The sequence below is a fragment of the Chanodichthys erythropterus genome, unplaced genomic scaffold (genome assembly GCF_024489055.1).
Source record: "Chanodichthys erythropterus isolate Z2021 unplaced genomic scaffold, ASM2448905v1 ctg000170_np12, whole genome shotgun sequence".
Classification (NCBI taxonomy): domain Eukaryota; kingdom Metazoa; phylum Chordata; class Actinopteri; order Cypriniformes; family Xenocyprididae; genus Chanodichthys; species Chanodichthys erythropterus.
In genome coordinates, this window is record NW_027125654.1 from 110,001 (window position 1) to 179,354 (window position 69,354).

Sequence of the window (69,354 nt, forward strand, 5' to 3'; positions counted from 1 at the left end):
AATGTAAATTGAGGACACATTTTTCATATTTCGTCCCCTGTCCTCAACCAGGCTCAGCGTATGTGCTGCGGGCCTCCCTATTAGGGTAAGGTTTTGGTATTAAAGGGTGAGCTCCCTCTCGTCACCCTCGTCAACACGTTAGTCCGCGAACGTGTGCGCCGCTGTGACACAAAATGGCGTGCGCTAGTCCGGCCACTGCACGCGCAGCGCATATGCTGCGGTGTCTTTTCCACCGTGTCTTTTTGGGTTGGAACCTGGACAAAACTATTCATCAAACCCGGACAAAAGGCAAAATGTTATTCTGAAGGCTATTCTGAAGACTGATAAGGGAAAATGGCCCTTATATATGAAAAAAAAAAAAAAAGGAATACAATAAATGGGCAGTGGGATGCTATTTATACTTTACAACTGGTCGATACCAAGGCAAACAGGGTATCACCTGACTGCCCATTCCTTTTATCCTTCATTTCATTTTATTTTTTAAAAGGGACCAGTGCACATTTGCCTTTATTATTAGTCTTCAGATAGGTCTTTGGATTAACTTTAAAAATAAACTGTGTAAAACACCTCTCATTACAATATGACTTTAGATAGGATCAATGTGGTGAAAATTAAGAAAATGATTCCTTTGCTTTTCTTTTTAAGTTATTTTGTAGGTTTATATGTGTTAGTATTTGGTGTGTGGATAAACAACCAGAGCCTGCAAACATGTACCTGTCCACCGTATGACAATGTGGAGGGGGTGGTTCCAGGATAAGATTCTTCACTGGTGATGCCCTGTTTACCCTGGTCTCAACCAATTTTAAATAGTTTATTGTAAAGTATAAACTGCATACCACCTAACGGCCCATTCCTTTTATTCTTTATTTTATTTTTTAAAAGGGGGACCAGTGCACATTTGCCTTTATTAGTCTTCAGATAGGTCTTTAGATTAACTTTAAAATAAACTGTGTAAAACACCTCTCATTACAATATGATTTTGGATAGGATCAATGTGGTGAAAATTAAGAAAATGAGTATGAAAAGATTCCATTGCTTTTCTTTTTAAGTTATTTTGTAGGTTTATATGTGTTAGTATTTGGTGTGTGGATAAACAACCAGAGCCTGCAAACATGTACCTGTCCACCGTATGACGATGTGGAGGGGGTGGTTCCAGGATAAGATTCTTCACTGGTGATGCCCTGTTTACCCTGGTCTCAACCAATTTTAAATAGTTTATTGTAAAGTATAAACTGCATACCACCTAACGGCCCATTCCTTTTATTCTTTATTTTATTTTTTAAAAGGGGGACCAGTGCACATTTGCCTTTATTAGTCTTCAGATAGGTCTTTAGATTAACTTTAAAATAAACTGTGTAAAACACCTCTCATTACAATATGACTTTAGATAGGATCAATGTGTTGAAAATTAAGAAAATGATTGCTTTGCTTTTCTTTTTAAGTTATTTTGTAGGTTTATATGTGTTCAGGTTAGTATTTGGTGTGTGGATAAACAACCAGAGCCTGCAAACATATACCTGTCCACTGTATGGCAATGTTGAGCTAGAATCCTAAAAGACCATGGAGGGAGTGGGGGGATGTTTTTAATTAGCATTTCCATTGTTTCTCTGTGTGTGTGTGTGTGTGTGAGTGTGTGTGTGGGGGTGTGGGTGTGTGTAGGTGTGAAAGAGAGATTAAGTTGGTTAGAGGTCAAGGCTCAAAATACATCTTTTTTACTTTACAGATGAAGTGATCCTGATTCTTGTGTATAAATCAAGTAATCAGTGAAATGATAAAGCAGAGGATAATTGCAATGGTAGGCTACTAATAAAAGAAAAAATGATATTATTTGGTTAAGAGAAATTGCATTTTATTAGCAAGATTAATCAAAGGTTATATTACAAAACATGGAGAATTATACAAAACTAAAGCAGAAATAGCAAATACATGGTTAAACAAAAGATTCTTTTAATATTTAAATTTTTATTTTCATTAAACATAAAGGCAGTCTTTGCCGCCATCTAATGGTGTAATAATGTAACTTCTGTTGCTGTTCACGGTCAGGAACTATTTTTTTCGGCAGAAGGAAGGCTTTAGTGAACGTTTACTTCATGAAAGCTGCACTGATACATATTTTGGGCTTTAATATTTGTATTGTGTAGTAACCATTTAATTAAAGCAATAAGGTACTCAAGGCTAGTGCTGTATCATGAATAAGACACGCTAAAGGGGTTACTCCGCTTCACGTCGTGCCTAACAACACCCTTCAGCCGTGACTTATTGATGATACAGCACAGCCTCTCGTACCTTATTGATTACACACATTTAAAAATAAAAAACACCATTTACATTTTCGCCATCACTGCTGAAGCTTCTCTGACAATGTACATCATAGACATAATAAATACAAGTACATGACAAGCTGCTTCTTCTTCGGCTTTTGACTTGATACTCAACATGGCCGCGGACACTGCCACCTAGTGGTCTGCATGCATGTCAACGCTGAAGTATAAATGAAAACAGATAATCTACAGCGCAGAGGCTCAGGCGTAGGTCCGACGCAGAAGTATCAAGCTCCGGGTATACTTCACCTTCCGCGCCCGGGCGCGTCAGGCCCTTTCACACAGGATGCAGTATGCGCTGCGCTATGAAACCCATTTGTTTCAATGGCTAGCGCCGCGTGAGGACTGCGTTGACCGAAGTGCAGACGCAGCGGAGCGCAGCTTGAGTGCAACGCCTCGGTCAAAGTGCAAAATAGTTCAACTTTTGCCGCTGCGCTCTGTGACGATTACCCGCGCGACCAATAGCAACGGGGCATCCAAACAATCGGAAAGCAAAATGGATAAACAGCTATTTACTGTGTTGTAATTTCCAGAGCTATACAATACAAGTTTGCTGGTCGTATAGAGACATCGGGAGAAAAGCTGTGTCATGAAGACATGACAGACACTGTCAAGAGCTGCTCTTTCTGCTTCGTACAAGCAGGGCTATTGCTATTGCTCACTTCTTTGCACGGGACATACTTTGCTGCTGACGAAAGGTGGAACAACAATCAAATGACTATGTATAAAACTCCCGCTACATGTTTGGAAAACTCCGCCTACTGTGCTCAAAATCGCAAATCGCTTTCTATCTGAAGAGCTGCGCTGAACCCAGCGGCGAGCGCAGCGCATACCGCGTCCTGTGTGAAAGGGCCTTCACGCGCGTCTTTCAAAGTATACTAAACCAAGGATGCGCGCGGATGACAGAGTTCGACACATGTGCAGTGAAATTTCTTTCTATACTATTACCAGACAACCGGACATTCGCTAGGCAGGATTGGAGAAGAAAAATAGTGCAGCCACTATTGCAACATAGTTCAGAAGATACACCAAGAAAACAGGAATCAAAAACGTTGGAGAAGGCATGATTTTGAGTTTACTCGTCTTATTTTTGAATCGTTCTTCACACACTCTTCGTCGACGACTGCACATTGTGCTCAGTACTGTGCATATTGCCATCTAGTGGACTCTTCTTTCCTGCTTGCGCATGCGCTGTTGCACGCGCACCGCCCCAGCCAACATAGCTTGGTGGGGTCCAGATGGGAGTCACCTGGGCAGCCTAACTGGGGCCCAGACATTTTTGTCCACGGTTTCCATGGAGGCCCCACATGGGTTAGCCCAGATGAAATGAACACTGCTCAGTGTGCACACTACAGGCTGTTAAATGTAACACAGAAACATGCTGGAGTTAATGAGATAATTAGGTGATAATGAGCAGAATCACTGAAGGACAGAGAAACAACAAGAACTACGACTTCAGTCACATCCTTCGATGAAATCAACTGAAGATAAAAGACATTAAATCTCTGAAGATCTGATTAAACAACTCCACAAACAGCTTTACCAGCTTCACTCATTACTAACCAGACTGACTTTATTTCTGACATTCATCTACAAAAGTTGTTATTGAGAATTACCAGAGGTTTAGATGTTGATGATTTGTTGAAAATAAGTTTGTTTTTATGTCACCGTGATCGAGGTCAGCGCTTACTTCAGTTAGGCAGTTTGCCTCTTGTCTGTTTTAGTAATAATGTTTCTTTGGCTGCTCTTGCTGTTTGTTATGGCAAGAAAAACAAAAGACAATATGTTTAACTGCTGTCAGCTGTTCAATGATATGAATCTAATTCATTTTATTGCTTTGTTCACTGATCTAATGACTGAGCTTTATATGAAAAAAATGTTACTTTTGTACTGGATCTTCCTCAGAACAACTAAAAAAAAAGTTACAAAAACCAGAGCAGAAGAATAAATCTGAAAAATACAATGTACATTAAATCCTTTAAAACAGCTGCAAGATTTATTCACACACAGACATCAAGAATCAGCATATGATTCTCAGCAATGGTGACATGCTGCAATGCATTCTGGGTGCCTCATACAAAACTCATCCATGGCTCCCAGAATGCATTGCAGCATGAAGCATGTCACCATTGTTGAGAATCATACGCTGATTCTTGACGTCTGTTTGTAACTAAATCTCTCAGGAGGTTTGAAGTGTTTAGTGAACAATGTGTTTTTCAAATTTTCTGATTAAAACATTTTTATTGTTGTAATTCTAGAAGAGATCCAGCACAAAGTTAAACACATTTTGCTCATAAAAAGTTCAGTCATTAGATCAGTGAATTAAGACACTAAATGATGACTATATTTTTATCATTTAGCAGGTGACCATATTGTCTCTTGTTTTTCTTGCCATAACGAACATAATTCTCAATAAGAGCTTCTGTAGATGAATGTCAGAAATAAAGTCAGTCTGGTTAGTAATGAGTGAAGCTGGTAAAGCTGTTTATGGAGATGTTTAATCAGATCTTCAGAGATTTAATGTCTTTTATCTTCAGTTGATTTCATCGAAGGTTGTGGCTGAAGTCGTAGTTCTTGTTGTTTCTCTGTCCTTCAGTGATTCTGCTCATTATCACCTAATTATCTCATTAACTCCAGCATGTTTCTGTGTTACATTTAACAGCCTGTAGTGTGCACACTGAGCAGTGTTCATTTCATCTGGGCTAACCCATGTGGGGCCTCCATGGAAACCGTGGACAAAAATGTCTGGGCCCCAGTTAGGCTGCCCAGGTGACTCCCATCTGGACCCCACCAAGCTATGTTGGCTGGGGTGCTGTGCGGCCGAAAATGACGTCACGAACACGGACGGCTGAAGTATACCTGGGGCTTCAGCCTTTAGCAGCGTCTCAGCGTCTGAGGGAATGACTGTAGACAGGTGTTATTGCGCATACACCAGCAGGTGGCTCACGTGAGTCATGACTGGCAACAGAACCAGGAACTATAACTGGACTGGATGGAACTGAAATAAATTATTTGAATGTTGTGATCCTATCAGTCTTATGATAGCAACCTGAATTGTAACAAAGCACTGTTCGCCAGAGGAGGACTGCCCCCCCGACTAAGCCTGGTTTCTCCCAAGGTTTTTTTCTCCATTTTAACACCTATTTTCCACTTGTTTGCCACCTGATGTCACCTGTTGGAGTTTGGGTTCCTTGCCGCTGTCGCCTTTGGCTTGCTTAGTTGGGGACACTTGACATTTGACTTGACATTTGATATTCAACAGTATTCTTGACATTTATTCAGCAGTGCTTTGATCTGCCTGCATTGACACTATTCTTGAAGAGCTGCTGTGCAGCAAAAATTATGTACCAGTTATCAATGTTAAGCTGCTTTGATACAATCTGCATTGTAAAAAGCACTATATAAATAAAGGTGACTTGACTTGACTATAATCAAGCAGCGTTTAATACAGCTTTATGTCAAAATATTAATTTATTTAGCTTTGAATGAAACCATTATAATCCTGATAGTATTCCCGTTTTCTTCTAAATATAACTGTATTCTGATTAATTTGTTTTTGGATGTAACTAACAAATTACAGTTGCCATATTTTTATCCTGATTACGTAACGCCGTTATGTATCCCGTTACTTCCAAACCTGATGATAACTACATTCCGCGTCTCTCACCGGAGCAGGATGTTGACTTTGGGAAAGCCCTGCCATACCGCTCGGCACTCTGGGCAGTCGGTCCGGAGAGCGGACGCCCACCATGTGGCCAGGCAGTGGCGGCAGAAGCTGTGTCCACAGGTGAGTGTGGTGGGCTCGACCAGCACCTCGTAACAGCAGTGACAGCTGAACTCAGACGCAGACAGTCCCGCCATCGGCTCCTCAGACTCGCTGAGCTCCGGGTCTACAGGGATCCACTCGTCCATCACACTCTGTCAACACACACACACACACACACACACACACACACACACACACACACACAGATCTTATAACAGGACGGCTCCTGTAAGTGTCTTCAGGCAGGTTCATGTCTCACTCAGTCTCAGCGCCGGTCAGCTAATCGTCTCTCCTCTCATATCGGCTCTTTCGGTTTAGTCATTTAAACACTCGTTTCTCACAGATCACGACAGAAGAGAAAGAGAAACTGCTTTATTTCAGCGCAGCACTGCCTACTCAAAACACACACACGTGACGCGTCATTTCCTATATTTATGGGGACTTTCCATTGAGGGGCAGTACATTTCGATGCCAATTTAGCTCAAACCATCATAAATACCCAAACACACACACACACACTCTTTCAGTCTGTGTATCTGGTCCTCCCTCTCAGAATCCTGACATTCACTTTCACTTCTGATGTGCTTCATTACCATTGCTAATATTTGTACATTCATATCCTGTAAAAAACAACACATAAAGTTACTCACAGAGAAAGATTGCTTCTGGTTTCTCAACATCGTTTGCTTTCTTATGAACTAAATATTGTCACTCCACGAGACTTTTCTGTAGGGATGGATGTCATTCCCACTTTAAAAACTCAGGAGACTCTTCACCTTCTTCCAGCTCTTGGGATCATCCTTGTGACACAGCAATAGGGAAGATTTGCTTTTTGTCCAGTCCCTCCCTCAGGAATAGAAGAATGATATTGTTCCTTCTGAAATCTCTTAGTAGAGGGATTGTTTTGATGATATTCATTGGAAGAAGGTGCGGTCTTTACCCAACAAATATGTGATCACCAAAAGGATAAAGAAGAATCTTTATATATAAAGTTTCCTGAGATGGATCCTCTATGCTCTTTTTGTGAAGTGGAAGATGAGTCTATCCTCACTTTTTAGGGATTGTGGGATCTTTTGAAAGAAATTTTGTTTATTTGTATGTGCTTCTTTTTTTGAAAAGTTTTCTCTGGTGTTTAAGGATGTCTTATTTGGAATGAATTTATAACTCTGATAAAATAAAAAATCTATCTATTTTTTCTTGCCAAGTTTTTATACATAATTGTACATTTGTCTGTTAAACCTCTTTATATTATTATTAGACTTGAAATGTTATTTGAGTATTTTTCTTCTTCCAGTAATGTCAAAGCTCTATAGTCCTTCACGCTGTGCACAAGGTATTATATGAATGTTTTTATATTGAACAAAAAAGGGACTTTCATGACGTAACATTCATGAGTCACGTGCTTCACCTGTGCAGAACCGTTGTCATCATTGGCATCTCAAGGCGAGTTTGTTTTTGTGGTTGACAGATCTGGCAGTATGGAATGCAGGATGCATCATGGGAAAGACGTACAGATGCGCATTGAAAGTGCAAGAGTAAGATTTAGGATTTATAATATGACACGTTTATTGAGATGTATTGAGTCACTGTACTCATCTGTGCACGTGTCTCTCTAGGACACGCTGTTGTTGCTGCTGAAGAGTCTGCCCATGGGATGCTACTTCAACATCTATGGATTCGGCTCTCGATTTGAGTCCTTCTTCCCGTCAGTATCCAAACGCTAGTTGTTCTTCAGGAATTATGCTATTTAGTGTGGTTTTGTGAGAGACTGTGGTGTGTGTCGTTGCAGTCAGAGTGTTGTGTACAGCGAGGACACAATGGAAGAGGCTCTACGGAGAGTAAAGGACATGGATGCAGACATGGGCGGCACAGAGATCCTCCAGCCGCTGAAACACATCTACAGTCAGCCCTGTCACCCGGATCACCCCCGACAGGTACAGCCAAACATATTAATCATCAAACACTCTTTCTGAACGTCGGTGAGGTGTTTCCTCAGCCTGACACTGATTCTCTCTCAGCTGTTCATCTTCACGGATGGAGAGGTGTGGAACACTAAAGAGGTGCTGGACCTGGTGAAGAGTCACGTCTACTCTCACAGGTGGAGCTCACGTCTCACTCCTCCTCATCTCCTGACATCACAGCGTTTAGCTCATGTCAGGTGATTGTGTTCTCCTGTCTTCAGGTGTTTCTCCTTCGGGATCGGTGAGGGTGCGAGTACGGCTCTCATCACAGGAATGGCCAGAGAAGGTTCAGGTCACGCTCAGTTCATCACAGGCACTGACCGCATGCAGCCCAAAGTAAGATCTGCTGTGGAAACAGAGTGGACAGAATCAGTACAAGATGTTCAGGGTTTTTATTTACCACTCTTTCTTCTTGTCCTCTCTGTCAGGTGATGCAGTCGCTCAGGTTTGCTCTCCAGCCGGCTGTGGATAATATCTCTGTGGACTGGACCGTTCCTGAGGGCGTTACGGTGGACACGCTGTCACCACCCATCAACACCCTGCTCCAGGGTCAGAGGGCGCTCATCTACGCTCAGCTGAAAGGACAGGTCAAAGCTTTTTAATGGTTAATTTAAAGAAACTTTGGAGACCAGTGCCACACTGTGTAAACCAAGGGCTCTTCAACCAGTAGCCACTGGGAAAAATCCAACATGTCGATCATTTTGTGTGGCGTGTCCGAACCCAGATGTGGTGCACCACTGGTCCTTGAAAGAAAAGAGCTGAAGAGTGTAAAATCATCAAATGCGCACGTTACGTTTTCTTTCTCTCTCATCATAGAGTTCAGGAGAGGCAGAAGGAGCTGTAACTGTGAAATACAGACTGAAGGACCAACCAGTGACTAACCAGCTCCAGTTTACTCTCAAACCAACGGAAGACACGGGGTAACACACACACTCATGGCTGAACTAACCCTTTGAGTATTCTTTTTCAATTGTACATGTAAAGTACAAAAGTACTTGATTTTTAAATTAGGTATTAAATGTAAAAATACTGATTGTTTTTTACTAGTCAGACCAGTCATTAGTCAGAGCACTAATAATAAAAGATCAGTGCAGACATTTAATAAGTACCGATATGCAAATAAGAAAACGTTTTAGTTTGTTATACGCTGTTGAAACATATACTAAAATATCAGTTTACGTTACTGATAATTCAAGTTCAAACAAGTAAAAATATGTACCACAAAAAATAGGAAAATCAAAATTTGTGTAAATGTGGCAACAAATAGTATAAAATTAGACTGTACTAATGTTACATGTGGCAAAATGCATTAACATTTCTAGAGGAATGCTGTGCAAACACACACATCAGCGGGGAATATGCTGGGCCTGCTCTGTACACACAGTGACATCTTCACATTCAAGCATTTCAATGGGCTGAAACAGCTTTTATGGCAGATTTAGTGAAAGTAAAAGTTTACCAAAATAAAACTACTGTGATAAAGTACAGTTAAGTACTTAAGTCGCTGATAAAATTGTATAATATAAATTCTTTGTTACTGTCCACCACTGATACACACTCAGATTTATATTTATTTATGTATTTATTTACTTATTTAAGTTGCTGAATTTGTTACCTCTGTGATCTTCCATTGCCTCTTCTATCAGCCGGGTTAGGGTTTATTATTGTTCAGTTTTCAGTCAGTGCTTGTTTTGGCTTTAGCAGGACAATTATAGATATGACATGAAACAATACAAAGAAGAGCCGGATCATATGACCTAATATCATGGTTGTGTTGACATTACTCCACCATATCAGATCTCCGAGCTGCGTCTCTGACAGTGAAGACTGTATATTTGACAGGTTTGTGTTTGTTGCTGCAGACTGACGATCCACCGGCTGGCGGCCCGGTCTGTGATCCGCTCTCTGGAGCTGGAGGAGCGGGCCGGAGGAGCAGACGCGGAGGCCGTCAGGAGCAGGATCGTGGAGCTCAGTGTTCAGGCAGGAGTGAGCAGCGTTCATACAGCCTTCATCGGTGTTAATAAAGACAGCAAACAGACGGTGAAAGGGCCGCTGCTGCAGAGGAGAGTGCCAGTACAGGGTAAGTTCACTGATTTCTGTGTGTGTTTACAGCAGGGCTGCCCAGTTCTGATCCTGGAGAGACACTGTCCACCAGAGTTTAGTTCCCATCCTTATTAAATTCTCTCGAAACTTCCAGGGGTGTATATGAAATCATTCACTATTCCCCACATTAGTGCACTAATACAGCCCAAATGAAAGCGAGTGAGTGAATTCAGACACTGAGTGCGCTGGAAGGGCTGCCTCTTTTGCACAGTTTGTGATTCCTGTTTAATAATTACTTGAAAATTAGCAACCTGGCTGCTCCAGTAGTAATAAAAAGTCTTATTTTGAATTCATGGAAACTAGCATGTATAAACATTAATAAAATGATTTAATAATCAAAAAAATCAAAATTTATAATTTTATAATTTATAATCAAAATGAAATTTACACCTGTTTGATGTTATGCCGTAGCCACATTAGACCAGCGTCTAACAGCTAGTGGGTGATTTCGGACACGGCCCAGGTGAGTGTGTTGGAGCAGGTTGGAACTAAACTCTGGAGTACACCAGGATCAGGATTGTTTAGGAGTATGATTTCATAATCAGTTCCCTATCGAATGGGAACTCACACTGCATCCTCTTGAGGACACTATAGGGAATGCCTCCGGCATGACCGGTGTTTGAGCTGTTAGGCTCTCTGTGAGCCTCCTTAGCCACATTTCCACTGTCAGGCCAGTGCGAGGCAGGGCTATCAACGTGCCGAGCTGGGCCAATAGCCTCGGACCTCAAGCACCGAGGCCAAAATCAAGTTATATTTCCACTGTTTGGTCAGCATGACTGCAGTGAACGCTTGATCTTTACTTAAAGACTTAAGACTCCAACATCAATATTTGACCAATGTTTTACAATAAAAAATGTTACAGTAAGTAATTTTAATTTGTCAGGAGTGCACATCATTCAAGCTGAATCTAACTGATATTTATATTCACATAAAAAGAGAACGCACACCTATTCAGTTTCACCTGCTTCCGTTTATTTACAATCACAGGAGTTCACAAAACAACTCCATTAAGGCTTTTAAATCCAAAGTCTTACACATTTAGAAATATATTGATAATATATCATATGTTTACCACACATTTCTGTAAATTTTCCTTGAAATTATGTGATTGCAATCCGAGGATTGCAGTCAGAGCAACAGAGGGAGCTCATAGACTTTAGTAGACTTTAGCATCACATACAAGAATATTTCTCACCAAATACTGATGCACCTCTTGATGGAAATAACATCATAACATTCATTTCCATCAAGAGGTTAGCAATTTTTGGTCAAGATCTTGTATTGACAATGCAAGAGGTGAGAGCTCTGTAAAGTCTCCTCCAGCACATCCCAAAGACTCTCAGTAAATGTAGGCTCTGGACTCAGAGGTGCCAATCTTACATCTTAAAGTACATCTTAAAACATGGTTGTTTAAGAAATGAAAAGCTACACACTCCATCTGTTAGGGTTAAAAGAACTGTTGCTAAACATATAACATGCTAAAAACATAATAATCACTGTAATAATGATCCATTCATAGACTCTTAAGCTTATGCCTATTTAAATCCAAACAGCGACCTTTTTTTCAGTTCTTCAAACACCGTTCATTCCCCATCGTGTCCTCAAGAGGGTGCAGTGTCTTGTTCCCTTTCTCAGGGAACCACGGTTACACGCGTAACCCGAGACATTTTCCTGCCACATTATAGTTTAATACTAGTGTGCGCACATTAATATGTGAAATTGCATTCTTTATTAGAAATGTTCACGATGTATGGTGGCCTTATGGGAAATCATAGAAAGAAATCATATGCATTGTTCTTTATTTAACCACTAGTGGTCCAATGGGGGTCGCTTGACCATTTTTAATTTTCTGTTCTTTTTTTCTTTCTTCTTTTTGTATTATTATTTTTTTCTTTATCTCTTTGTGCTGGTAATGCAGAACTGTGTTTTTTCTATGCCAATGCATTGAAGAAATCACTCGAAAAAATAGGAAAATTAAGAATGGTCAAGGTGTGTGTGTGTGTGTGTGTGTGTTTTTATCAGAAGCTGGTTTGGTGTGAGTGTTTTTGTTTGTGGTTGTGTCAGATTTGTGTTTTTAAAGTGTCTTATATTCTTACATGTGCTTTTGTCTCTGTTTTCTTAGCAATGGCGGCTCGATTGATGGCTTGTTCTGGAATGCGTAAGAGAAATACACAGACAGACACTTCACTCCACTTGCTTTGTTCTTTATTGAATGTGTATTTTCTTGTTGTCTTTTTCTCCATATCTGAATGTCGCTCTTTGAATGATTGTTTTCAGCATATACCCTTATCAGTTTCTCTCTTTTTCTTAGCAAGGTTGTCTTCCCGTAAAGCAGGCGGTTCTATAATGTGTAAGTCGAGATATACTTGACTGAGCTTTTCTTGTTCTGTTTTGAATGTGTACATGAATCTAATAGTCTTTTTTGTTCTTCAGCACGCGCCTGTAGATCAGTGGCTAAGTTCTTCAGCTCACAACCTCCTCCTGATTCGTCTGATGAATGTTGTGCTTTACGTCCAGGTAAATCCACACATCCAGAAAACAGTGCCCTGGATTTCATTTATCTGCTTTAATCATCATATCAGAAATAGCGCTGCTTTACGTGTCTAGCTTCCTTCTGTGTGTTTCAGCCGAACCCGAGCCCCAGATGGACCCTTTGCTCCGGCTGGTCTCTCTTCAGAAGGCCTCGGGATGCTGGGAGCTGAGCTACGACTTAGCTTACGTGTTTGGGAAGACTGAGGACGAGGTGACCAATCACAGACCGGCACAGGTGGGGTATATGATGTCATATGTGTGTGTGTGATCAGTTCAGCGTGAGTGTGTGACGTGTGGTTGTGTGTTCCAGGTGGACGGGTCCGTGTGGGCCACCGTTCTGGCTCTGATCTGGTTATACTCGTGTAGATCAGGTGACCAGGTGGAGTGGCAGTTTGTGGCCATGAAGGCGGCGTCATGGATCCGCTCTCAGAAACGTGAGTCGACATCCATTCATTCAGCGTTCAGTGCTTCCTGTAGATGTTCTGCTACAGTGTGTGTGTGTTTCAGCGGACGGCCTGTCTCAGTGTGTGTGTGACGGGAACGTCCTGTTGGGATGTCAGGTGACTGAAGGCATGCTGGGAATCTGAAGACTGTCAGAAGAACAAATAACTCACTCTTGATCTTGAACAGAATTAATAGAGAAACACAGACACATTTCTGTTTGTATCGTGACAGAGGGAAGCTTTAGGGCCTGACCTCAGTTCATGTTATTGCTCTAAATATGACTGTGAATGTATAATCTTATGCTGCTCTATGTTCTGGACTTCAGAACACTATCCTGGGGCATTGGGCGGAAAATTAAAGAAATTATCAAAGAGAAAGCATCAATATATCAATTGTTTTGTGTGATTACAAATAATCATAAACAGACCCTCTCTCTTTTGTGAAATAATGCTAATATCACTTTATTTCTGTGTGATTAATGTGCCGTCCTGACACTAATTAATCATTGGATCACTTTTTATTGTAAAACTGTGGTAAAACATTGGTCAGGTTTAAAAAAACAGGTATCTTCAGATCTAATTTAATGCTTTTTAATGTCATACATGACCCATGACTGACCACAGATACTATATATATATATATATATGTCCCAAAACCTGAACAAAATTGTGCTGGTTAGAAGAAAACCTGCAGGAATTACAGTTCTAGAAGCTGTGTTGTGATGAAACATTTATGATTATTATCAATGTGGAAAACAGTTGTGTATTTTTTTTTTCCCCCCCAGGATCCTTTGATGAATAGAAAGTTCAAGAAAACAGCATTTATCTGAAATACAAAGCTTTTGTAACAATATACACTAGTGTTCAAAAGTTTGGGGTCAGTAAGAATTTTTATTTTATTTTTTTAAAGAAATTAATACTTTTATTCAGCAATGATGCATTTAATCGATCAAAAGTGACAGTAAAGACATTTATAATGTTACAAAAGATTATATTTCAAATAAACGCTGTTCTTTTGAACTTTCTATTCAAAGAATCCTGAAAAAAAAAAAACACTGTACACAAATATGTTGTACAATTGTACATAAATGTTTCTTGAGCAGCAGATCATCATATCAGAATTATTTCTGAAGGATCATGTGACACTGAAGACTGGAGTAATGATGCTGAAAATTCAGCTTTGATCACAGGAATAAATTACACTTTACAGTGTAATAACCAGATGATTTACACTGGAGTAATATTTCACTGTTTTATTGTATTTTTATTAAATAAATGCAGCCTTAATGAGCAGACGGGACTTCTTTCAAAAACATTAAAAATCTTACAGATTCCAGACTTTTGACATATTTAACCATTATAAACACAAAATCTGGATTTTTGTGAAAGGTTAGATTTGTTGTTTGAAGTGTCTGTTTTTGCAATTCCACATACATTTGCAAAAATATGTAAAAAAAAAAAAAAAAAAAAAAAGACAAATTTTGTATTTACAAAATATTTATTTCAATAAACCAAATATTATATATTATCTACCAAATAATTTCTTGTTCTAGAGTTCTTATATTAAAATTATACATATAGTATATAAACTTTAGAATAAGAAATGATTGGTTAGATAGCATGGGAGTGGATGGAGATCAGTTTAGTCTGATCTTCTCGTGTTGAAGGGTCATTGTCAAATCAAACTGATCTCAACAGATTCTCAATACTCATGTGGCCTGTCCTGAATGAATCATGTAGCATGTGACATCCACAGCTGCTGACCTCCATGTACTTCAGCACGTTCTTGCTGGAGATGATTGAGGAACTTCAGGTCCATCCATACCAATGGAAATAGATGCTTCAGGTCTGATAGATGCACATGTTTCTGAGAGGAGAAATAAAAATAAATGATTTGACATCAAAGAGACAGTGTTACAGGCATGTTCAGTTATTGCACATGTGCTTTGATTCCAAAACAGCTCTCAAAACACCTAGTTTCACTGAAGAACAGGAGTGCAACGGTTCACAAGAAACACGATCATGTATTGTAGTTCTGCAATAAAAACATGCAATGCTAAACACGCACCACTAATCTACTAAATTAATAACACTGTAAATCCTGCATCTTCATCAGTTCATCCAAAAACACCTCCACAAACCAAAGTCCAGCTGTACTTACACTGAAACAGCAGATCCTGTCTGCGAACGTCCCGTGAACGGATTCTGGGAGTCCTGTTATCTCAGATCTAACGTGGTCATCTAGCGTTGAAACTCTCGAACACAAATGGTCCTGCGCGGCTCACTGCAGAAGTCAGTTTATCTTTGAGGTCCAGTTTTAAACGAAGCTGGTTTGGTCCTCTCGCTGATCGACTGTCGCTCCATGTTCCTGCGGTAGCGGCTCCACGCTGAGCGTGTGCCCAACTTAAATAACTTTTTACAAACACTGCCTCCATTTTCCAGCAATCATCACACAAATGTCAAAGGTCACCGTGAAGGCTAATCTGTGCCGTCGCTGCAGACAGGCGTGCTGAGACGGGTTTTGATGAAGCTCAGCGTGATTTGGGTTCTTCAGGCTGCTGGACCCGTGAACACGACCTACTCATCCAGCCAGTCCAGCTCCAGGCCAAGGAAGGACCTCCTGACCACTCCAGAGTAAAACTCAGCTGCGTGTCGACGCTGATGTCCTGCAGCGCTGTGAGGAGGATGACGTCGCGGTCCGCTCCGTTCAGCTTCAGCACGCAGTGGAAGGGCTCCAGGTTGGGCCTCGTGGAGGAGCGTTTGATCCTTCTGTCCACAGTGTCCGTGTCGGGGTGGCACTCGCAGGGGACGGTGTGAGCGTCGACGCACAGGTCTCTCTGTCCGGCTCTGAAGAAGAACAGGTTCCTGACCCGGCCATGAAGGCCCTGAATCATGGCCATCCCTTCGGCTGCTGGGATCACCTTCCCGTGGTAGTCACACACGATGTCACCTTTGGAAATCGGTCGGGTCGCAACCACTCCTGCGGTGAAGAGAGCATCACATGGAGTTAGTGAACGCAGCAGAGGAAAACTTCAGGTCCTGGTGCAGCTGAACTGAACGTTTGAGTGAAGTCATCACTTCTTACCTAGACCTTCCTCGGCACCGAAGTCTTTGATGGCCAGGCCTGTCCAGGTCTGCTCCGACACACATTTTATGATGACCTCATTGGTCTCAACGGTGCCGCTGGGAGGCGGTCTCCACAAGCGCTCGATCTCTTCAGGCTTGGGATGGTTGGTCTTCCACCCCTCCTGCGCGATCAGCCTCGCCACCTTTGCGGCCGAAGGCTTGCGGTGTGTGAAGCGTGCTGAAAGACGATCACAGGACTTTACTCGTGCCCGTCACTCGTTTGTGTCAATGAGTTCATCAACGCATTAATATCAGTCACTTACACAGCAGGTACTCCTCTCTCTGGGCGTACTGGGTGGCCCGCCACTTGTAAAAGACGCGGTCTTGGGGAAAGCCTGAATCGACCCGCTGTCTTTTGGTGGGAGGCTGGCCCTCCAGAGACACGGGGAATCTGGTCACGAAAGCGCAGAAATCTCTCCACGAGCTGGAAACAGCCGTGCCGGTTCAGCTAGGAAGGAGCTGTCGTCTGAAGAAGTGCTGATCAAGAGAGGAAAACAGTTTAAAACATGAGCTCAGTTCAGCTGGACACATCACTGGATGAAGAGACGTACCCAGCCAGCGAGTCCAGCTGCTCCGCTGCGTCCACCACATCCTGCGGCGTCCTGTCCCGCTGGGCCGCGCCGGCGCTATGGGCCAGGTACCGGTTCACAGCCTCCTGTTGTGGTGCCGGGAGCTTCTGCGCCGCCTTCCCAGCAGCCCTCCTCACGTCCTGGCTCGTGAAAGGGGCCAGCTTATAACTGCAGGAACAAACACGACATGTGACTATGCCCGACAGGTGCAACGACACACGTGAGCGCGTGGATCTGTGTAGGTACGTACATCTCGTGTAGCCGGTTCATGTCCTGGGACACACTATGGACTGTATCGCTGGACGATGAAACAAAAAAACCCCGGCAGAATTTCTCCAGCCCGATGTTCTTAGGCCGGATCTGCCTGAAGTAGAGCTGCAGAACCTGTGGAAGAGACCGGAGAGTCACTGACTGTCAAACACTGGCGCAAGAGATCTGCGGTTTGAGTCGAACTGACACTTAAAGCTTCCTCCTCTTTCGTCAGGGCGATCTGTACACTGGCAGTTTTCTCTCTCCTCACGCCGATCACCACCCTGCCACCCCGAGAGACCCGCTCCACCCAGTCTGCGTCCTGGAAAACATTGAGAAAGTGTCATTTACTGATGCATCCCTGTGCAAATATCACAGCAAACCAAGTGTGAACTCACTGATATAGCTGCACGATAAGCTGGTCCAACATCAGCGTCAGACCAGCTGCAATTAGCATTTTTTAAAAACTTTAAAAAGTATAATGTTTGACCACAAGGTGGCGCCTCAAAACCTATTGTGTGCCTTCAGAGCATGGTGCCGATGACACATCCTGAGTTTCGTAATGGTAAATCAGTGCATTCATATGATACAGCATTTCATATCATAATACTGTATTGTATTTAATGGAAATTTCATGTTTTGTTCTATTATAGCGCCACCAACAGGCACACTTTTTTTATTGTGTGTCCTCAGAGTGTGTCCTCATACATGTGTGTGTCACATCTGGTGAAAATCTCTCACTTCATTTCGGAGTTATAGACATTTATATGTATAAAATAAAAAAAAGTGACCCATGGATGGCTTTGATTGGATTTTCTGCCACTTCCTCTCAAAACTGACATTTGTGCATTAGCATATTGTTAACGAACTATGGTTTTGTGTTTCCTACGGTGGTTTCATCTCGGACTAACAGTTTTGAATATATTCAGCAAGCTCTAAATCACAATGTTGCACAAACCATAAGCTGAAACCTAACGTGTTTGGCATCGTTGGACTCATCAAGGATTCGGGAGTCGAAGGAGATGACTCCCATGAAAATAAGCATGTGAATATTTGATTTTACCACTTGAATCTTCCCATGCTCCTTCAGGGCACTGTGCTCATGACCCATACTGAGTTTCATAATACACTAATGCATTCATACAGCATTTTAGCACAAAATTCAAAATGGCCAATATGGGGAAAATTGGAAATCAATCGACTCGGCATGATACAACAAATCTAACTTGTGATTTTTGGACAAATTGTTCAGAAGTTATAATCAAAAATAGTCATTTTTAATAACTCCAGAGCAGTAGGTGGCACTGCGCTGAAACCGCATTTAACCTCAGGTCATGCTTGTACTGACATGGACCAGGTTTGATTTGAAAACAATGAAGCACTGAGGAGGTACAGGAGATACAGCCTTATTTATGTTTTAGCAAGCGCTTCATTCAATTTGTTTGCACGTTTTTCATAAACAGTTTGACAAATCAGCTTGAATTCCATTACTTTTTGTCGACATGTTCTGAAGATGATCTGGTTCAGCGTTCATGAAAATCAACAGGAGGAGGAGTTTAGGAATCAGAGGGAAAATAATTTTGTTTCTAGCCCTTATGGTTCAAAAATTATTAGCATAAATGTGACACTTTGGACACCTGGTGGCGCTAGAGGAACTAAGTTAGAGACTCCAAACTTCCTAACTTTCCCATAAGCGGCTCTATGGGCTGCTGTAGACTTCCAGAGCGTGAGAAACATCATAATTCAGTGCTTGACCTCGAGAAACAGATGAACTTACAGTCAGTCCTTCTACAGCTCCGGGACGCTGCATGTGACGGTACACCAGGAGCGCCTCGCAGTAATACCGGTAGAGCGTCATGTCTGTGTTTGAAAGCACCTTCCCTCCCACCAGATCCCCGTGGAGCCGGAGGAAGTCCAGCTTTGCCACCTGCAGGATCTGCTGGCAGTCTTTGATGCCGGGAGCGTCCTCAGCACACCGTCTGTGTTCGGGTTAAACAGACGAGAGGTTATTGAAGACAACGCTTGTAAATAACCTCAGTACAAGATCAACATGTCATCCTCTAACCTGGAGTCGCAGGTGTTCTCCTCGTTGGTCTTGGATACGGTCTTCCGCAGAGTCCTCAGCATGACAGCGTATCTCCTGCATTTTTTCCGGAGCTGTGGGATTTTTCTCCGCAGATCCCGCCTTGCCGTCAAGTACTCCAAGAACCGTTTAATGCTCTTGACGTAGCTGAGGATGGAGGCTGATCGCACGTCCGCGCGCCGCAGGGTCGTCAGGAGGTCCCGGGTCTCCGTGCTCTTGGAGAGGAAGTCCAGAGACAGCTTACTCCCGGTGGGCTGCATGTACCGCAGGAAACGGGACACGCTGTCAACCTGTGAAGAAGGACGGAGAGAATGAATGTCTGCATGAAGACCAAGAAAAACACAGAAGACTCTGAAAAGAGATCTTACCTCCTGCTGAACATTGGGCACCTTCAGTGTCTTCATCAGGAACTCTTTAAATCCCACCAGGAACTTGGTTTTCACAGGGAACCTGCGATGCAGACCGGCCTCCCTCATCTTTATCCTCTCAGACGAGAGTGTGGTTGGAGGATCTCTGGAGGATGTGACGGTGGTGGCAGCAGCATCATCTTCAGGCTCCAGGACCATCTCTGACTCCTGCGGCAGGTTCAAGATGAAGAACCCACGCTGAAGAAGCTCCTTGACCAGGGTGATCCGGGAGCGTCTGTGGGGCAGGAGATCACAGAGCTGTCCGTACGTCCAGGTCCTGTTGTTACGGGTCCACTCCTTGCTGGAAGCCTTGGCCTTCTGCAGCTCCTCCACGCACTCCTCGGACGTGCTGGTCTTCATGCACACCCTGGCCAGGTGAACGGAGAGGTTGTCGTGAGGCTTGTAGCACCGCAAGCAGTGCACGATGTGGCGATCCGCAGACCTGAGGAAAAAGGACATGAAATGAAGAGAAGTGATTCAATGAAACTAAACGGGGTCTGCACTGTTAGCACTTCTACTGTGAGAGACTGGAGCGGGTGAGAAAGGGTGTCAATTACTGAACCCCCACAAAAAAAAAAAAAACCTAGTTAATATAAAATAAAAACACTGTAACCACAAATTAACCATGGTTTTGCTAAACTAACCATAGATTTGGCCGTGGTTTCTGTAGTAAAATGGTGATTACAAACATTAACCTTTTTTGTTTAAAATTTACCAAAAAATATATAATGATAAAAAAAACACCATAAACCTATTTACCAAAACCTGATTTATCTTATCCTGAATCGCTACAGTATACCTAAAATAAGTGTTTATATTCGGACTATTTTAGTCTGGTTCAGGTCGCACCACTGCGGAGTAGCACAGGTCTGCGTGATTCGTCACAGACATAAACACAGAGAAGTAGTTCCGGCTACAATGTTCTTCCGCAAGACGCATGCAGTTCTGTTTATTAATCGCTAGATCGCCAAAAGTTAATTCGTCAAAAAAAGGTCACATGTACTTAAAATCTATATTAAAGCTCCGTTCACATATACATATATATATATATATATATATATATATATATATATATATATATATATATATATATAAATAATATATAGCGCTCAAGTTAAAATCAGTGCAGCTTTTCTCCAGTCCACTGCGCGCGCGTCGCGTTTGTCAGAGCAGAAACGCTTGTTTTCTGTGAACGCGCATACAGCGCGACGCGTCACATGCGAGACCAGATGCAGAGGAAAGAGAAAAGTGGCCAGCTTCGACTACTGAAACTTTAAAAACTCAGTTAAAACATTGTTAACATTTTTTTATTATTATATAATCAAACTTGCTTTGTCATAAACTCTACATATAACGTCAGATAAAACCCTCATTCAGATGCGACCACCATATATTAAACTGTTTATTCTTGGATAGATTAATTCTCAAACGCAGAACACATCCTCTGAAGGAAAGGCAACACAAGCTCACCTCATCTCGGTTAGTTCAGGCATTGTGACAGCAGGAGAGTCTCTGATAAAGGAGAAAAGTTTGTGTTTGGATGAATGAAAGCGTGAGAGCAGTGTTCCTCCTCTTCTTCTCTGTTTCAGGGCAGTTATCAGTCAGCTTGTAGGCGCATTACCGCCCTCTTCTGCTCCGGAGTGTGGCTCAGATCACAATGACCTCACCTCCTGTATTTGTGTTCGTTTGTGCAGGTGTGGGCGGGGTCAGCTCACCTGCAGTGATGTCACCGAAGCTGAGCCAATAAGAAGAGCCAAAGGCGTGGCCAGACAAGTCTTGCTACTCTCTTAACATTAAGCTGTATATATTTATACAATACCATTCAAAAGTTTGGGATCAGTATATGATTTCTAAATGTTTTTCATGTTGTGCTCACCAAGGAATATATAATGAAATATTATTACAATTCAAAATAGCTGTTGTGAATATATAATAAAGTGTAATTTATTCCTGTGATCAAAGCTGAATTTTCAGCATCATTACTCCAGTCTTCAGTGTCACATGATCCTTCAGAAATCAATCTGATATGATGATTTGATGATCAAGAAACATTTATGATTATTATCAATATAATCAAATAAATATAATTTATTATTATTATTTTATTTTTACTTTGAAAGAGTTTTTGCTGAAATTTTTTTTGTGGAAATAATGCAGTAATGCATTCAAACATCTGTGGTAAGATTAAAGAGAAAGAGAGAGAGAAATTAATATTTTTATTAATCAAGGATGCATTAAACTGATCATGTGACACTGAAGACTGGAGTAACGATGCTGAAAATTCAGCTTTGATCACAGGAATAAATTACACTTTACTATATATTCACATAGAAAACAGCTGATTTACACTGGATCAATATTTCACTGTTTTACAGTATTTTTGATAAAATAAGTGCAGTCTTGGTGAGCAGAAGAGACTCTTTCAAAAGCAAAAGCATAATCCTACTGAATGATAAATCACCAGATCTTGGTAATCAGGTTCACACATTATTTTCTTGTGTTGTTGTCCTGAATACTTTATTCACAAGGCTTAAAATGTTTAAAATGTCCATACTTTAGTTTGACTGTAAGTAGTTTGGGTTATTTTGGTCATGGTGATCACAGTGTAACATGACAATGAGTGTCTGTGAGTGTGTTAATGTTGATGTGTGTCTCCATTAACACGACACAGTGAGCCGTTACCGCAGTCGCTCAGGTGAGATCTGATGGCCGTAGATGATGGTTCATGAAGTGTTAATGAGGACAAACTCTCTAGATCACGCTCAGTTAACTCAGCACAGTTATAAAGTATTTGTATTGATGTCTCATTATATGCACAGACTGATAAAGTGCATATTTATGATTGATTTATTGTGTGTTTTTGTGTTTGTTCAGGCCTGTTCTACACACTGTTTCTCTATTAAAACTCTAAAAGTGCACCGGATTTATCTCAGTAGTGTTCACTGCGCAGTGCACTAGTCTGTGTTTGTCAAGTTTTGTGCGTCATCTGAGGCCAAAGTTTGATTCTGACAGAAGAGAATATAATGATTGGAAGTTCGAGGTTTGTGCAAGAGAAAATGCTGAATTGTTTCAAGAATTGTGAAAAACTGCAGTGACTAGACTAAAAGTGTAACATTATCTTAAAGACAACTGAAAGTATTGTTTAATAGTTCGGTCAGTTAGGCCAGAATAGACAGATGTGAGTATCTTTCTCAGGAGTAATCAGTCTTAAATCTAGACTGCGTGATCACGTGGTGTTCAAAAGTGTGGCGAGATCAACCTGAGATATGTGTGTGTCCATATGAAGAGTTTTGACCACAACCTTTCTGACTCTTCCTCAAGTATCCAGGACATCTTGACATATTTATTACAGCAAAAAGGGTACTAAAGCAAACATATAATCACTGGGTTTCCGTCCTCCTCAAGATCTTCTGAGAACACTTCTGTTGACCCTTATACAACTTCCAGCTTCCCTGGTTTCACATCCCTCATCCTTCTGGATCTCGTTCAGAGTGTAATTTATGGCAGTAAGAAGTGAAACGACAGCGAAGCAGAAGGGTTTCAGTTCCCGAGAGTGAACTTCATGATGAACTGAAGGGAAAGAGTGTGTTTGCTGTGATGGATCAGCAGTCATTAGGGTGACCCGCTTCATCATCGCTGATCTGCGTTTGCTTGAATCGTTTAAAGGTAAGTGTTCAAACAATCAAACAAAACTCATTAAATCCTTGTAAAAGATGAGGCACTCTAACCTTATTCAGACAAGTTCATCTGAATCAATTCATTTCTCTTTGTGTAACTGTTCTTTTACACACATTTCAAATAATCTGAGCTTCTCTGAAAATAACTGCTCTGTTTGAGAGAGATTTCAGTCAGGACAGTTTCTTTCTGAAGAAATAAGGCTCTAGTTTGTTTAAGTATGCGCAAACAACGTGTTTATACTATTTAAAACCTAAACACAAGAGACATACATGTTACTTCACTTGACTTGTATTCAAAGTCACCAGATATTTCATATATGCCCAACAGTTCATTTTTAATTTAGGGTGAAAAGTATTACAGATTTCCTCACTTCTCATAGTATAGATTCACATAATGACACTTTAAAGGATGTTTTGTGCTGTTCAGTGTGCATTTAGTACATTTTAAAGTGTTTGCTCAATGAAACTGCCTTTCATTCTGTGTTCTCAGCCGAGTCAATTGTTTATTAAGACGTTTAATCCCAAATTTTTCCCAGACATGAAAATATCTAAATGATGTGTCTTTAGTGTCCCCTTGAAATAATCAGTAATTATTTTTTAAAACTTTTTATGGAAAAATTGGTGAAAAGTTTTGTTTTATGGTCGGTCACAACTGTGACCAGTGGGATAATGTGTATACTGAATTAACATATTGCTGCAGTCATCAGAATTATTATATAGCCCAGTTCTTCTCAAAATCCAGCCCATGTATTTACACATTTCATCTCATTACAGTTATCCATAAAAAACCCTTATACAAAATAATACAACCATCAACATATTTCAAAAATGTTACTTTATTGTAACATATATAATAATATTGTTATGTCACATGTCTGTCTGTTTTTGCACCATGCCCTATTTGTCACATGTTCTCCTTTTGTTCTTAGTTTCCTGCCACTTATTTGTATCCGTGGTGTCTATTAGTGTCTTCAGTTCAGCTGTGTCTCATTTATTAGTCTCGTTATCTCATCTGTTTGCTGTCTTTATAAGCCCTCAGTTATGTTGTTACATCACCTTACCATCATTTTGAGTTATTATTAACCTTTTGTGTTATTTGGAAACCTGCTTTATAGCATTTGAACTTTTAGTTTAGTGCAATTTTAACTGTAACTGTCACTGTGGCATTTTTCAGCCTTCCCTGACAACTGAAACTGGAAATCCTGTATTATCCCACTGGTCACTACTGTTTCCATCACCATGATTACTCATTCTATGACCACATTCAACAAAACTGAATAATTGTGAATTCATATATTAATATAGACACCTTAAAGATAATGAGTACCAGAAATCTTGGAGCCCTTCATATGACATGCAGGAACAAAAATAGTAGGGTAAATCATGCACAAGACAAAATAGTTAATCATGCACACAATTTAACAAATTGATGGAACAAATTCCATCAATTTAGAGCCAGGAGGTGGAGACGGGTAGGTTAAGGTATATGTAAAGTGGGAGGAGTTGGATTTAGAACCAGGGGGTGGAGATGGGTAGGTTTAGAGCCAGGGGGCAGAAACCGGTGGTTTAGAGCCAGGGGGCAGAGATGGGTAGATTTAGAGCCAGGGGGTGAAGACGGGTAGGTTTAGAGCCAGGGGGCAGAAACAGGTGGGTTTAGAGCCAGGGGGCAGAGATGGGTAGATTTAGAGCCAGGGGGCAGAAACGGGTGGGTTTAGAGCCAGGGGGCAGAGATGGGTAGATTTAGAGCCAGGGGGCAGAAACAGGTGGGTTTAGAACCAGGGGGTGGGGAGATGGGTAGGTTTAGAGCCAGGGGGCAGAAACCGGTGGTTTAGAGCCAGGGGGCAGAGATGGGTAGATTTAGAGCCAGGGGGTGAAGACGGGTAGGTTTAGAGCCAGGGGGCAGAAACAGGTGGGTTTAGAGCCAGGGGGCAGAGATGGGTAGATTTAGAGCCAGGGGGCGGAAAAGGGTGGGTTTAGAGCCAGGGGGCAGAGATGGGTAGGTTTAGAGCCAGGGGGCAGAGATGGGTAGGTTTAGAGCCAGGGGGCAGAAACAGGTGGGTTTAGAGCCAGGGGGCAGAGATGGGTAGATTTAGAGCCAGGGGGCAGAAAAGGGTGGGTTTAGAGCCAGGGGGCAGAGATGGGTAGATTTAGAGCCAGGGGGCAGAAACGGGTGGGTTTAGAGCCAGGGGGCAGAGATGGGTAGATTTAGAGGCAGGGGGCGGAAACGGGTAGGTTTAGAGCCAGGGGGCGGAAACGGGTGGTTTTAGAGTATAAGTAATGAGATGAAATGTGTAAATGCATGGGCTGGATTTTGAGAAGAACTGGGCTATATAATAATTCTGATGACTGCAGCAATATGTTAATTCAGTATACACATTATCCCACTGGTCACAGTTGTGACTGACCATAAAACAAAACTTTTCACACAATTTTTCCATAAAAAGTTTTAAAAAATAATTACTTATGGAAAAAATGCAACTGAGGTTGCAATGAAATTAACTAAGGAAATACAAAAGGTTGTTGAATGGCTAAATAATTCCTGTTTGACTCTAAATGTTGAAAAGACTGTAACCATGTTTTTTACAAACAGGAGCAAACTCAGGGACTGTCCTGAAATCTCAGTAAATGGGCAAAAAATCAAAAATGTGGATGAATTCAAATATTTAGGGGTTACCCTTGATAATACTCTTAGTTTTAAAAATCATGTTAAAAAGCTGAGTAACACACTGAAATTTAATCTTATAAACTACAGACACATAAGAAACTCACTTACTGTTGAAGCATCATATACATATTTAAATGCAATGATTCTCCCACATTTTCTCTATTGTATGACAAGTTGGTCTCAGGCATGTAAAACGGCCCTAAAACCACTTGAATCATTATATAAAAGTGCCCTTAAGATTCACGACAAAAAAACACGGCAGTATCATCACTGTCAGATACTCACTAAATATAGTATTTTAAATTTTGAAAATCTAATAATGCACACAAATGTATGCTTATTGTTTAAAATTATTCATAATGCTACTGCTCCTCCTTTGAAAAAAATGGTTACACTCTGCTCAGAAAAAACAACAAGAGCTACCCGATCAGTTACCAGGGGAGAATGCTGTATTCCTAAACGCAGGACTTCTTTTGGTAAATCATCTTTCTCTTTTATTGCCATAAATCAATGGAACGCACTTCCAACAGAGCTGATTACATGTACGGATTTTAAAACATTCTCATGTCGCACAAAACATTGGATGCTGTCACAGCAAACTTGTAGACATTTGTGAATGTATGTGTGAGTGTGTGTGATGGGGACTTATTTACAAAAGATGGAGGGAGGGGGTAATTTGTTTTTAATGATGTGGAAATGTGTGTATTCATAATTTTTGAAATTGATGTTTTGTATAACTGTGATTTTAGTAACTGTTCATTTAATTATGTTTTATTTACCTGCCCAGGGGGAGCCAGGGGGAGGAGATGGGTAGGTTTAGAGCCAGGGGGCGGAGATGGGGAGGTTTAGAGCCAGGGGGCGGAAACGGGTGGGTTTAGAGCCAGGGGGCAGAGAAGGGTAGGTTTAGAGCCAGGGGGAGGAGACGGGGAGGTTCAGAGCCAGGGGGCGGAAACCGGTCGGTTTAGAGCCAGGGGGAGGACACAGGTAGATTTAGAGCCAGTGGGAGGAGACGGGTAGGTTTAGAGCCAGGGGGCAGAGAAGGGTAGGTTTAGAGCCAGGGGAGGAGATGGGTAGGTTTAGAGCCAGGGGGGCGGAGATGGGGAGGTTTAGAGCCAGGGGGCGGAAACGGATGGGTTTAGAGCCAGGGGGCAGAGAGGGGTAGATTTAGAGCCAGGGGGCAGAGATGGGTAGGTTTAGAGCCAGGGGGCGGAAACGGGGAGGTTTAGAGCCAAGGGGAGGAGACGGGGAGGTTCAGAGCCAGGGGGCGGAAACGGGTAGGTTTAGAGCCAGGGGGTGGAAACGGGTGGGTTTAGAGCCAGAGGGAGGAGACAGGTAGATTTAGAGCCAGGGGGCAGAGAAGGGAAGGTTTAGAGCCAGGGGGAGGAGATGGGTAGGTTTAGAGTCAGGGGGGCGGAGATGGGGAGGTTTAGAGCCAGGGGGCGGAAACGGGTGGGTTTAGAGCCAGGGGGCAGAGATGGGTAGATTTAGAGCCAGGGGGCAGAGATGGGTAGGTTTAGAGCCAAGGGGCGGAAACGGGGAGGTTTAGAGCCAAGGGGAGGAGACGGGGAGGTTCAGAGCCAGGGGGCGGAAACGGGTAGGTTTAGAGCCAGGGGGCGGAAACGGGTGGGTTTAGAGCCAGGGGGCGGAAACGGGTGGGTTTAGAGCCAGGGGGCGGAAACGGGTGGGTTTAGAGCCAGGGGGAGGAGATGGGGAGGTTTAGAGCCAGGGGGAGGAGACGGGGAGGTTCAGAGCCAGGGGGCGGAAACGGGTGGGTTTAGAGCCAGAGGGAGGAGACAGGTAGATTTAGAGCCAGGGAGCAGAGAAGGGTAGGTTTAAAGCCAGGGGGAGGAGACGGGTAGTTTTAGAGCCAGGGGGCAGAGAAGGGTAGGTTTAGAGCCAGGGGGCGGAGATGGGGAGGTTTAGAGCCAGGGGGCGGAGACAAGGAGGTTTAGGGATATGTAAAGTGGGTGGAGTTGGAACTTGTGTTCTGCAGTGAGGACCATCTCCAATTTAGCAAATCGAGGTAACAAAATAATAAATCGTGCTCACAATTTAGCAAATCGAGGGAATGAATTAGTTAATCGTCTGCACAATTTACTTAACTTCCTTGCATATCATGTGCGGGGCTCTGTAGTTAACATACTTTATTAACCTTTTATTTTAAAGCTTTGCTGCAGCCATCATCTACTGATGGTGCAAACACGAATTAAACTGCTCTGGTCATGTGACCATTTGCACTAACCATGAGAAACTGCACATATTTCATTGAGACCCTTTATTGCACTAAAAAAACAGTTTTAGCTTCATAAATGAAAACTTTCTTTTCGGTCACTGTTGTGATCGGTGGGATTAAATGGGTTACCCATGCATCACTGACACTGTGCGTAACACCGTCATCACTGCACTTACTCTGGTCTTCTCTTTCTTAGGAAAACTGAAGAGAAGAAAATGTCAAGAATTCCACCTGGATGATTTACTCATTTAAGTGATTAATAACAGGATAAATCTCAAAATGTGGAAGATAGAGGCTGGTTTGTGCTTCATTGGTTTGACTATAAGGCTGCTTCACTGCTGTGTTTTCATGAATCTGGTCAATGGATACTCAGTAAAGAACTGTACCGTCAGAGGGTCTTTGCAATATGCACAAAACATAAATGTGTTCTGTAATAAGAGGAACCTGCATTTTATACCAAGGAATATACCAGACAAAGCCACATATCTGGATGTTTCTGACAATGTCATACAGCAGATACACCAGGAGTATTTCTCTCATCTGTCTAATCTTAAAAGTTTTATTGCACTACACAACAGGATCCGGGAAGTGGAGGACGGAGCGTTCAGCAGTTTGGTGGCTTTGCAGGAGTTGAATCTGGCCTTCAACAAACTGATAGACATCTCTGGAGGAATGTTTCAGGATCTGAGAAATCTCACTGTGTTGCATCTAAATGACAACTTGATCGCAAATATCAGCATCTCTGCATTTTCACCCCTGATCAGTTTAAGAAAAGTAAATCTGTCCAGAAATCATCTGAAGCAAATAAGCAAAGTTCAGCCACTCTTTTCATTACCTCAATTACAGGAAGTGCACATTGGGAGCAATAACTTCAGCTCTTTTCAGACCTCGGAGGTGTCCAACATATCTTTGAGACTGAAAGTGCTGGATTTATTTCAGAATCCTTTGGAAGTGTTCAGTGTCACTGCCGATATTTTCCCTCGCCTGGATAATTTGAGCTTGGCTTTTATTGCTAAAAACATGACATGGGATGTGCAGGACAGAAGCTATCTTCAAAGCGTGCGACATCTGAATCTAAGTGGAATACAGCTGCCCGTGGAGAAGATCACAGATCTCCTGCAGACCTTCAACTCTTCTCTGGCCAGCCTGAGGCTACACTCTCTGGGGGATGTAAAGGTGAAAGCTTTGATGAGGAACGTCTGTCTGATTTCTTCTCTGAGATTTCTGGGCTTGCAGAGGAACAACATTACATCCATATCCAAAGATGAGATGCAGTTCTGCACACAGTTAACCCAGCTGGATCTGTCCAACAACGGATTGAACAGTGTTCCTGCTGTCATCAGCAGCCTGCCAGGTCTTCAGTTTTTGGACCTCACCTTCAACCATATAAAGAGCATAAGTCGTGTTGATTTTGCCAACTTAACCCAATTACGGACCCTCCAGATGTACAGTAATTATATATCTTTTATTGACGACTTTGCTTTTAAAGATCTGAAAGGCTTAGAAACTCTAATGATTGGATCTAACAGACTCGTTCACAATGGATATTTTAAAAAAGATCTTCAAAAACTTACGATTTTGGATCTAGCGAATAACAAGCTGGACACGGTCCGTAGGGGAGATTTTGAGTCCTTAAAATCCCTGAAGAATTTGTCTCTTCCAGACAATCAAATCTCTTTTATTGAAGCAGGGTCCTTCGATGGATTGACAAATTTAATTTTCCTGAATTTGCAATCAAACAAGCTCTCTCGGGGTTCAATAAAAGACTCTGTGTTCTCCAGACTCCCAAACCTGAAAACCCTTCTGTTGAACAATAACTATATCTCATATGACAACCAGAAGCCTCTTGATCATCCACCCTTTCAAAATCTGAGAGAGCTAAAGACTCTGCACATTTTTAGCCAAGGTCATAAAGGAATGCGTAATCTGCCCTCAAACCTTTTAAAGGGACTGAAGTCTTTGGAAAAACTTCAAGCAGAGAATCTCAATATAAACTCTTTAGATCCAGACACATTCACTTACACTCCTTATCTGTGGGAACTGGATCTCAGCAGGAATGAACTCCTTTCACTCACTACGAGAATATTTCTGCCCCTCCGGGTCCTCAAGACACTCCACCTGTCCAAAGTTGGCTTGCAATCTTTGGACTTTCTCATTAACGCAAATCTCAGTAAACTGCATCTGTTGCATGTAAGCACGAACGCCTTATCAGTCATTAACGAGACCTTGATCCGGTCTCTGCCGACTCTGATTTACCTTGATCTGCGAGGAAATTATCTCTCGTGTGACTGTACCAACGCCTGGTTCGTCAACTGGACCATCAGCAGCAATGACACTGAAGTCGAGAGTGCTTATGAACTCACGTGCAATTACCCAGACAAAGTCAAAGGACACAAACTCCTGGATCTGGATGTGGATTCATGTAACGTAGATGTGGGGTTCTTCTGCTTCATCTCCACAGCCACACTAGTGTCAATGACCCTTCTCGGCTCTTTTCTCTTTCACTTCCTCAGATGGCAGGTTGTTTATGCCTATTACCTTCTCCTTGCTTTCCTCCATGATAACAAACAGCAGAGAAAGCCCAACGGTCTGCAGTACGATGCTTTTATTTCCTATAATGTTCATGATGAATTGTGGGTAATGAGGGAACTGTTGCCTCAGCTGGAAGGCGAGCAGGGCTGGAAGTTGTGTCTGCACCACAGGGACTTTGAACCAGGCAAACCTATCATGGATAATATTGTTAACGGCATTTATAGTAGTCGCAAAACCATCTGTGTGATTAGCCATCACTACCTGGAGAGTGAGTGGTGTTCCCGAGAGATCCAGGTTGCTAGTTTCCGTCTCTTTGATGAGAAAAAAGACGTTCTCATCCTGGTGTTCCTGGAGCATATTCCGAGTCATCAGCTGTCTCCGTACTACAGGATGAAGAGACTAATCCAGAAGAAGAGCTATCTCAGCTGGCCTGAACCCAGAGAGGACACCAGGGTCTTCTGGCAGAAGCTCAGAGTCGCTCTGGAAAACAAAGACTCCTCAGAAACGGAGCATCCATTGGCTGGGATTTAGGGATCATCTAACTGAACCTAACTGAAGAAAATATTCTGCGACTTTATTTTTATGTATAGCCTTTTCCCACCTTCTTAGACTATGATTGATTATAATGATCTCCTCTTTTACACATTTATTTCTCTTTAAATCAGGGATAACTGAGTTCATATCATTTTTCATTAACACTATATTTTTGTGTTGTTGTTTATGTTCTAAGTTTCTGATTTTCCAGTGGATGCTTCAGTGTTTAAAGTTGCTCTTTATAGTTTTAAATAGTAAGGAGTAATAATTACACAGAAGTGTTTGGATCTTTTCAAGACCAATTCAAAAGTGTGCAGAAAGATTTTGTTCCCCTCTCTTTGGCCGGTCACTCTACACGATCCCAGATGAGGATTAAAGGTCTAAAAGTATATAATGTAAATGTATTTTTTCAATCCTGAATGAAAAGGAGAAAAGATTAGCGTTTTCTCAGGCATCACCATCTTTATTAATGCGCATCTGAATCTCTTATTAATATGAAAGACATGCTCCATTCATTATCCTAAAGGACATTTCTACAAACACAACTTCTCTACAGGGTTATTTCAATAAACTGATCTCAGGGAGTTAGTAACGTATCGCTGTGCATGTAAACGTCTCAGTGTTTCTTACCAACATCTGAAGAATAATCATGTTGAAATAAATAAGGAAATAACCTCTTTCTTCTTTCTGTAGTCTTTGTGTTTACACATTAGGATCAGAGTGTAGTGAACACACACTCACACACACACACACACACACACACACACACACACACACACACACACACACACACACACACACACAGTGCGGGAATGAATGGTCATAGAGGGAGGGCATCTGAACTCTACGGCACCTTTAATGTCATGTCATGTTGTTATATGATGTTGTTCTTTGTGTTTATATGATCGTGACACACTCTTGTTCACTGACAACAACAAACACTGACGCTCCTGAATGGATGACGCCGGTGTCGTGCCGAAAACTGACTGCCGTCTGCGGGAGCGCGCACAGCATGTTTAAAGGGTATCGCCCCTGTTTCTACATGTCTACAACTGATTTTATCATGATCAAACGGCCATAACCTGCAAATACATATAACTCTGTGTCTGTGGTAATATGTCCATGCTAATAGCAAATAAACTTTTTCTGTAACAGATAAATCAAAATTATTAATTGAATTATTTTGCCGTTAATTGCTTAATCGAGCATGATTTTTACATGATTATAGCAGAAGCCTATTTTACTTGCTTTGTGTCAAACAATCCAGTCCTTTCTACCAAGTGAAATACCTTTAAATGGTAAATAAAACCAGACTGTAAAAAAAATATGGACGTAGTGTCCGTGACGTCACCCATAGAGTTCTGAACAGCAGTTTTGACGCGTAAATGAGGCCGCGGCCATCTTAGCTGCACGTGACCGTACGTCACTCCCGAATAACTGAAAATGGGCAAAGAGGCGGGACGAAGTTGGAGCCCATACGACTTGTTGCTGAAACCACGCCCGCCTAGCATATCTATCTTAGATACTATCTAAAATATTAATAAAGATAACAATACCATTAGAAAGTACTAAAGTTTTACTGTCAATCTACGGTGATTTTTAAGATAACGTTATAACGTTAGATGCTCTAACACCAGTAGGCTAATTCATTTGTGGGGTGTGCAAATAACACAAAAAATCAACTGGGACTTCATACCTTTAATGAAAAAGAGATCGCGAGATGAATCCAATCTGTTGCACTTGGGTAAAATGTCCATTTCAAAACATAAAAAACCCCTACTTTTTGTTCATGAAAGCATTAAATCCATGAAATCTTTATATATTATCCATCGTTTGCATTACATATCTAAGGAATGATTTGCTCTCCATCATCGTTCTTCAAGAAAGGATGCAATCTGAGCAGCGTTTATAATGTAAAACTCTATACATACAGTACCAGATATCTGTATAACTCTCAAATGTTCTCTCAAACTAATGAGCACATGTCCAAAGTATAATTTTTCAAAATAGTGCAGCAGTTTAGTCTAGTATCCAAGCAGTGCTGTCGGAGTTGTATATCCTCCTGGTATTGTCATTGTTGTAAATCTCAGGAACAAAACTTTTAGCCAATGCCACGACGATCCAACAACGTGTGTCCCGCATGCGAGCACATGTACACAGACTGACATCTGTCTCGAGTATGCAGCAAGCCATATATTGTGTAAAATAATCCAGAAAAAAAGGCACAAATACGGCTGAGATGCCAAATTCAGTGGCTGGAATTAACTGAGGTAACATGACGGCTCACAGACAGCAGCGCCAATCCACCTGTCACTCAAGTGACCACGCCCTTAATTATGCAGAACATTAAGGCTTAATATAATTTAAACGGATGAGTTATAAAAAAATTCACCCCCTCAGAGTTGACATGAAAGGCAAAATTAGCAGTATAGACCAAAACTCAATTTGAACCAGAGTGCAAACATGTTTTTTTCTGCAGTAAACTTGGCTGTTTTAACATGGTGGTCAATGAGATTCTGCTCCCTTTTGCAGCCTGTCCCTAGCGGCCAGTCGATGAATCGCAGTTTAAGTTACTTCCGTATTGTCTTCACGAGAAACTGGGGGAGGTTGCCGCTTGAATAAAACCCATAAATTGCAGTTTTACACTTGCTGAAAAGGGATTACAGCATCTATTTATTGAGTAAACTGTTAGTTCCCATCCGGCTCCAGTGCCTGTTCAAAGAGCTGTGCTCCAACGCCTGTTTCGCCGTGAGGTTCATCACGTAGAACTTGTCGGTGGTTCTCATGTCGTGACACATGAATTTCGCCACTTACATGCGGTCGTCCTCCCCGTGAGTGTACTTGGCCTGCAAAAATAAAATAAAGGCAAAGGGGGTGAGATGGACACGTACCGCCACGCTGAGACAAAAAAGGTGCTCGAGAAAGGGATGCTTACGTGGCTGGCGATCGAGGTCCTCAGGTCCATGAAGGTCAGACAGCCAGGCAGCTTCATTTCCTTCCACACCTCCTGGAAGTAACTGTTCAAGTTTTTGAAGGGGGTTCGGCGTAGAAGTGAAGAAAAAATGTTTGGCCGTCTTCCCCCCCCCGGCAGCTTGTTCCTCAGCGCCAACGCCTGGCCCGCCCGTACTCCTCCTCCAGCAGCGCCACCTGGGCCACCCCGTAGGCCTGATTCGTCTTGTGGCTTTCGATCTGAGAAGAAACGACACAATGCGAGTAATAACACAACCGTGCCGGGTGCGGCTAGAAAAACAACAATCGGGTTAAAAAATGTAAACCGCTCACGTTTATTACGTAGGATTTCTCCGACGTTGATTTCCTCACACCCTCCACCTCCTGGATGATCATATTTTGATATACGCCTGGAGGCGTATGATGGAGGCGAGAAACGGAGAAGTGGCCGTAAAAACGCCACACGTTCTTGGCGGTGGGTGCGCTCTCCAAGGTGGCTGAAACAGACAAACGAGAAAAAACAAAAACAAATTAACATCAGCAACAAAAAACAAAACAAAGGGCCTGTACACGGATTGCTATCGGGGTCCCTGTCGAATAGGTGGCAGGTGGGAGGCCGCCGCCCTTACGCGGACCCCGTAGGATGTCTGTGGATAGAACGAATGTGCGTATATTTACCCAGTAGCTCGGGGATAGCTTGTTTCGAAAGCTCGCAGCTTCCTCCTTGGAGGCCTTCACTGCTGCCTGGTGCGCCACCACGCTCTGAGCATGGACTTTAGGATCTGCCACATCTCCCGCCGAAGCCTGATCAGGACAGTCTTGGTTAGCCTGCATGTCGAAGGAGGGGTTTCAGCCAAGTAATTCATGTACTGGGCCTCGTTCTGGGCATAGTGTTTTATCGTTGTCTCCTTGACATGAGATTGTCTGAGATATGATATCCACCTGCACAGAAAAATGAGAGAAAGAGAGAGAGAGAGAAAGAAAAACAAATCATCAAAAACGGCTCATTCAAAAACAGCAGACTCCAAAATACACCAGTACAACTTCATTAGTTGAAGTCACTCCCGCCTGCTATCTATTCGACGGGGACCCTGTAGGATGTTTGGGGATGCAGCAAGTTTCACAATGACAACAGGGGGTTTCGTTTCATGGCTTTTAACATTCATTACGCTATAATTACACAGCACTAGCAGAAAAACGTTCAAAAATCTCAACGTTTGTACTAGTGGTGGGCCGTTATCGGCGTTAACGTGAGACTCTTATCGGCGATAAAAAATATTGCCGTTAATCTATTCTCAAAGTTGGGTTGGGAGCTGGGTTTATACTACGCAAGCTATGATGACTTTCACCTTGATATTTTAGCTCGGATGTATACCTAGCCGAACTGACCCTTCGCAAAGACCCGCCCCCCTTAGGTACTGTTGCTTTGTCCGACAAGCCATGGCGCCGTCACGCCACACACAGTGATAAATGCATCACGGATCAAAGTGGATAAGTCCCAGCATTCAACCTGTGTAGTTTTTAAGAAATTCAAACAATAAAAACCGTTTTGTGGCTCTTTAATTTGTTGTGACCATGATCGTGACAGATTGCTGTAGCGCCTCAGCTCAAGAGGCTCGTGAACCGATCATCTCTTACTACGAGTCCATTTATGGCATCAAATAAACATCAATGAACATGAGAATCAATCTTGTTTCAAACGCGGAAAGATGTCAATATACACAATTTTTCAAGTTTAACTCCACCGATTTTAATCTTCTAACTCCTGACTGCTTTGTCGGACAAAATGGCGGTTTACTTTTAGTCATTATTTGGGTAGCACACATATTCTGAATGTCTTCGGCAGAATTCAAATGAGCCATTTTAATCTAGATTAATATAGATTAATTCCAAGATTACAGTGAGATTAATCTAGATTAAAAAAATTAATCTATGCTCACCACTAGTTTGTACACAGGTGGCTCTAGCTCCGACCCCCGGCAAGGGCGATTCCCTAATGAGCGGAAGCATAGCGAAGGCAAACTGCTATGCTATGGGCAAATGACTTGTAAGTAAATATATCATAGTAAATGGGGTATATTGTGTTTAATGGGTTAATAAATCAAGGTTTGTGTCGGCCTTTCCTTGTAGGCCGTGGATTCAGGTATAGCGATTAGCCTATTTTGCACGCACTCCACTCCAAACGCAGGCTTTCATTTCAAAATTAATTTCGTTTATTAAAAGCAAAAGTTTCGTTTCAAAAGCATTTCTAAATTAAGTTCATAATACCAACAAACGGAAATCCAAGCAAAATTAAAGGGGTCAAAAAACTGTTAGTAACCACCATTCCCAAATCCAAACATTTGTTTTCTCTCTGTCACTTCCCCATCCGCCCTTATACGCGGTGACATATACATCCGTACAACCCAAACAGGTGAATTAACTAAATAAGCTCACAAAATAAAAACACATATGCACATATAATAATAATTAATAATATACATAACATAATAAATAAACTCCATTTCAAATTTATATACAAACGGCTACAGTAAGGTTATTGGTCTTGTTTAGTGCCTTTTGTTTTCATTATTTTATATTGTTATATATTATATATTGTTATTTGTTAATTTATTTATTAATTAATTAATTAAATTTTTTGTTTGTTTGTTTGTTATATGTGACCCTGGACTATAAAACCAGTCATAAGGGTCAATTTTTTGAAATTGAGATTGATACATCATCTGAAAGCTGAATATTCAGTGGGTACGGAAAGCAGCCATTTGCTAAAATCATTTAAGTTCATTTGTTTTCCTCAATGTACACACAGCACCCCATATTGACAGAAAAACACAGAATTGTTGACATTTTTGCAGATTAATTAAAGAAAAACTGAAATATCACATGGTCCTAAGTATTCAGACCGTTTGCTGTGACACTCATATATTTAACTCTGGTGCTGTCCATTTCTTCTGATCATCCTTGAGATGGTTCTACACCTTCATTTAAGTCCAGCTGTGTTTGATTATACTGATTGTACTTGATTAGGAAAGCCACACACCTGTCTATATAAGACCTTACAGCTCACAGTGCATGTCAGAGCAAATGAGAATCATGAGGTCAAAGGAGGAACTGCCTGAAGAGCTCAGAGACAGAATTGTGGCAAGGCACAGATCTGGCCAAGGTTACAAAAACATTTCTGCTGCACTTAAGGTTCCTAAGAGCACAGTGGCCTCCATAATCCTTAAATGGAAGACGTTTGGGACGACCAGAACCCTTCCTAGAGCTGGCCGTCCGGCCAAACTGAGCTATCAGGGGAGAAGAGCCTTGGTGAGAGAGGTAAAGAAGAACCCAAAGATCACTGTGGCTGAGCTCCAGAGATGCAGTCGGGAGATGGGAGAAAGTTGTAGAAAGTCAACCATCATTGCAGCCCTCCACGCAGCGCGAGCTCGGTCCTCAATCCTCGATCATACGGCACCACAACAGGGCTGTTTGAATTCGCTAAAATCTACAGTAAGATGAAAAAGCGCAATATTCCCAACAGCTTCTATGCGAAAGCTGGAAAAACGTTGTGCAACCAATGAACGATTAGTTCATGAGTAGTTAAAGATAAATAACCTACTGTTTATTAGATTTACTGTAGTAACACTAAATGCAAATCTGGTATTTGCAGAAATGTGGTCAGTTATATTAATAATGCATGTTCTATATAGTAATTCATGTAAATGTATTACAGGGGTATCTGAAGCATCTTTGTACTATTATTTCTTATGAAGCTAACGTTATGTTAGTTCTTGCATTTGTGTTGTACTAAATGTGTTTATACTTGTGTTTTAGACAAATGGAATAATTTGTGAAGCAAAGACTACAACAACCTGCTATTTAATGGAAACATTTGAAGGTAATTATTTAAATAAGTGACAACTTTTTTAAAATACTGTCAATATTTCATTTTTTCTGTTTTATTGTAACACAGAGCAAGAAGTGGATGAAAGTTTTATTATGCTGCTGGATGACAGTGGTTCTCAACTGGTCCTAGATTATCCCCAGCAATACACATTTGTGATGTCTTCTATATCTGACACCCTTTTCCGGCCTTGGAGTCTCTCTGCTAACAAGCTGGTTATTTAAATCAGGATTAGAAAGACAAAATGTGCAGTGCTAGGGCTACTACAGAACCAGGTTGTTTGGGAAACACTGGGGTACAGTTTATTACTCTTGTTTTGTTTTTTTCTCAGTTGTCTTCCTTCATTTTAATACATTATGTTTTAATTTAAACAGAATCCAAGTTGTTTAATGACTGACAACGATTTAGTATCAAAAGAACGCAAGAAGTCCTCACAGCCAAGCTAATGTGTTCATTAGACGTACAACACCTCAACAAACTGCATGGATTTTATCCTTTGGAACAAAAACTATTGAAGAAATGGAATGCTGAGTTTAATGATGTTCAGAATAGTGAAGGGTTGTTTTATTTTGGGAAAAAATGTATTGACCATGTCATGCTTATGAAATTTGTCCACACACACGTGGTATAAATAACATTTTTTTAAACTTGTCTTTCAAAGATGGCCATGGAGAAACTGCCTTCAAAACCCTTCCCGCTGTCCTGCCATCATCGCCATGTCTCACAGATGGGAAAATGGTGCTGAAATGAAGCACAGCTTAACTGACAATCACCCTGTAAGTAAAAGCAACACTGCAAAATTAGCTTTGATAAATTACACTGCTCTGTACATATTGATTCTGCTTGTTAATGTGTTAGTTTACCCAAAAATGAAAGTTCTGTCATTAATTTCTCACCCTCATGTTGTTCCACAACTATAAGACCTTTGTTCATCTTTGGAACGCAAATCAAAATCTTTTTTAAAGATATTTAAAGAAATTTCTGTCCCTCCATTAAGAGTCCACGCAACTAAAATTTTTATTGCCCAGAAGGGTTATTTGAAATTATTTAAAAAATGAAAAGACACTTTAAACCTGAAATTAAACCCGCCAGTAGGTGGCAGCAAGTCCCTGCTAATGAGCGAGTCATTGAGATTCAAACGATTCATTAAAACGGCAATTCAGGAAGTGTTGCTCAGAGACGCAAAACAATTCTGTGGACTTTGTTTGGAACTATTTTCGTTGGCGAAATAGAGTGAAACAGGCTATTTAGTGTCTAAAATTAAAGTCCATTGATATTAAGTTATTGTTCATTAAACTGTACGCCGAATAAAATCAATATCACATTTGAAATTGTTGATATTTGGAGAAAACTTGCGCTGTGTAATGTTGGTGAACTATATTAAGTGATATAAATATAAAGGATATACTGGAGCATTTTTGCCTCTTACCTTGAATTCTGGGTCATTCTAAAGGCATTTTAATAGACTAAACCACGCGCAGTGAAAGCGTACACTCTAAACATGCACGCGCACTAGTCTAACCTAACTGTTACTAGACTACGTCACATATTGCATGCGTGCGCTCAATGGGTGTGTTTTTGTTTGGTTTTGTAAATTGAGGGACATACTTGATAATTTCAGATCGTTAAATCAACAATTGCGATATCATAGACAGACGATACATATCGCACACCCTACAACACTGGCCCGATCAGACAAGTGACCGTTCCGTCTACTGTCCCGAGCATCGTTCACACTAGCCCCGGGCAGTCCTTATTGTCGAGCCCTGAAACTTCATCCACTGTTCCCTTAACGCTGTGCTCTTTGGGAAGCTGAATTAACCCTTTAACAGCAGGTGTAATGCAGTGACTATATGTTAATTCAGTACAGCACTGCTTCAGTGTAACTTTTACATAATTTTACATTGCTTATGTTGTCACAGTGCATGCCAACTAAACTTTATTTATTCTTTGAAGGTTGGCACTACCTGAGCAGTGAGACAAGCCAGGATCCACATGACTTGATGCCTTGAGGACAAAGAGAACTCCCAAGTTTTTTTATGTATATATATTTTTTTTGGGATCCACTTCAAAAGTTGACTATTAAGAGGGATTCCTTCAACACTGCTGCCTCCTTAAGAACTTTGATCATCATCATTAGGTCCAACATATTTGTGGTTTTATCACTTAAGGTATGTTTACAACACATCAATGCATACAATGTACAGTGTTGACCCACAAAATAGAACCGGAGTCCTATTCCATTATTCCTACCTGTGGCCGACCTCACTGCGGACCTCAAGCGCCTGCTGTACGTGTGATATGTTTATTTATTGAAGGATTTAATGTTATGAATTTATGTGTACTCGTAGTTTTTCATTTAGTGTTCATTTTGTATTTTTGTGTTCTGTATATTTTATGTATGAGTTTACATGGTTGCGAAGGTTTTAAATATAGGTTTTAATTGTGTACTGTTTGCAAATGTATAGGTTTTGAATTTAATATTTACTGTACACGTTTGTAGGTTTAAATAGTGTTCATTTTGAATTTTTGTGTTCTGTATACATATTTTATTTATGTTTTGAGTTTACTCTGTACATGTTTGTGTAGGTTTTGAATGTGTACTGTGTAGGGCTGCACGATATATCGCATGAGATTGTCACGCGCAATTCATCAATAAAGACGGTTCCCTGATTACCGCTAAATCGCCATCACCTGCTTTCAAATGGAGCGGCATTTAATAGACAGAGCCGTAGTTCAATGAAAAGCCACGCAATATCGCGTTCATATCGCAGATGAATCGCCTTCGATAATGAACGCGATATTGCGTGGCTTTTCAGTGATCTACGGCTCTGTCTATTAAATGCCGCTCCATTTGAAAGCAGGTGATGGAGATTTAACGGTAATCAGGGAACCGGCTTTACTGACGAAATGCGCGTGACAATCTCATGCGATATATCGTGCAGCCCTAGTACTGTTTGTACAAATTTGCATAGGTTTTGAATTTATTTACACTTGTGTGTTTTGAATTTAATATGTACACTTATATTTACATTAAATGGCTCCACAATATTTAATTTGTCATTTAAAATATATTTGTTAAAACATATTATTTTATACAAATAAACAATCTAGAAAACAAAGTGTATTTTATATATTAAAATAATGTAATGAATAATAGTCATAATTAGTAAATAACCCAACAAGTAACCCAACTATGGGTTAACATAGCACCCAACCATTGGGTTAAAAATAACCCACAGTTGGGAAGGTGCTATGTTAACCCATAGTTGGGTTACTTGTTGGGTTATTTTTAACCCAATATTTTTTAGTGAGTAGAATGGAAAAACCCCTTTGACAAGCTCCTGCAGCGCTACTATCATCCAACACACCACAACAACTCCAGTGAGCAGCACATCACACACACACACACACACACACACACACACACACACGCTAGAAGAAGCACAATCACAATCAAACAAGTGTCACAGCACACAACACAACTTCAGCACAAAAGAAACTTTCACAGCTGCAACACCTGTAAGATTGTGAGGAAACAAACGAGCTACATCACAAACATTCATCTTCACAACTGAACAACACTTCACTAGCATGACCCCAAATTCATCAAACATGACAAAGACATGACGTACCTGGATTGACAGGATAGAGAAGAGTTTCTTCTGTGACAGTCAAACACACAAATGACGAACACGTGACTGAATTCACTAAAGCCATCTCCATCAATGATGAGACACCTGATGAGGTCTCGGCTACGTTTACATGCACCCAAATTATCCATTTGTAATCGGATTGACGGATTGAAAATTATTAATGTAAACGCCTTAATCGATCCGACTGAGCTCGATCTGAATGAAATTTCGATCGGATTGGAAGGGGTGGTTTCAGGGCCGTGCACAGACCTTTTGAGGGGCATGTGCCGAAACTAAAAAAGTCAAATGCAGTTACGCCGGGTTATTGACAAGCGAATATCATCACATTAGGCTACGTCATCATCAATAGGTTATGAGCGCTCAGTTTTTCCTGTTGTAAAATACGTTTGGCCAAAATCTCAATTTATAAAAGATGTAGTACTACTGTATGCACAGGCTATTTAAGGCTATTTGTATGCTATTGGCTATGACAAATGCTAGCCCCCTCTCTCCGCCGCCGGTCTCAGGCCTCAACTGCATAAAATATAAAACTTTATAGACATACTAGTGTTTCTTTCGTAAAGACAACGTTAGCCTACTTATTCAAACAACAATATTTATTTACCGTTGCAAGACGTTCAGCTGCTCTGCTGTGGCACTTCAGCGGCACTCAGGGGGCGGAGTTAAGAGGTTTGACTGACAGTTTGAGCGGAACCAAAACAATTTTGTCACAAGCTCTTTTTAATAGGCCTACCTTTTATTAGGCTAAATATATTTGTAATTCCTTTTCTAATCCGATCAAACAGCAAAAAATGACCATGTAAACCCAAACGCTTGAATCCGACTACTTTCTCAATCGCATTCAGAAGTCTCTGGAGCACATGCGCAGTGCAGTGTTGACGCATAAGTTAACGTTCACGTCTTTAGTTGTGAAGATGTGCCAACAGGCAGTGGCGTAGCTGTATCCCTTCCTCAAAATTTTGTAAATCTCTCCGTTTTAAAACAAGAAGGGGAGCCAATGGATATCACACAAGAAGCAACGTGCAAACTTTGTGCAAGAGTTATGCGGTGAAAGATCAACCTCGGTCAGTATTCACTGCAGAAATTGAAAGTAAAAAGTGACAGAGCTGTCTGGCGCTGCATTAACGGAGCATATTCTCTCAGAGACGAATTTCAACATAATATGCTGATAACAGTATATAACTGTCTTAATTGAATCCATTATTTCTCTCGTGGCCGTACATGGCAAATGAGAATAATAGTATTTCGTGTATATAGGATGTTGTTGTTTTTTAAGTCAGTGCTTGAAGTAACGCTGCACTTAATTTTCATTGATGACAATATTATAGCCTACACTCTTAATAATTTTATAGGCCTATAATTCATTGTACAGGCTAAGACCTAAAACATTTTTCAAAGATAGCAAATAGCCTAATCTTATATATTATCCTCAGAGCACGCCAGTTATGCAGTGATGCGCTATGAAATTATTGCGGGGCAAATTTATTTTAACATTAATTTAATAATGAAAGAAAGAAGCCTAACCTAATAGTAATGTAACAGGCCTACATTAATTGGAAATGCCAAATCCTCTTAATATTGCCTAGATTTGATGCTTTTGACAATATCTCGTCGATACATGATCATCGTTTGTTGACGGGTTACTGCAAGTGTGACTGATATGACGTCACACACGCAGAGCGCGTGCGCAAAAGTTTTAATCGGAATGTATATAAAACACATATAAACGGATATATAAATCAGATTACAATGTTTAGAGTACATGTAAACAGATTCAATTCATTCGGGTTGACGAAAATTGGTGCATGTAAACGTTCAGTCCAAGTAGGCCCATTCATAATTGCGATCACACATCATTATATAACATTCCTGTTAAAGTATCTAGCTAAAGTATCTAGGTATTATCATTACGAGAAAGAGATGCATGGAACTTAATTATTTAGAAAAATTAAAAAAGGCCAAAACTATTTTAAACAATTGGTTACAAAGAGACCTTTCTATTTTTGGTAGAGTATTGTTGTCTAAAGCAGAGTTTCTGTCAAGGATCATTACCCCACACTTGCTTTAGACCCTTCTTCATATGTTTCTAAACTAATTAATCGCTCGTTGTATAATTTTATCGGGAAGAATAAGACTCATTTCATTAAGAGAAATGATATAGTCAAACCCTATGACCTGGGTGGTTTAAACATGATTGATTTTGAACAGATGAATGGCATGTTCAAGTTTAAATGGTTGCAAGCATTTTTATACAATTCTGAGAACTTTTGGTTTAAAATTCCAGCATCATTATTTAAGAAATTTGGTGGCATTGAATTCTTACTTAAATGTGATTTCGATATTTCTAAACTTCCAATTAAATTATCTGCATTTCATCAAGTTTTGCGATATTGGAAACTAGCACACACCCATAACTTTATATTTATACCCATAACTTTGTATATTCTACATAGAAAGAAATCACTCTTTTATGAAGATTGGTTTGGTAGAAATATTTGGTTTATAAAGGATCTCTTTGACGATGATGGAAGGTGCTGGACTACAATGCTTTTACTATTAAACATGCTTTCGCATGCCATCCAAAACAGTTTTTCACAGTAATTTCAGCCATTCCTTCTGGACTTAAAATTATTATGAAGGGTTATTTATCATATAGCCAATTTACACCAATTTTACCATCATTATACCTTGGGCAATCTGAATTTAAAAATAAGAAATGTACAAATGTTTATATTAGACAAATATTCAACAATATCGTTTCCTTACAGGTCTTCAAGGAATTATTTGGATATTTTCTTTGATAAACAAATGCTTAAACACATTAGAACCTCCTATTTAAAATTTCCAGTTCATCCCAAAATTAAAGAAACTCACTTTAAAATCGTATAAGATATTTATCCCTCTGGAGAGTTTCTAAGGGTTAGATTTATTTAACATTGAAATGATATTATGTAAATTTTGTAATTCTTCTCCAGATAATACAGAGCTTTTTTTTTTTTTTTTGCTTGCAAATATTCTAGTGTCTTCTGGGAAAAAGTGCAATTATGGTTAAAAGAGGGAAATGTTGATTTGAACCTGTCCTTTATAGATATTAAATATGGAAACTATGAAGAAGACGGTAAAAAAGTTTTTTGATTAATACCTTACTCTTGTTAGGAAAAATTTTATTATAAATATAAATATTATATTAAACATATAAATATTACAGTATAGAAAAATACTATACATACATTTCTAGTTAAAATCGAACTCTGAACCCTGAGCAAAGGATCATGGGGGCTGAAGTGTCCATCAGTTGTAAATCCTTCACTCTGAAGGGCCCTTTGAAGTGTCCAGTTTGGAGCACTTCAATATGGCGGCCATGATAGTGTTCACTCTGAAGTGCCCTTCACAGGGTGATATATCCCGTTTGAAACGCACCGTTGATGTTTAGACAAGGCAAAGTTATTTATATAGACAGCAATATAATCAACACTTTCAAGGTCCAGAAAGGTACTGAAGACATTGTTAAAACAGTCATGTGACTGCAGTGGATCAGCAAGAATACTTTTTGTGCAAGAAAGCACTTAGGAGGACACATTTAGGAAGCAAAAACACATGGACATGAATGTGGAACAAGAGTCCATGCATGATTTCACAAAGAATTCCAAGAAGATTATTATTATTTATTTCAACGTATGCCTTAGTTTTGATACTTTAAAAAAGTCATTTGAAAGTCGTTTATTTTCATTTGTTTTGGCGTCTCAGAGAATGGTTTATTTCAAGCCCAGAATGGCACTTAAAAGCACTTAATTGATCTCAGTCAGCTTCGTCATTGTTCACAGTACAAGTGCTGTCACAGAGAAACAACGAACTAAATGCTTATTTTTGATAGAAAATATTATTGCATGCATTGCGTACTATGCATTTAAAATATAAAAATGTTGATTTTTCTAAACAATAATCCAATTAGTTGTTCATCGTCTTATTTTCTCTTTTATATTTAATATTGCTCCTTAATTAAGCAAAAACACAATTTCTCGATGGGATTTTCAGTAGAATACTCGATGACTAAAATATTCGATAGCTACAGCCCTAATTAGCGTGTGTGTTAGGTCCTGTCAGTTTTCTGTGCACACACACACACACACACACGTGAACACTGAATCCTTGTACACACAGCTGCTCATGACTTAGGTAACGCAATCAAACAAACCGGATGTGGATCATTATAATCGCTGCTTTGTGTCATGAATGTTAACAAACAACAAAACACAGAGAGAAAATCACTTTTGCAGCTTTAACACATTAATTATATTCAGTTTATACAGAAGACTATGCAGTGTTATTTCACATTTGATTCATTTTCTCTACTTTCTCTATTTATTGTATTGCACTCCAATCATTCTAGAGTTAATTATTTACAAATAAAGCTACTTAATTTATCTGGTGAATTTATTTCATATCACGATATATCCTGCAGAAAAACAAAATATCACAATGTCATTTATTCCAGTATGGAGCAGCTCTAGAGTTGAGTTTGATCCCACAGCTTTCCTCCTCTGAGAGCGTCTGCTGAAGCCCATGATGCTCTGCTCTTGAAGAAGATGACGGACACACTCGTCTTTTCTCTTCTCCTCTGAGAGTGTCTGCTGAAGCCCATGATGCTCTGCTCTTGAAGAAGATGACGGACACACTCGTCTTTTCTCTTCTCCTCTGAGAGTCTCTGCTGCGGCCCATGATGCTCTGCTCTTGAAGAAGATGACGGACACACTCGTCTTTTCTCTTCTCCTCTGAGAGTGTCTGCTGAAGCCCATGATGCTCTGCTCTTGAAGAAGATGACGGACACACTCGTCTTTTCTCTTCTCCTCTGAGAGCGTCTGCTGCGGCCCATGATGCTCTGCTCTTGAAGAAGATGACGGACACACTCGTCTTTTCTCTTCTCCTCTGAGAGCGTCTGCTGCGGCCCATGATGCTCTGCTCTTGAAGAAGATGACGGACACACTCGTCTTTTCTCTTCTCCTCTGAGAGTCTCTGCTGCGGCCCATGATGCTCTGCTCTTGAAGAAGATGACGGACACACTCGTCTTTTCTCTTCTCCTCTGAGAGCGTCTGCTGCGGCCCATGATGCTCTGCTCTTGAAGAAGATGACGGACACACTCGTCTTTTCTCTTCTCCTCTGAGAGCGTCTGCTGCGGCCCATGATGCTCTGCTCTTGAAGAAGATGACGGACACACTCGTCTTTTCTCTTCTCCTCTGAGAGTCTCTGCTGAAGCCCATGATGCTCTGCTCTTGAAGAAGATGACGGACACACTCGTCTTTTCTCTTCTCCTCTGAGAGTCTCTGCTGCGGCCCATGATGCTCTGCTCTTGAAGAAGATGACGGACACACTCGTCTTTTCTCTTCTCCTCTGAGAGTCTCTGCTGCGGCCCATGATGCTCTGCTCTTGAAGAAGATGACGGACACACTCGTCTTTTCTCTTCTCCTCTGAGAGCGTCTGCTGCGGCCCATGATGCTCTGCTCTTGAAGAAGATGACGGACACACTCGTCTTTTCTCTTCTCCTCTGAGAGCGTCTGCTGCGGCCCATGATGCTCTGCTCTTGAAGAAGATGACGGACACACTCGTCTTTTCTCTTCTCCTCTGAGAGCGTCTGCTGCGGCCCATGATGCTCTGCTCTTGAAGAAGATGACGGACACACTCGTCTTTTCTCTTCTCCTCTGAGAGTCTCTGCTGCGGCCCATGATGCTCTGCTCTTGAAGAAGATGACGGACACACTCGTCTTTTCTCTTCTCCTCTGAGAGCGTCTGCTGCGGCCCATGATGCTCTGCTCTTGAAGAAGATGACGGACACACTCGTCTTTTCTCTTCTCCTCTGAGAGCGTCTGCTGCGGCCCATGATGCTCTGCTCTTGAAGAAGATGACGGACACACTCGTCTTTTCTCTTCTCCTCTGAGAGCGTCTGCTGAAGCCCATGATGCTCTGCTCTTGAAGAAGATGACGGACACACTCGTCTTTTCTCTTCTCCTCGTGCAGGACGAGGAACAGCCCCTGAGAGAGAGTCTTCCTGCTGATCTCTTCCACTGCTCTGATATAACCTGCTCCACCTTCTCTTTCTCCGTGAATCGAGGATCAAGAAAAGACTCAACATCTGTGACGGATCTGAATATTGATCATCAAGTCGTTTCTCTTCACATCTGTCAGCTGAGGATCGTTCTCCTCCTCAGCCAGAATGCATGTGTTGAAGAGATGGAGAACGCTTGAGGTAGGAGATGCTGACATGTTGCTCTCCGGACAAGGCATCGGTGAAGTCCTGGAGCACTGACAGCCTGCAGGACATCCACAGCTTCTCAATTTCCTCTCAGACGAATGTCCCTCTCTTGCTCAAGCACTCGTTGTCTCATCATGTGACGTGGGGATCTGGTAGGCGTCTCAGGTGTGAGCAGGTGCTTTGGAAGATCAGTTCATCCCGAGCAACGGCCAGCTCCCTGCTTTTCTTCCAAGAGATTGAGAAGTTTGCTGACACCTGCTGTGTGTGTGTGTTCATCTTTCACACCTCTCTGTGTAAAATTGACAAACAGTGATATTAGTTTGTTTATCCTAATATTAATGACAACAGATTCATTTATCTATATGGCTAAAATACTGTTACAAACCCCCAAATGATCCCAATAAACCACTTGAGCCTGAAATAATCTCATATCATGCAGTGATGATGATGATAATGATAGAGATAAAACAGAAATGATTAATTATGTATTATTAAAGCAGTGTTTCACACAGACTGATTGATTGAAAATGCAAATGAAATTCTCTGCCAGCAGGAGGCGCTTTAGTGACAGAAATAGAGATTTCCCTGATAACTGCTGTACATAAACACTGCTTTATCAGGAAAAATACAGAAAGATTGAATGAAAATGACACTGAAATCTGTTTGTGGTGGGCAGTGCTGATATTGTGATCAATGCATGGTAACACACATTTACACTATTAACTGTGACTTTTCTCTCAATAAACTCCTAATTCACTGCTTATTAATAGTTGGTAAGGTAGTTAAGTTCAGGTATTTTGCAGGATTAAGAGTGTAGAATAAGGTCATGCAGAATAAGGCATTAATATGCGCTTAATAAGTACTAATAAACAGCCAATGTTATAGTCATATGCCTGCTAGTTAAAAGACCCTAAAATAAAGTGCTACCGGAAACAGTAATATAATAATTTGACAGCTGTCAGTTGTAGTTTAATATTAATATAATGACCAAAGCACGGGAGTCTCGTCCAGTTATTCAGCTCGATAGCTTTCTTGATGTTGTGATGGACACCGCCTCTTCAAGCCTGCTGCGAGTAATTCTCCGCTGTGATCCTCAGGAACACAATGACTTCACTTATAACATGATCCGTCAGGCTTCGGTATGGATCCATACCTCATATCTGTCACTGCTGAGAAGTGCTCCGGTCTCCAGGTCTACTTCTGTCGGTACAAGTTCGGGATTTCTGTTTGGCTGGAGTATTTCCACTTAGTGTAACATATCTGGGATCATCCTGATCATCCTCCTGAAGCTCTTTCTCAGCAGTGTTAGGCAGGACCATGTCTTCGATAGAGTTTGTAATCTCGATCCAGCGTTTCCTTCTCTTGTCGACAGTCCTGCTTTTCTGCTGATGTGGAGAATCTCAGTTTCATGCATCCGTGGTTTTCCAGGACATGTTTGCAGCTATAACTTATAAGGTGGAGGAGCATATTGCTCGTGTTTAGCCAGACAACATGTGCAGAAAACGTGTGATTTTTTAAAAGCAAAGAATAAAATCTCATAAGCTTATAGAAGTGTTTAATAACGTAATGTGTAGAAGGATAAATCCTGATTACTGATTAATATCTTTCTTATAAATCACTTAAATACCCTGAAGCGCAGTGGACTCCAGAATCACCCTCACAGTAATGATTGACAAGGACAAGCAGTGCTTCTGTCATCTTTATTATTTGACATTTCTCTGCTTTGACAGGTGAAATGCAGGTGACACGGCACATGTTGAGTGTCAGCTGATCCCGACCATCCGCTCATGAGGAGAGACTCCAGAGATGAGATGAGTGTGTCAGACAGAAGAGACTGAGAGCGGCAGTGTTGGGACAGCTTTGAACCTCGGATCTACTGGGCTGTTTTTGATCAGATTTGATCTCTTCTCAGTCTGTAGCGTTGATCATCATCAGCTCCTCAGTCAGTTTGAGCTCCAGACGGCCCTTCTGGTGAAGAAAAGAGGGTAGTGACAGGACAAACAAACGTCTTTGTTAACTCGCGGTCCTGTGAATCCGAGAGACCAGACGGGAGGAGGAATTATGGGAGTCTCAATCCAATGAACTCCTGCTTTTTCTCAAAGTAGTAGTTGAATCGAGCCCTGGAATACCTGAGAAAGATTGAGAGAGCGACACATGAACCAATAAATTCAGCTGTTTCTTAAAAGCAAAACCTTTCGAGAACAACAGTAGTCAGTCATGATTACTAATAATAGCAACTTCACTAAAGAGAAAGTGAAATATCTAATTTAGTTACTTTGAACACAAAACAGACTGAGTGTTTAACAGTGTAGATGTGTTGGACAGTCTCGAGATGGGAATGGACTCCGCTGTAACTCATCCAGAGGTCCCTGCCTCATTTTTTATATTTGTTCATCTTTTTTCTGTAGAAGGACAAACATAAATGGTGATGAAAAGGTCTCAGATGTATATTTACTGAGTAATAATCATATGGAGCCAATTTACAGGGGTGTAAAAATGACTTTATAAAGACGGCAGCATCATTATTTTATTTTCACGCAGAGATTGGTGGATCTGTTAGTGAAATCTGTTGACTTTATCAATCTTTGTTTCATTATATGCCAACAGAGACAGTTCAGAAATGAAAAAAAAGCACTTCTTGTGTTTTTCCCCTCAAGTTTGCATGTCTGTAATACAGGGAGTATTAAATATATCTTAATATCCTTTCATATTCTGGTTCTTAACAAACCTTTCTTTTGAAATCTTCATGTTAAAGACCCTCGATGGCTCAATCCCAGAGATATGGAGATCTCAATGCAGCTCCAGGAGTAAACGGGTGAACTGTACACATTTTCAGTGACCAGAAACCACATTTTCTATACAGCTGATACTTTCTTTCTCATTCTGAATAAACTTTCTTTTATAAATCTTTAGATTTAAGGCCCTATATATTTAAATCCCATTTTTATTGGGACCCCAATGTGACTCCAGGTTCAAATTGTTGAATTTACCCATTTTCAATGGTCAAGAACAAAACGTTGGTAACTTTTTAAACAGCTGGTAGTTATTGTGTTTAAAGAAGAACGTGTCACAGGTCCCATTTCCCATGATCCTCCTGTCTTCCTCGTCATCTCCCCATCATCACTCCTCGTCTGACCTGATCATCTGCTCTCCCTTCATAATGCACTCCTCGTCTGCTCTTAATGCTCTTTACATGTGTTTTTGGTTGTGTGATTCTCCGGCGCTTTTATTGTGGAAGTCCGTGAACGCCTCATCTCTGCAACACGTAACAAGAACAAATAACCCTGAAAATAGAAATTAATCTTGTTTTCCTCTATCAAAACAACAGAATTACACACACACGTCTGAGGACCAAACATTTTCCTGAAGTTTGCAGGTCTTTAATTCAAGAGTGTTAAAGATATCTTAATGTAGTTTTAGATTCTTGTTCTTATGAAACTTTTCTTCTGCAATCTTCAGTTTTAATAGATAGATATAAGATATAGATATAAGGATGTCACTGCGGTAATACTACTACAAACTAAGGGACTGAACTATAGGGCCTTGGAAATTAAGATTTCAAAAGGAAAGTTTATAAAGAAGGATAATCTAGAAGGATATTAAGATATCATTAATACTCCCTGTATTACAGGCGTGTAAACTTGAGGGAAAAATACAAGATGTGCCATTTCTGAGCTGTCTCTGTTTGCATATAATGAAACAAAGATGGACAAAGTCAACAGATTTCACTAATAGATCCACCAATCTCCGTGTGAAAATAAAATAATGATGCTGCCATCTTTATAAAGTCATTTTACACCCCTGAAATCTGGAAATTAGTTGAAACTGAGTTGAAAATGGACTACTCAGTAAATTTACATCTGTGACATTTAATATTTAGTCTTTCATCACTATTGATTATTGAACCGAGTCTCTAATTACTCCAGTTAACATCGAAGAACAGCATCAAAATAAACTACACATGCCCTGTCCAAATCTGTGTATTTCTCTTCTCAATTACAATCTGATCTGAATTATTGACTGTTCACATTGAGCATCGCAGCCGTGTTGATCCGATTTGTGTGTCCCGCGAATCTTTTGGTTTCCCGGAATATGTGCATTGGTTTCTATGGCAGTATACTGAAAAACAACAGCAGCAACATGGAGGTGTTTTCAGTAGAGATGTCTCTTATCTACATCTTGACAGTGTGTATCTGAGAACCGTAGGAGACTTTATTCAGTGCTGTCGTCTCCACCGCTGTCAGTCTTCACTATACTTCCTGCTCGACCGCCACTTGATCATTACTAATTAAAAAATAAAGGTTTATTTGTGTTCCTGTTTTGAAGACAAGAACGAGAAAACTAATGATCTGAAGGTCCACGGAGCGATTTCAAGCCACATCTGAACGAATTTGTAAAATGTGATGTTTTGCTGTTCACACTTTCTAAATATGCTGAACATTTTGTGTTGATTTATAGTGAAAACCAAACAGTGCTCATTAAGTAATTAGTGTTAAGACTGGAAAACAACACATGAATGTTGTCCTGATTTGCAGTTTTGGACAGTCTCTTTATTCTCCAGCAGAAGTAATTGAGGAAAGGAGGGTGACGCACCTCTTGAAGTCGAAGTCGATAGTGGAGTGTTTTGCCTGCAGCAGAGCCCACAGACACCAGAACAGATGCGCCGCCTGCAGACAGAAGGAAGGGGTTTATATCAGATCATTTACAGACGGGGCATCATCATATTACACAGCTTGTGAAAACGACCCCGCGCATGCATGTCCATCTTTATTGCTCGTGAAGCACACTGTCAATCATTGCTCGCACATAACTGTTAATATTTAATGTTTGGTTAATCTCAATGCTATAACACTTTCAGAACATCTAATTTTTATCACCATCTGACCGGAAAACTATAGCTAGAAGCTCCTGAACCCAAATCAGCTGAATCAGACACCGTCGGTCAGACCCTTCCCGTCTCCCTGAAATACTCACCAAGGAGAACTTGCAGACTTGCACGTAAAGCTCCAGGAGCTCTTTCTTGGTCACGGCTGAATCCACACCGCTGCAGCTCTTGAAGCTCTCCAGATACGCTGTGAGCCAATCAAACTGAAGCTCTCGACTCGGGTACAGGCTGGAGTCCACGTCACTGACGCCTCAGAATCAAATGATCACTTGTGTGTTAGAGAAAGTCATCAGCTTCTTTATCTTTATTATTATTATTATCTGTACCTGCAAATTCATTAAAGTGGTTTCCAATATCATAAGCTTGGTAATTAAAATCAGCATATTCATAGTCAATGAATTTTACTGTGCCTAAAATCAGAAAAAATACATAGTTTAGTTATTATGAGTCTATGAAGACAATATCAGAGGCAATTTAATAAAACTTCTAACTATAATGCTAGTCACCTTCTTCTTGGTTATAGATGACATTTTTAGTCAGGAGGTCGTTATGACACAGTACCACTGGAGAGCTGATGTGGGTAAGATGAGTCTTCAGTTCCTCCATCTCTCTGATGATGATCTTTAGGCTAGGTGTCTCCTCATGGGGCCTGAAGGACACAAGGTGTGCTGAACATTTTCATATTCTGATGAATTAGAGCTGCATGATCCTCGATGAAATCATGATTTTGTGGTTTCAGCAGACAGACATGATTCTGAACAGACAACTAAACAAAATAACATGTGATTTACTAGAGGTTAGGGGTGTAACGGTACACATATTCGTCCTGAACGGTACGGTACGGACGTCATGGTCCGGTTCACGCAGTCAGGCGATGAATACAGTCGGTCACAGGCGATTCACACTCCAATCCAGAAGGGGGCGCACACAGTAATGCAATGCTGTTTGCTAACCATCACAACAGGACAAAGCAGATGACGTAGATACGCGTGTAATCTCTCAACCGCAGAAAGACATCAATAAAGCTTGAGAATAATCTCACGTAGCGTTACATTCACCTCAGGAGAGTCACTCAGTGTCCGCAGCATGTTAGTTCACCAGAGAAATCAACTCTTGCACTAAATATATGCACTATATTAGCTTATATAGTCATTATATTCACTTTACCTGTTAGTAATGTCTTATTTATTAGATCAATAAACTACTCTTTGATAAAACAGAAGCACCTTTGTTTAGTTTTCTCTCCCTGCTGTACCGAACCGTGACTCAATACCGAGGTACGTACCGAACCGTCATGTTTGTGTACCGTTACTGCCCTGCTGGAGGTTCTGACAAACGTGGATTGCTGCAGTCTATTTAAAAAACGATTGATCTGAATGAATGATTCAGCAACTCAATCATAATTACTTGTTTCATTGCTGAATGAATCTGCATTTTTGAATGAATTTCTTGAAAGAATAATTTAATGACACATTTTTTAACAGTCTTGTCGCCACCTGGTGGTGTAACGATGTAATGATACCATCATTATTTGAAATGCCGAGTTACTGATTTACTCTATTTTGGTCGCTGCCCTAGACACCAGTGTTTATATCTGAACTATGAACTTTTATCCCGGTTCTTCTGCGATAATATGAGTATTTGTAACTAATGATGCTGTGTGTGATTGAAAGACTGTTTGCGAAGCTGTTTCTTACTTTTACTTCATTTGACCACGTACCTGAAAGCTGAGTACAAGAACTGAGCAAAGAGTTTGTCAACCAGCAATGACTGCATTTAGTGATGCATTTGATGCTTTATAGGTGCAACTTATAAAAGTTATTTATAGTAAGTTAGCATGTCTGTGCATAACTTCAGGATCACTGACATGACAAATCTTTGCTGAAGAGCTGCAGCAGAGAGGAAGATTACAGATCTGATTCACTCCATCAACTCCTGTCATTCATGTCCTCACTGAATATAATTAATGTAGTGCTGCTTGATGGTAATCATTGAAGATGTAATAATGTGAGACACCTGTAATGTTGCAGTAGTGTGGAATTTAAATTGACCATCCATTCATTTTCCACGCGGTTCTGTGTAGAGTATTTGATGTTTGTCCTTTCAAAGATGAATCCATAGACATGAATCTATAGATGTGTTTCATATCACTGAGATGATCTTACCTTTGCTGTTTAGCAGCATCGGATCTCTGGACCAGGTTCAGGAACTGGGACAATCTAGACCACAAAACTGGTGTCACGGGTGAACTGTCTCCAACTTCTCCTGGCTTTATGGAATGGATTTTTCCCATTTCTGTGGCAATCAATCTGCAGTCAATGAAAAGTGTCATTTCAGTGATCATATTGAGAAAATGAAGTAGCAATAAAAACATTATTAGGTGTTTTAGGTAGCTTGAACTGCCTACAGTCAGCCATATTGAGGCTTAACACAATTCAACTATCTTCTTAGAGGTCCAGAGTGTCAGTGAAGAGTCCACATTACCCAGTGTTCTTCTGAAATCATGAAACACCAGCAGTGCTCTCAGACCTGTAAACAGACGGCCGTCTCAGCAGCGTGTCGTCCAGCACGACTCCTCGCACAAACTCATAGCAGATGCCGTTGGTGAAGCTGCAGTAGAGCTCTGGACCACAGCCGTGTTTGTGCAGCACCTGGAACATCTGCATTTCTTTATCCCGGTCCAGAAACAGCTCCGTCATCTGCCCATAAACCCTCACCAGTAAAACAGGACCTTCTGTCAGAGAGCCCACATAGCAGCCCATCAGCTGGTTGGTGATGCCCTCAGTGAAAGCCTGAAAACAACAGAACAGTGATTCAAATCAGCACTGGTGGGCTGTTCTTCGTTCTTTTGTTTATTGTGCCATTTTTCCAAACTCAGCAAGCAAACACCTCAGTGAACACATCAACATCGCCATCATACTGGTCCAGGCAACTGTAACTCTCATAAGTGAATGAATGAAAGATGCCTGACTGTTTTGAGGATACAATCCAAACATGATCTTGTGAAGTTACTTTCACAGGCGGGGCTGAACAGCCGTTTCTGGTGGTATTCGGTCATTATAACATTACGTTGGCCACCAGAGTCAGATTATTAATAGCGAACAATAACTAGTTAGCTTTGAAAGCTGACTTTATAAGACATGAAATTATGGCTGAGATCACTGCTAACAACACACACACAATCGACCCAAACGTGATGATCAGAAGCCCAGTTGGTTCAAGCCCTTTGTCACTTCATCTGATGTAGCCTACTGTGTTCCTGAATAAGGGGAAATGTTGTTCATGGATTGTATTGTTGACTCCTCATTTGAGAGAGGAAGTCTGGGCTGTTCTGACGTAATGTGTGTGAAGAACGGAAGTGAAGAGTAGGGCACAGCGGGGCTAGAGGCGCCTTTGATGTTATTTTCCTCTGAACCACTAGATGGCACACAAACTTGCCGCAGCACTTTCCCAAACATCCGCTTTTCAAGATGCACGTGCAAATGTGTCTGATCCTGGACAGCAGCGCAAAGCTGATTCTGAGGCAGTTTGATCTAATATTTGATGTTGCAAATGAGAAACGGTTAAATTAATGTTGTATTTTCAGACAAAGGTCATAATTTTCAGTTTTGTTTAAGGCAATTCGAGCAACAGTTTTTCAATAACAGATGAATATGTAAAAGTATGGTATTTGGGGTAAAAGACACAATAATTAACATGATAATGAATAGCTGACTGAATTTTCCGTTTGTTGACATGACGTTTAATGAAACAATCATATTTAAATATGATTTCATAATAAAACATCATTTATTGTTACTACAGTAAATCTATATCAAATATTATGGGATCTCCTTCAATGTTTTCAGAAGCTTTACTTTTTTTTTTAAAAAGTATTTCTGTATTTTTAAAATATATTTTTATATTAACATAGGCTTATTTTAATGACAGTATAATTATTGAACACAAATTAAATATTTTATTTATCAAAATAAACAGAAAATAGTACAAACTTTGCTAAAGTGATTCTTTTGAACAACTTTTAACCTAAACATTATTGAAACACATTTTAGCTAATGTATTTGTATGAATACTGTGTGCCTTTTACACCATGCAACTCATACATTTATAAGATTTTTAAACAAAATTAACCACTTTATGATTTTTTTCCACACAAAATCTGTTGCTTTATCAATGTTCAATACAAACATATATATTTTTCCTCCAGTCATACACTTTGAGAGTAGTGAAAAGCACAATTTTTCATAAAGTGTGCCTTTACCCTATACAAGAAGGATGAAGTTTACTCCTGTCTCCTGACAGATACCACAAAATGAGTCCTTATGTTAGGGTGTATATGACCCAGCCCCCTTTAAGTAGTGAAAACACATGCGTTATTATGTTTTTTAATCCTGATACAAGGATATTTAATAATTTTTCAGAAATGTAATTTTGACTTTATAGTAATGCTTCTGATGTCCTCTATGACAGTGGTTCCCAACCATGTTCCCGGAGCCTCCAGCACTGCATATTTTCTGTCTCTCCTTTGTCTGACACTCATTTCAGGTCTGGAGTCTCGACTAATGATCAGAAGTGTTAGATTGAGGAGACATGGAAAACATGCAGTGATGAGGGGCCTCCAGGACTGCGGTTGGGAACCCCTGATTCATGACACGACTGCACACAATAAGAGATGTTTGGGTTATACTGACACACACACACACACTGTCAGTGTTTTGGTCAGCATGCATTCAGTTCATTCGTCAGTGTCCCATGAGATCCACACAGGAACCATCATATCATGATTCAAACATCTTTCCATGTGAACTTTTTACCGGTGGAAAACAGTGGTCAGTTTGGACTGTGATCTGTTCCGGACCCTGTGACCCGAGTACATGGCTATATTTTTAACTTTTGTTCCAACCCTCTGACTGACGCAATACATACTTTTTTCTCTCATTGCTTTTTTTCTTTATCTTTACACATTTGTAAATTTTAGTGAACACCGTGCATATAAATTGTGATAAAAGGCAATGGAAAAGGGAAGATTAGAATTCATTAATCGTTAATGTACGTCAATTATATTAGATTAAACACATTAGGATATACAGTACCTGTAAAAAGTTTGGAAACATTACAGTTTTTTAAAAGAAGTCACTTCTGCTCACCAAGGCTGTGTTTATTTAATCAAAAAATACAGTATTCCAGTGTAAATCAGCTGTTTTCTATGTCAATATACAGTAAAGTGTAATTTATTCCTGTGATCAAAGCTGAATTTCCAGCATCGTTACTCCAGTCTTCAGTGTCACATGATCCTTCAGAAATCATTCTGATATGATGATTTGATGCTCAGTAACATTTATGATTATTATTATATTATTATTATTACCAATGTTGACAACAGTTAAAGGGGTGGTTGATTATGATTTGATTTCTTTAGCTTTAGTTAGTGTGTAATGTTGCTGTTTGATCATAAACAACATCTGCAAAGTTACGACACTCAAAGTTCAATGCAAAGGAGAGATATTTTCTTTTACAGAAATCGCTTTTTTAAGGACTACAACAAACGATTATTAGGAACTACAACTGAGCTTCTTCCTGTGTTAGTGAAATCACAAACCCTAAAATTTACATAAACCCCGCCCCGAGAACACTCAACAAAGGGGGCGGGGTCAAGTGTTGGGCTGCTTTAGAGAAGAGGAAGAGTTGTTGTAGTCGAGTGTTGTTGTCATGCCGTCATTTTACGCCGGACTGCTTCACAAACGAGGGTCAATTCAACACAAAAAGATGAACATGACGGCACATGCTAGTGGATGAGTTGAATCAACTCCACAGCAACTACATCAATTTATCCACTAACCATTCAGAAACGTCTAAAAGTTGTAACTTCTTCCTGAGTCTCTCCATCAGTGTCGACTCCGGTTTGAACAATGTAAGGCTGAACACTTTCCTCATTTTGGCTGCGTGAGATTCTCCAGCTTTGTTGTTGTTGAGCTGTTAAAGCTCCGCCCTCTTCTGGAGCAGCAGCTCATTTGCATTTAAAGGGACACACACACAAACAGCGTGTTTTTTGCTCACACCCAGAAATAGAGGCAAATTTGACAAGCTATAATAAAATGATCTGTGGGGGATTTTGAGCTGAAATCTTCACACACACATTCTGGAAGACACCAGAGACTGATATTACATCTTGTGATGCCTTTAACAGTGCAGCTGACACCTGTTAGTCACAAACTGTGTCCTCCAACGCCACATCAGGACCCGTGTTCTGCAAAAATGTGCTCTGGACTCACATGAGCAAATGTGGAGCTGTTTGTCAGAGCTGATGACCTCGAGGGTTACGCTCCAGCCAGAACGAGTTTCCCTTTCCCCTCGAACACTTCCAGAATCCCCTCCAAAAAACCAGTTAAAACCATAATATTGCTGAATATTTGCTGTTGTTCAAAACCCCAAATGAGCACAAGCCAAAGGTGATCGTGACAAGGAACCAAAACTACATCAGATGGACAGTAATGAGAGAGGAAAATGAGAAAGAAGAAAACAGGCTCGAGTCCGTTCTTTAGTGTCATGTTGAGCATAGTGTAATATATGCAGTGTAATATACAGTGTGTGTGTGTGTGTGTGCGCGTATGTGTGTGTGTGTGTGTGTGTGCAATGTCAAGTCAGTTGGATAAATCATGTAGCAGTGCATGGATGTAAATGTTCAGATTGAGTGCAGGCCATCTTTCATTTCCCATTCAATAATTAGGGGGAAACCCTTTTCCTTTTGGACAGGAATAATTATGGAAATAAAAAAAACTCTTTCAGTCCAATTTAGGACTCCAACTCTTCATAATGCAAATACTAAACACCTACACAAACTAAATCAAATGATTTTTTTAAAGTCGCTTCTATTTAATGTTAATAATGAACTTGCCTTGATCTGAACATCTTCTGGTTTCCACTCTGGCCGCAGCTTCTTGAGAAGTTCAGAGACGCCGTGTCGAGGGCTGCGCTCATCAATACAGACGTCTAAATGTAATCTCTTGTAGCACCCATCATCTGGACTCCTGTTCATTTCCATTCTTTTTAAATGCTTCGCAGCTCAGATAATCTAAATCAGGTGAATGAAGGCCTGAGGAAGCTCTGTTTAAGAGGTCTTGTCAGAGTGTGGAATGATCTTATCTCAGCGAGTCCATCGAAAGTGTCGGGCTCGCAGGGACCTCTGTGTGTTCAGTGACTCAGCACATCTGTGGGACTATCAAAGTACAACGTTCTGTTGGGCATCTTCACTGCTTAGTTAGTGCAGAGTTTTACTTATTAACTCCTCGCGTTCCAAGAATGAAGAACATCCTAAAGAGGAAGATCCTGATGCTTCTGATTGAAGTAAGAATAGATTGTGAATGTGCAGTCATCGTCTTTATCTCCTAGCCAGTGCTGGGCACCTTACTTTACACAAGTAATCATAGTTCAAGTCACTTCTCACGAATAGTTACTGAGTCAGATCATTATAAAAGTAACTAATTACCAGGGAAAGTAACTATTGCGTTTCTTCAAAAAAAAAAAAAAAAAAAAATTTTAGAAGATGTCAAAATAAGTCAGAAAATGTCAAATAACTTGATCCGAATCATGAAATGATTTGAAGCAGTGTTTTGAAATCGCATGCATCACTAAATAAGCCGTTATTTTGTTTTTTGGCGCATTCAAAATATTCTCGTGGCTTTATAATATTAATATTGAACCACTGTACTCACATGACCTGGATTTAAATATGTTTTTGAAGTGCATTAATGGATCTTGAGAGAGGAAATGTCATTGCTCAGGCCTCACTGAGTCATCGGATTTCATCAAAAATATCTTAATTTGTGTTCTGAAGATGAACGAAGGTCTTACGTGGTGTGAAACGACATGAGGATGAGTAATAAATTACATTGTTTTTCATTTTTGGGTGAACTAACCCTTTAAGTCAGTTTTATAATAAAGTTAATTATGCTTACTTAAATAATTGAGCTTTGTTATTTTTCTTCATGTTCAACGAATGTCTTTTCTGAGGTATAACGTAACGTGAGCACTGTTTGCAGCACTGATTGAACTGACGTGATACAGATTTCGGTAAGCCTAATGTATCTTTCAACATATTTTTATGTTCATTCATGTTTGTTTTGATCTGTACAGTAGGACAGAGGCAAGGATGATCGCATTCACTCACAATCGTGACAAGTGTTCAAGATGAAAACGGAGAGAGTGACGCAAGTCTTTGATCAGCTTTTGTAAGTAAATGCATAGCCCAGGCCTATTGCTGCTGATCCTGTAAGTTCAAGTGAATAAAAATGAAAATGTGGAGGACGAAAACAGAAGCTATTAAATGTCTCATCTTTAAAATATGAAAATGAAAATGTGACGGGTAATTATTGATTATGATGGATTTTTTGCGAAACCATTTTTATAGTTTGTCAGGAATCCTTTCACCTAATGAAATACAGTTTGCAGTGTGTAGTGAGTGTTTTTAGTGCACACTTGTCCCAGAAGCCTCTTTATGTGTGACATTATCATCAAAGTCGATGAGATCCTGCTGTCGGTTCAACAGTCTCCACAGTTTCATCGTCTGGTTTTGTTCTACTGGGGGAAATAATGCATTAATTCAGACAAATAACACAGTTATTGCACTAAATGTGCTTTCACGTGAAGATGGATAGTTAACGCTTCTGAATCAACTTGCAGGAGTGCACTCTGGGTAAAATCAAGAGAGGAAGACGTTATAACTACACAAATGAGTAACGCACCTAATTGACATTCTAATAATACTCATTAACTAAACAAGAAACTAATTCATTTACACATTAGTGAGTAATAGTGCTTTGTGGAATGTGGTAGTTCACTATTAGATAATTAATTAGTATCATTTCTATTTAAAAGAGTTATGAGATTTGAACCAAAGACTGTCCTAAGTGAAACTCTTCTCCTTCAGTGGAGTCTAAAGTCCTGCTGGAGCTGTTGGATCACATGAGAATGCGTATCAATAGTACGAGTTTGTAATCTCATAGAATATATACGCCAAAATGAGTTTTGGTGTGCTTAACTGGTAATTATAGCGTTTTTTCGCGTGCATATGATACGCACTTTATGGCGTGTAAATGATACGCTCTTGGGTAGAATGGGGGTGGGGGGGTATGACTGAAAGGGATAATAGATCATTTGACTGGACCTGACTGTTGAATCAAAATTATATAAATCAAAAAGAGAACCAATTCATCTAAGGAAAAAAAAGCATTTGCCTAATTACAAAAAAATTAAGAAAGTTCACTTCTACCCTTTTTTTCTGGGTGAAGGGTATGAAACAGAAAATAAAATAAAAAAACTTGACAGCATGGCATTGCTGACTATAATGTCATCAAACACCAATTAGATTCATCTAGCAGTGCCAATAAGGCTCTGGGAAGTGTTTCTGTGTGCCTTTTTAGGTAGCTAGTCCACTAGTTTTACATAAAAAACTACATAGTGTTTATTTAAACCATAAATTAATTCTGCATAAGAAAGTTTACTTTACCCTTTTTTCTTTTGTTGCGGGGTTTGGTTTGGCAGTCTGTGGCTGAATTTGCTGGGGCTGGGGCTGGGGCTGGCGCTGGGTCAGGACCTGGAGCTGCATCTGCGGCTGATGGTGGACCGGAGACTCTGGGGGCTGGGGCTGGGTCAGGGACCTGGAGCTGTATCTGCGGTTGATGGTGGACCGGAGACTCTGGGGGCTGGGGCTGGGTCAGGACCTGGAGCTGTATCTGCGGCTGATGGTGGACCGGAGACTCTGGGGGCTGGGGCTGGGTCAGGACATGGAACTGCATCTGCGGCTGATGGTGGACCCGGAGACTCTGGGGGCTGGGGCTGGGTCAGGACTCTGGAGCCCTGTATCTGCGGTTGATGGTGGGACCGGAGACTCTGGGTGCTGGTGTTGGGTCAGGACCTGGTGCTGTATCTGCGGCTGATGGTGGACCGGAGACTGTGGGGGCTGGGGCTGGGTCAGGACCTGGAGCTGTATCTGCGGCTGATGGTGGACCGGAGGACTCTGGGGGGCTGGGGCTCGGTCAGGACCTGGAGCTGCATCTGCGGCTGATGGTGGACCGGAGATTCTGGGGCTGGGGCTGGGGCTCGGTCGTGACCTGGAGCTGCATCTGCGGCCTGATGGTGGACCGGGAGACTCTGGGGGCGGGGGCTGATGGTGGACCGGAGACTGGGGGCTGGGGCTGGGTCAGGACCTGGAGCTGTATCTGCGGCTGATGGTGGACCGGAGACTCTGGGGGGCTGGGGCTCGGTCAGGACCTGGAGCTGCATCTGTGGCTGATGGTGGACCGGAGACTCTGGGGCTGGGGCTCAGGTCAGGACCTGGAGCTGCATCTGCGGCTGATGGTGGACCGGAGACTCTGGGGCTGGGGCTCCGGTCAGGACCTGGAGCTGCATCTGCGGCTGATGGTGGACCGGAGACTCTGGGGGGGCTGGGGGCTGATGGTGGACCGGAGACTCTGGGGGCTGGGGCTGGGTCCGGACCTGGAGCTGAATCTGCGGCTGATGGTGGACCGGAGACTCTGGGGGCGGGGGCTCAGTCAGGACCTGGAGCTGCATCTGCGGCTGATGGTGGACCGGAGACTCTGGGGCTGGGGCTGGGGCTCGAGTCAGGACCTGGAGCTGCATCTGCGGCTGATGGTGGACCCCCGGAGACTCCTGGGGGCTGGGGGCTGGGGCAGGACCTGGAGCTGTATCTGCGGCTGATGGTGGACCGGAGACTCTGGGGGCTGGGGCTGGGTCAGGACCTGGAGCTGCATCTGCGGCTGATGGTGGACCGGAGACTCTGGGGCTGGGGGCTGGGTCAGGACCTGGAGCTGCATCTGCGGCTGATGGTTGACCGGAGACTCTGGGGGCTGGGGCTCGGTCAGGACCTGGAGCTGCATCTGCGGCTGATGGTGGACCGGAGACTCTGGGGGCTGGGGCTCGGTCAGGACCTGGAGCTGTATCTGCGGGGCTGATGGTGGACCGGAGACTCTGGGGCTGGGGCTGGGGCTCGGTCAGGACCTGGAGCTGCATCTGCGGCTGATGGTGGACCGGAGACTCTGGGGGCTGGGGCTGGGGCTCGGTCAGGACCTGGAGCTGCATCTGCGGCTGATGGTGGACCGGAGACTCTGGGGGCTGGGGCTCGGCTCAGGACCTGGAGCTGCATCTGCGGCTGATGGTGGACCGGAGACTCTGGGGGCTGGGGCTGGGTGCAGGACCTGGAGCTGTATCTGCGGCTGATGGTGGACCGGAAGAGAGGAAGACAAAAAAAATAAAAAACTTGACAGCATGGCATTGCTGACTATAATGTCATCAAACACCAATTGGATTCATCTAGCAGTGCTGCAATAAGGCTCTGGGGAAGTGTTTCTGTGTGCCTTTTAGGTAGCTAGTCCACTAGTTTTACATAAAAAACTAAATAGTGTTTATTTAAACCTATAATTAATTCTGCATAAGAAAGTTTACTTTACCCTTTTTTCTTTTGTTGGGGTTTGGTTTGGCAGTCTGTGGCTGAATTTGCTGGGGCTGGGGCTGGCGCTGGGTCAGGACCTGGAGCTGCATCTGCGGCTGATGGTGGACCGGAGAATCTGGGGCTGGGGCTGATGGTGGACCAGGAGGACTCTGGGGGCTGGGTCAGGGACCTGGAGCTGTATCTGCGGTTGATGGTGGACCGGAGACTCTGGGGGCTGGGGCTGGGTCAGGACCTGGAGCTGTATCTGCGGCTGATGGTGGACCCGGAGACTCTGGGGGCTGGGGCTGGGTCAGGACCTGGAGCTTGTATCTGCGGCTGATGGTGGACCGGAGACTCTGGGGGCTGGGGCTCAGGTCAGGACCTGGAGCTGCATCTGCGGCTGATGGTGGACCGGAGATTCTGGGGCTGGGGCTGGGGCTCGGTCAGGACCTGGAGCTGCATCTGCGGCTGATGGTGGACCCCGGAGACTCCTCTGGGGGCTGGGGCTGAAGGTGGAACGGAGACTCGGGGCTGGGTCAGGACTCTGGAGCTGCATCTGTGGCTGATGGTGGACCCGGAGACTCTGGGGCTGGGGCTCGGTCAGGACCTGGAGCTGCATCTGCGGCTGATGGTGGACCGGAGACACTGGGGCTGGGGCTCGGTCAGGACCTGGAGCTGCATCTGCGGCTGATGGTGGACCGGAGACTCTGGGGGGGCTGGGGCTGATGGTGGACCGGAGACTCTGGGGGCTGGGGCTGGGTCAGGACCTGGAGCTGGATCTGCGGCTTTTGGTGGACCGGAGACTCTGGGGGCTGGGGCTGGGTCAGGACCTGGAGCTGCATCTGCGGCTGATGGTGGACCCGGAGACTCTGGGGGCTGGGGCTGGGTCAGGACCTGGAGCTGTATCTGCGGTTGATGGTGGACCGGAGACTCTGGGGGCTGGGGTTGGGTCAGGACCTGGAGCTGTATCTGCGTGGCTGATGGTGGACCGGAGACTCTGGGGGCTGGGGGCTGGGTCAGGACCTGGAGCTGGATCTGCGGCTGATGGTGGACCGGAGACTCTGGGGGCTGGGGCTCGGTCAGGACCTGGGAGCTGCATCTGCGGCTGATGGTGGACCGGAGATTCTGTGGCTGGGGCTCGGTCAGGACCTGGAGCTGCATCTGCGGCTGATGGTGGACCGGAGACTCTGGGGGCTGGGGCTGATGGTGGACCGGAGACTGGGGGCTGGGGCTGGGTCCAGGACCTGGAGCTGTATCTGCGGCTGATGGTGGACCGGAGACTCTGGGGGCTGGGGCTCGGTCAGGACCTGGAGCTGCATCTGTGGCTGATGGTGGACCGGAGACTCTGGGGCTGGGGGCTCGGTCAGGACCTGGAGCTGCATCTGCGGCTGATGGTGGACCCGGAGACTCTGGGGCTGGGGCTCGGTCAGGACCTGGAGCTGCAGCTCCTGCGGCTGATGGTGGACCGGAGACTCTGGGGGCTGGGGCTGATGGTCAGGACCTTGAGACTCCTGGGGCTGCTGGGGCTGGGTCCGGACTCTGGAGCTGTATCGTGAGGACTCTGGGGGCTGGGGCTCGGTCAGGACCCTGAGCTGCATCTGCGGCTGATGGTGGACCGGAGACTCTGGGCTGGGGGCTGGGGCTCGGTCAGGACCTGGAGCTGTGCATCTTGCGGCTGATGAGTGGACCGGAGGACTCTGGGGGCTGGGGCTCGGTCAGGACCCTGGAAGGCTGTATCTGCGGCTGATGGTGGACCGGAGACTCTGGGGCTGGGGCTGGGGCTCGGTCAGGACCTGGAGCTGCATCTGCGGCTGATGGTGGACCGGAGACTCTGGGGGCTGGGGCTGGGTCAGGACCTGGAGCTGCATCTGCGGCTGATGGTGGACCGGAGACTCTGGGGCAGGGGCACGGTCAGGACCAGGAACTTCATCAGCGGCAGCTTGTGGACCCGAGACACGGGGGGCTGGGGCTCGGTCAGGACCGGGAGCTGCATCTGCGGCTGATGGTGGACCCGAGACTCTGGGGGCTGGGGCTCGGTCAGGACCTGGAGCTGCATCTGCGGCTGATGGTGGACCGGAGACTCTGGGGGCTGGGGGCTCGGTCAGGACCTGGAAGCTGTATCTGCGGCTGATGGTGGACCAGGAGACTCTGGGGCTGGGGCTGGAAGGCTCGGTCAGGACCTGGAGCTGCATCTGCGGCTGATGGTGGACCCCGGAGACTCTGGGGCTGGGGCTCGGTCAGGACCTGGAGGCTGCATCCTGCGGCTGATGGTGGACCGGGAGACTCTGGGGGCTGGGGCACCGGTCAGGACCTGGAGCTGCATCCTGCGGCTGATGGTGGACCGGAGACTCTGGGGGCTGGGGCTGGGGGCAGGACCTGGAGCTGTACTCTGCGGCTGATGAGTGGACCCGGAGACTCTGAGGCTGGGGCTCGGTCAGGACCTGGAGCTGCATCTGCGGCTGATGGTGGACCGGGGAACTCTGGGGGCTGAGGCTCCGGTCAGGACCTGGAGAGCTGCCATCTGCACCGGCTGATGGTGGACCGGAGACTCTGGGTCTGGGGCTGGGGCTCGGTCAGGACCTGGAGCTGCATCTGCGGCTGATGGTGGACAGGGGGACTCTGGGGGCTGGGGCTCGGTCAGGACCTGGAGCTGCATCTGCGGCTGGTGGTGGACCCGGAAGACTCTGGGGGCTGGGGCTCGGTCCAGGACCTGGAGCTGCATCACGGCTGATGGTGGACCGGAGACTCTGGGGGCTGGGGCTCCGGTCAGGACCTGGAGCTGCATCTGCAGCTGATGGTGGACCCGGAAGACTCTGGGGGCTGGAGCTCGGTCAGGACCTGGAGCTGCATCCGCGGCAGAAATGGTGGACCAGAGACTCTGGGGCTGGGGCTCGATTCAGGACCTGGAGCACGTCTGCGGCTGATGGTGGACCGGAGACTCTGGGGGCTGGGGCTGATGGGGGGGCTGGGGCTCGGTCAGGACCTGGAGCTGCATCTGCAGCTGATGGTAGACCGGAGACTCTCTGGGGAGCTGGAAGGCTCGGTCAGGACCTGGAGCTGCATCTGCGGCTGATGGTGGACCGGAGACTCAGGGCTGGGGCTGGGGCTTGGTCAGGACCTGGAGCTGCATCTGCGGCTGATGGTGGACCGGAGACTCTGGGGGCTGGGCTGGGGCTCGGTCGGGACCTGGAGCTGCATCTGCGGCTGATGGTGGACAGCCGGAGACTCTGGGGGCTGGGGCTGGGGCTCGGTCAGGACCTGGAGCTGCATCTGCGGCTGATGGTGGACCGGAGACTCTGGGGAGCTGGGGCTTGGTCAGGACCTGGAGCTGCATCTGCGGCTGATGGTGGACCGGAGACTCTGGGGGCTGGGGCTCGGTCCAGGACCTGGAGCTGCATCTGCGGCTGATGGTGGACCGGAAGCGCTCTGGGGCTGGGGCTCGGTCAGGACCTGGAGCTGCATCTGCGGCTGATGGTGGACCGGAGGGCTCTGGGGGCTGGGGGAGCTCGGTCAGGACCTGGAGCTGCATCTGCGGCTGATGGTGGACCGGAGACTCTGGGAGCTGGGGGCTGGGGGTCAGGACCTGGAGCTGCATCTGCGGCTGATGGTGGACAGGGGCTCTGGGGGCTGGGGCTCGGTCAGGACCTGGAGCTGCATCTGCGGCTGATGGTGGACCGGAGACTCTGGGGGCTGGGGCTCGGTCAGGACCTGGAGCTGCATCTGCGGCTGATGGTGGACCCGGAGACTCTGGGGGCTGAGGCTCGGTCAGGACCTGGAGCTGCATCTGCAGCTGATGGTGGACCGGAGACTCACAGGGGCTGGGGCTCGGTCAGGACCTGGAGCTGCATCTGCGGCTGATGGTGGACGCCGGAGACTCTGGGGCTGGGGCTGGGGCTTGGTCAGGACCTGGAGCTGCATCTGCTGCTGATGGTGGACCGGAGACTCTGGGGCTGGGGCTGGGGGCCTGGGTGGGGACCTGGAGAGCTGCATCGGCAGGCAATGGTGGACGCGCGCCGGAGACTCTGGGGAGCTGGGGCTCGGTCCAGGACCTGGAGCTGCATCTGCGGCTGATGGTGGACCGGAGACTCAGGGGCTGAAGGCTCGGGTCAGGACCTGGAGCTGCATCTGTGGCTGATGGTGGACCGGAGAGGGCTCTGTCAGGAGCTGGAGACTCTGGGGGCTGGGGCTCGGTCGGGACCTGGGGCTGCATCTGCGGCTGATGGTGGACCAGAGACTCTGGGGCTGGGGCTCGGTCGGGACCTGGAGCTGCATCTGCGGCTGATGGTGGACCGGAGACTCTGGGGGCTGGGGCATTCGGGACCTGGAAGGAAGACTGCATCTGCGGCTGATGGTGGACCGGAGACTCTGGGGCTGGGGCTTGGTCAGGACCTGGAGCTGCATCTGCGGCTGATGGTGGACCGGAGACTCTGGGGCTGGGGCTGGGGCTCGGTCGGGACCTGGAGCTGCATCTGCGGCTGATGGTGGACCGGAGACTCTGGGGCTGGGACTGGGGGCTGGGGCTCGGTCCAGGACCTGGAGCTGCATCTGCGGCTGATGGTGGACCCGGAGACTCTGGGGGCTGGAGCTCGGTCGGGACCTGGAGCTGCATCTGCGGCTGATGGTGGACCGGAGACTCTGGGGCTGGGGCTGGGTCAGGACCTGGAGCTGCATCTGCGGCTGATGGTGGACCGGAGACTCTGGGGCTGGGGCTGGGTCAGGACCTGGAGCTGCATCTGCGGCTGATGGTTGACCGGAGACTCTGGGGGCTGGGGCTCTCGGTCAGGACCTGGAGCTGCATCTGCGGCTGATGGTGGACCGGAGACTCTGGGGGCTGGGGCTCGGTCAGGACCTGGAGCTGTATCTGCGGCTGATGGTGGACCGGAGACTCTGGGGCTGGGGCTGGGGCTCGGTCAGGACCTGGAGCTGCATCTGCGGCTGATGGTGGACCGGAGACTCTGGGGGCTGGGGCTCGGTCAGGACCTGGAGCTGCATCTGCGGCTGATGGTGGACCGGAGACTCTGGGGGCTGGGGCTCGGTCAGGACCTGGAGCTGCATCTGCGGCTGATGGTGGACCGGAGACTCTGG

At 43.2% G+C, this 69,354-nt stretch overlaps 4 protein-coding genes across 7 annotated transcripts; 2 read left to right on the forward strand and 2 right to left on the reverse strand.

The window, feature by feature from the left end:
- Positions 1-5,134: 5,134 nt before the first annotated feature.
- Positions 5,135-13,728, forward strand: vwa5a (von Willebrand factor A domain containing 5A). Of its 2 annotated transcripts, XM_067380712.1 has the most exons (15): positions 5,135-6,108; positions 7,556-7,622; positions 7,704-7,792; positions 7,877-8,021; positions 8,106-8,185; positions 8,270-8,384; positions 8,477-8,635; positions 8,865-8,968; positions 9,911-10,128; positions 12,274-12,309; positions 12,463-12,501; positions 12,585-12,668; positions 12,779-12,918; positions 12,994-13,117; positions 13,191-13,728. In XM_067380712.1, the coding sequence occupies exons 1-15, from the start codon at positions 6,071-6,073 to the stop codon at positions 13,268-13,270; spliced, it is 1,518 nt and encodes a 505-aa protein (XP_067236813.1). In that variant the 5' UTR covers positions 5,135-6,070; the 3' UTR covers positions 13,271-13,728. The 2 variants fall into 2 exon arrangements, with proteins under 2 accessions (XP_067236813.1, XP_067236812.1); XM_067380711.1 differs by having other exon boundaries at positions 12,994-13,728.
- Positions 13,729-14,640: 912 nt separating this feature from the next.
- LOC137015701 (uncharacterized) lies at positions 14,641-21,159 on the reverse strand. 2 transcript variants are annotated; one of them, XM_067380715.1, is made up of 8 exons: positions 21,031-21,159; positions 19,522-20,002; positions 19,136-19,443; positions 18,848-19,049; positions 17,279-17,392; positions 17,072-17,205; positions 16,804-16,989; positions 14,641-14,993 (listed from the first exon to the last, which is right to left on the reverse strand). In XM_067380715.1, the coding sequence occupies exons 1-8, from the start codon at positions 21,051-21,053 to the stop codon at positions 14,969-14,971; spliced, it is 1,473 nt and encodes a 490-aa protein (XP_067236816.1). In that variant the 5' UTR covers positions 21,054-21,159; the 3' UTR covers positions 14,641-14,968. The 2 variants fall into 2 exon arrangements, with proteins under 2 accessions (XP_067236816.1, XP_067236814.1); XM_067380713.1 differs by lacking the exon at positions 14,641-14,993 and adding an exon at positions 15,968-16,729.
- A 1,960-nt stretch (positions 21,160-23,119) lies between these two features.
- Positions 23,120-31,262, forward strand: LOC137015703 (toll-like receptor 13). The gene is made up of 2 exons (XM_067380718.1): positions 23,120-23,226; positions 28,332-31,262. Exon 2 carries the CDS (start codon positions 28,415-28,417, stop codon positions 31,196-31,198), a length of 2,784 nt encoding a protein of 927 aa, XP_067236819.1. The 5' UTR covers positions 23,120-23,226; positions 28,332-28,414; the 3' UTR covers positions 31,199-31,262.
- An 18,370-nt stretch (positions 31,263-49,632) lies between these two features.
- Positions 49,633-59,927, reverse strand: zgc:113516 (uncharacterized protein LOC541449 homolog). 2 transcript variants are annotated; one of them, XM_067380709.1, is made up of 8 exons: positions 59,719-59,927; positions 55,353-55,615; positions 54,989-55,132; positions 53,330-53,472; positions 53,150-53,233; positions 52,913-53,073; positions 52,532-52,605; positions 49,633-50,067 (listed from the first exon to the last, which is right to left on the reverse strand). In XM_067380709.1, the coding sequence occupies exons 1-8, from the start codon at positions 59,863-59,865 to the stop codon at positions 49,998-50,000; spliced, it is 1,086 nt and encodes a 361-aa protein (XP_067236810.1). In that variant the 5' UTR covers positions 59,866-59,927; the 3' UTR covers positions 49,633-49,997. The 2 variants fall into 2 exon arrangements, with proteins under 2 accessions (XP_067236810.1, XP_067236811.1); XM_067380710.1 differs by lacking the exon at positions 53,150-53,233.
- Between the last annotated feature and the right edge of the window lie 9,427 nt (positions 59,928-69,354).

Excerpts from the sequence above, each read along its gene's own strand:
- vwa5a (XM_067380711.1), top strand. The coding sequence starts at position 6,071 with ATGTGGCCAGGCAGTGGCGGCAGAAGCTGTGTCCACAG. Across the intron at positions 12,502-12,584 it reads AGCAGGCGGTTCTATAATGT|CACGCGCCTGTAGATCAGTG; the intron begins GTAAGTCGAGAT and ends TTTGTTCTTCAG. Across the intron at positions 12,919-12,993 it reads CCAATCACAGACCGGCACAG|GTGGACGGGTCCGTGTGGGC; the intron begins GTGGGGTATATG and ends TGTGTGTTCCAG.
- LOC137015701 (XM_067380713.1), bottom strand. The coding sequence starts at position 21,053 with ATGCCTGAACTAACCGAGATGAG. Across the intron at positions 17,206-17,278 it reads AAGAGGAGGAAGCTTTAAGT|GTTCTGCAGCTCTACTTCAG; the intron begins GTCAGTTCGACT and ends TCTCTTCCACAG. Across the intron at positions 16,730-16,803 it reads CAGCTGGACTCGCTGGCTGG|CACTTCTTCAGACGACAGCT; the intron begins GTACGTCTCTTC and ends TCTCTTGATCAG.
- LOC137015703 (XM_067380718.1), top strand. The coding sequence starts at position 28,415 with ATGTGGAAGATAGAGGCTGGTTTGTGCTTCATTGGTTTGACTATAAGG.
- zgc:113516 (XM_067380709.1), bottom strand. The coding sequence starts at position 59,865 with ATGGAAATGAACAGGAGTCCAGATGATGGGTGCTACAAGAGATTACAT. Across the intron at positions 55,133-55,352 it reads AGACGGCCGTCTGTTTACAG|ATTGATTGCCACAGAAATGG; the intron begins GTCTGAGAGCAC and ends CATTGACTGCAG. Across the intron at positions 53,074-53,149 it reads CCACTTTAATGAATTTGCAG|GCGTCAGTGACGTGGACTCC; the intron begins GTACAGATAATA and ends TTTGATTCTGAG.